Genomic DNA, 69292 nt, shown 5'->3' on the forward strand with positions numbered 1-69292 from the left:
GGGCTAAAACGAACCCTCTGGTCAGCCATCGGTTGGAGATGACCTAACGGTTGTATCATATTGAAATAAAATAGTAATAAATACATGTTATTGAAATATTTTAAAGATGTATAAAGTTGTAATTAGATGCAAACCTAAGGGGGTAAAATGTAATTTATCTTTTATTTAATGGGAATTAATTGTGAGGCTCACACCAAATCAAACTTCAATGATCCAAACTGACTTTTTTTTCAAGTTGCACCTTATAGATCATCTTGTAAGATATTAGCCAAATTGGAATGATTTAAGAAATCTAATTGAGTTCCAAGAAATCAGCGAATGTTTTGTTTTATAAGAAACAATGAAATTTCATCATGATAATTAAATAGGCAAATGATTTCAAATTGAATTGAATTTTTGTAATGATAATCTATTAATCGAGACTTATAAAATAGACAATCCGAATAGTTGAAGTTCGATGTGGAGTGGGTCCCACAACTAAAAAATGGGGATTCCTTTACATAAAGGATTCATGTCGTATTTTCCGTGTTCGTGTCATTTTTGTGACATACCTAATATCTTAACAAATCGTGTCGTGTAACACTTGTTAAAATAAACAGGTAATATGACGCAACCCGAAATTTACATGTGAATATTAACAGGTAATATGATCTGATCCGTTACCCGTTAAAGAAAATATATTTTAAATCAATAAATAATCAAATGAAAAATATAATGCTAAATTAGTATCTACATACCATATTGTCACATAAATATGATGTCAAAACATAAAAACGTATTTGTCTTTCAAATATTACATACGTCAAAATAACAACCTAATGAAAAAACGTTAGATTAGTGTATTACTATCAAATATTAAATGTTGGAAGATATGCAAAATGAAGGGAGGCTTTTTGTTAAGGTTGTGGTTGTGTCAGAGTCTCAGGTTTTGATCAATAAAACTGAGTCATATACCATCATCAACCCAGCTATGGCGACAAGGAGACTCTCTAAATTCGATGGACTCGTATAAACTAACCGGCCCTCATTGAAGATATCCGCAAAGCATGCCACCCTTTTTCTTTTTTCTTTTTTTTTGGTCAACTAGAAGGAATGCTGCTTCTCATTGAATGAGATTTGAGATTGGCGAAGTGCAAAGTGCAATAAAACTACCAGTCAATACTCAATACAACAACCAGTCTACTACTTGTGGAGATTGTCTGAGTGCTCTCTCTTCTTTGTCCACTTTCTAGTTTCTTCATCTATTAGTTTTCTTGGCAAATCCACACAAAATTTCTTGTCACTTTTATTGCAACAGCTTTTCTCTCTCTCTCTCTCTCCCCCTCAAAAGCTGATACAATTTTGATCAAGGTAGTGCTCCAATGGCGAGGCCTGGCAACAAGATCATACAAGCCAAACTGGTGGGTATGTCTTACCCTCTCTTTTATTTCCAATTCTTTTACTTCTGCATTTTTTTCTATATTCTTTTGCCTCTGTTCCCTTCAGCTACAATCTATCATTACAAAAGACTAATGTGTGCAGAGATTTTCATGAGAATCTGAAAGGGTTCTATTTGCAATTGCTTAGCTCAAGAATCTAAATTTATATATTACCCAGAATACAAAATTATATATATATATATATATATATATATATATATGTACACACTTTCTTCCAACTGCATACTGGAAAGATTCAACCCCACATAAGTTTGATGTAAATTGTAAGGTCTGATGTAATGGGATATCAGGTATTCTGTATTCTACGGCTTTGATTTCCTAGTTGATACAATAAAACTATGGAGACTGCCATAAAAATGATAAAGCTTCCTTGTTCGAACGCTTGCGGTGGTTCATTTACTAGCTAAACATTTAGCTATGTTGGCTCTGTCAGGATTTCCAGCAGAGTAGCATTTCTAGGTGTGCCATTTTGTTACTCTAGACCGTCTTTTAGTTTTAGGATCGGATTTTTTATCTGCATTTGTAATCACATTATTAGCACCGAACGAAGTAGAAAAATGTTGATTCATTCTTTGTAGTTGTATTTACATGTAGTGCAAACAATATTAGTGGAATCGTCTCACAAAGACACGGCTTATTTCTAAATTTCTTAAATGTTTCTGTTTCAGGTGCTTCTAGGGGACATGGGAACTGGGAAAACCAGCTTGGTGTTAAGATTTGTCAAAGGCCAGTTCTTCGATAACCAGGTTTTTGTTGACCTCTTGTACCTTCGACATAATCTTTCCTTCTCCCGATTTATGTGTTTCACAAGGGAGGACCTCGGTGCTTATCTGTGATGCAGGAACCAACGATAGGAGCAGCTTTTTTCACTCAAATACTGTCTTTAAGTGAAGCCACTGTGAAGTTTGATATATGGGACACCGCAGGACAAGAACGATACCATAGCTTGGCTCCTATGTACTATCGTGGTGCAGCATCGGCTGTAGTCGTGTATGACATCTCAAGCACGGTACTTAGCTAGGAATTAATTTCCACTTACAAGATACCAAAAGTTGCACATTTTAGAAGACTGAATGCATGCAGCTCTCTCTCTCTCCCTCTCTCTCTGATTAGCTTGTGAATATCTATGGTTCTCTGATTAGTATTTTGCATTGTCCCCAGGAGACATTTACTCGAGCCAAAAAATGGGTTCAAGAATTGCAGAGGCAAGGTAAACCAGTGTTTGTATCATGTTTTTCCTGTCCTATACTCTGTGTCCAAAAGTAAAAACCGAATAGTCGAATTATTAAGAATGATTTACCTCTTCTCGTCTTAAGATAATGATAATTATATAATCTTCCTAATATGCTTTAGTTAAATCCAAAATTCTGTATATTTTGCAAATATTTCATCAGATATGTGATATACATTACTTACTAGACTAGTAATGTTCCGTACTGTTTCCGTATGTGTTGCCCTATGCAGAAAGGGTGGAACAAACCTTGCTTTTCAGAACCTCCTATTTAGTTCCCATTCTCATCCGAATCTTTCGGGCTATTTGTGACCTTCCATGGTCTAAAACTGTGTTGCTTGTATTATTAAATCTGTGGCAGGCCTCGATACCTCTCTTTCGCGTGCCCTCTGCCGTCAAAATTTTGATTGCTTTTCTCTGGCTAGCTAGTACATTCTGAAACAACCTGGTTTAGCTCTTGTATTGCGTACATCTCTGTGTATCCTACGTTAGATATTAAAGTAGTAAGTCTGTTTTGGGATGATTGTTTTGGTTGCACTTCGAAAATGATTCGTTATCAGTATTGTGTGCTATTTTAGAATGATCTCGAGCTGTTCTTGAAAGATGATCCATTATTTATCACATTCTCTAGGGAATTTGAACTTGGTGATGGCATTGGTTGCAAATAAGTGCGACTTGGAGGCAAAAAGGGAGGTCGAGAGTGAGGTACTTCCAACAGCTTCTCCACAATTTCCCATTCTCTTTCGCTTTCCTTCTGCATGACTGTTTTAGGAATGCACATTAAATGTTCTGCTGTTTGTTCAATCAAAAGTTGTAAACAGATCACAGGTCACTGTCTGATTTTTCTTGTAATTGGGTTGCAGGAAGGGGAGCAATTTGCTCAAGAGAATGGGATGTTTTTCTTGGAAACATCAGCCAAAACCGCGCAGAACATTAACGAGCTTTTCCATGAAATAGGTAAAATTTAGGTTTATTATCCGGAAGAAACATATGTTTCTGTTATATCAAGTGCCTAGGAACTAGGATAGCAGGTTGATCCCAAAGGCTCATATCATATGAGACGTGAGCTGCTTGTTCGTGTAGGGTTGTATTACTCGAAATGACTCAGGATCACGGCTTCTTGACATTCGGAAAATTTCATTTACAGTTTCGCATTCTAGCTTAGTTTTTGAAATTCGGACAACGCTTAGACAGTTCTTTTCCTTTCCACCCATGCAGCAAAGAGATTAGCAAGAGCTGCTCCCGCAAAGCCTGCCAGAGCTAATCTAAACAGCGAAACACGAGACAGAAGAAGAATGGGATTTTGCTGCTTGGGATGACTTGACGACATTTTTTGAGCAATCTCATTTTGCCTGTGGCTCGAAGATCATCGTTTTCTTCAAAGTGCAAAGTCGAAGTCTCAACAAATTGCCCCCAGGAAATCAAACATGTTACTGATTGAAAGATACATCTGTACATAAGATTCGTATACGTTCTGCAGAACATCAATGTTGCCTTGACAATCATATTCGTATGTCGCCGATGTTCATCGAAAGCATATGAAGCAGAGTGTAGCCGTTACAAAAAAACTTAGGTTGGATGGATCAGCTCATCTGTAAGACTAACTGTAAAGGCAGTCCTCATTCTTTTTCATCAGCTTGTGTGTGGTTTCCAACCATCTATACATCTTTTTCCTACAACGGGTTATCTAGCTCACTTTACTATTTTAAAAAGGTTCTAAGCTATTAAGTAGGATAATCTAAAGGTATTTGCCAACCTGGTCTGTTTGGCTGTCTTTTGCAGTTTAAGACCACTGGATTCTTTCTTTGGAAGGAAGAAAGGTATATATATAAAGAGTACATCTTCCATAATTCTAAAACACTGCCTTTAATGAAAGGGAACTCTTATTAGCACTTCAAAAATTTTATTCTACACTCCTCACAAGTGAATTTATTTAGGGTGCAAAATGAGATTTTTAGAGCGCTAATAACAATTCCCTAATGAAATATATATATGCTATCTTTACAAGTGACTCGTTTTTTTTTTTTTGTTTTTTTGAATAAACAATATTATCTACACTAAGGGAAAATGGATGGTCTTAACCTTACAATGGGCTAGCAATAATATAGTTCAAATTCGCTTTTGACAAGAATCAAACGTAAGACCTCTCATTTACAAGTAAAGAGGAATACTGCTAGACCGTAGTATTAAATGGCAAGTTACTCATTTAAATCTAAACTTCAAATCTAAACCATTGATGATATTAGTAAAAGAAATTTACAATTCCAACCCTCCGTTACAAAATTAACAAAAAACCAATCTGCCACATAAGACAAGAACACCCCCTAATGACATTACAGTTATGGGTATTTTTGGAATATTGGTGTGTGGGTACAAGTGGTGGTTTGTTGTTCTGGTGGTTAGTATCCTTTTTCAACCCATTGCGTCTCGAGTTTAAATTCTCCTCTCCTATAGTGTAAATTAAAGTAGTTATATTGCTTGTATCATGAGGAAAAGGAATTTAGGTGGAAAAGATTGTGTCACCTTTATTAGGAACCACATTCTTTAAAGAAAAAGTACCAAGTTTAAGGGTATCTAGAAACACAACCACATTCTTCCTAGAAGTGTCCATGTCTCATAAATTTCTTTAATGCAAAACTGGTTACCTGACACCAACTTGGAAGGTTATAGTTGGACAATGACTTAGATGGAATAATAACACCAACGTTATGACGTCTCAAATCAATAATACAATGCCATATGAAAGAACGACGATACCAAGTTGAGACTCAATATTACATCATTGTCCGAAACGCTTCGTCAGCATTCCAAAGAAACCAGTCAAGGAATATAAACATAATCCCCCCATGGCCAAAACCAAGAGACAATTCTCAGTACGTATTGAAACAACTTTATGTATATGATTTTGAGGGCTTTGTCCCATAAGAAAATTGCACAAGCTTATAAGTTGGTAATAGATACAAATATACTTAAAGGCAGGAAAAAATCATTTAAACAAACCTATTCTCTTGCTGAGCTCTCACTTGGATTATGGGATGATCTGGACCTCAAGCCTCTGTACATTTCTGAACAAGAATAGGCGAAATCCGACAACGCCCTAAAGAGTTCTGGCAAGCGAGTTTTAAGACTTACTACCGACTTCTCTCTCACCTGAAGGCCTAGCTGTTCATATGTTTCCTCCTCATCCTCTAACCTCTTCTTCACCATCTCCACAGCAAACTGCTTTTCTGCAAGCACATCGCTTCGAGTGTGGCCTTCTGGCCTATCTGTATCTCCTTCATCCGGAATGGTCTTGTCCTTATTTTTATCGTACCATTCTTGGAACTGTCTCATCTTGCGGGAAAGTTCTTTCCGGGTGTCATCACACTTCTCCTTCATTTTAATTTCTTCCTCTTGGTGAATCATAATAGTATTGATTGCAGCAGCAAAGTTGTGTATAGCAGTTCTTGCAACATCATCTGGAAGTTTCTCAAGATTATCATGCCATGCAAGGAGGAGTCCCTGAATAGGGGGCCGTTGAATTCTTGGCGGGGAAGAAACCTTCTCCTTCAAGCTGCTCTCAATGGGGATGAGATTAAGTTTTAACCAACTGTTGAGGGCCTTTATGTACTCCTTTTGTTGACTCACAAGCTTCACAAACTCACTGTGCCACCCTTGCACAACACCAAACAGCTGTATCGTGCGCTCATGGTGATGCTCACTTGTGTGCTTGGGACATTGGGAGAGGTCCAACAACCTGAGTTCTGTCGCAATATTCGATTGCTTCTTATGGTGACCTCGCATTGTTTCCCACATACTTGCCATCCTGCAGTCCAAGAGTCATTTATTAGCGGTTTGAAATTTTATGTTTGAACATGAAGCAGTATAACTGTTCAAGCACTAAAGATCTAAACTCCCATAAGGTCAGTTTGGTGGTAATTAACCAAAACAAAATAAAAGAATCTCTTGGAGCACCATCCACTCATAAGTTGCGAGGAAAGGAAAGCTTATGTTGAATGCCTTCCAGCATAAAAAATATGAATCAATTCCAATTGATCAGTGTCCAGATCCCTAGTTCTACATAACACACATAGCTAGTCAAATATTCCAATGCGGATATAAAGACTCTAACGTTCTTTTCTTTTCTTCATAGCTCTTTCAAAAGATAATTCTGAGCACCCTATATTCTGAAAAACTTATCCAGTAACTACTGAACTTTTTCGGGAGAAAATATGTAGCTATGATTCATTATTTGCAACATCTACCTACAACTCATTATCCCACCCCCCCCCCCCCCCCCCCTCCTCCTCTCATATTAACCACTTATCAAATCCCTAATCAACCCCAAAAATATGCACAAGTTGACTATTGTTCTCTACTCTATCATCAAATGCAATAAATAAATTAAGATGTCGAAAAGCAGGAACTCGTCAAAAAGTAAGAAAGCTGAAACAAATAAATGTAGTCTTCAAGAAAAACTCACCCCTCAACAAGCTGAACAAGTTTTGGGTACAACTGTTCGTCTCGTAATGAGTTTATCTCTGCTACTGTTGAATCCATGGACTGCATGTCGACAATGTATCTTGTATGCAGATGACTTACAGCTGCTTTTGCCTTCTCCAATGCTTCGGAGTTAGTACCCCGTTTCTTCACCCTGTTCAGCGAGGCAACCTTCTTTTGGTACTCAAATTTCATAAGCTCACCTGCCTATCCACCAACCAATCCCACAAACGATTTCAGCACACAAGTAATCAATATTGACATCAGTGAAGAGCATTACTAAAGTTTAAGGGACCACAATACAACCGAAGCAAACGACAACAAGGACAGATTCACAAAGTTGTGTGGAACAATGTAGCATGTAAACCAGTATACTGATATCAGTGAAAGAAACAAAAAGGAAAATGATGGGAGTTTTTTAGTACCTTGACTTCATCGTATAGCTTTTTCTCCCACGCCAACAATTTATCCAAGATGGTAGCGTGAGTTTCGTGCTCTTCCAAGTCGAAGTCATCCTTGCCCTCATCCACATTCGCCAATCCTCGAAAAGACCGATTCCATGTAATAACACGCATCAGTCTAGCAGAGTGATCAATATGCCCTGCAATTGTAATCACAGTAATTGCCAGCAAACATCAGAATTACTCTTTTTCGGTCTGCAAAAATCATAAGATTACTCCAACGAACATAACAATACCCGACAACAGAATCATAAGATTACCTCGATTATCAGCAAAATTGGAGTGATAGTGGAGCCGCGTGGCCTCCAACATCTTGGAAACATCATGGGCACTCTCCGAAGCCTTGAGAAAATGGTCATCAAGCTCCCCAAATATCTGCACCAAATTCACAGTCCCCTTTGATCCTGCCGCCTTCGGCTTCTTCGGGCTATTTCCAGTGGACCCCCCGGGCACCACCTCCGCCACCGCAGGCGGCGGCGCCATTACCACCTCCTCGACTTTCGAACTCCTCTCCACCTCTTCCTCTTCATCCTTTTCCACTCTCTTCGGACTGTCGTCCAACACCTCCTCTTCTTCAATACTCTCTACTCTCGTTGGCGGCCTTTCGTCGTACACCTTTCGCTCAATCTCTTCGGCGTCGGCCAACGTCGACGCCGGCATATTTTCCACTGAGAAAAAGTAGTCAAAAGGGCTGTCCTGATGCTGTGGCAACGGCGGCACCATCCGGCTCTCCACCGAAACCGGCGGCGCCGGAGATGAAACTGGCGGTGGACCATCCGAATTGTGATCTTTCTCCACAACCCCTCTTTTACCCCGGCTGCTCCTGCTCCTCCGCCTCAAGCTCTCGCTCTCAATCACCTCATCGTCCTCGTCCTCCTCGATGATGGGCTTGGGCTTGGGCTTGGACTTGGGCAGGGGCTTCGGTTCGGGTTTGATCTCGGGCATGCTGGCGGCGCGCTGTAGAGGGGAGCTGGAGAAGCTAGGGAGCGGCGGAGGTGGAGGAAGATTATCGACAAAAGGAGGCGGGGCGGGGGGGCCGAGGGTGGCGGAGGAGGGCAAATTGGGCTGGGGGTATGGACCGAGCACCTCGCCCTGGGCGTAGTCGCTTAAGGCGGCGCCGGTGTTCTTCAAGTAGATGGCGTAGGAGGAGTGAGCGGCGGCGAAGGCGTTACGAAAGGAGACGGCTTGTTTCATGAAGAGCTTGCGATCTTTGCAGCGGGAGACCGCTTCTTCGTTCTCGATCTTGGACTGGGTGCAGCCCATTTCTGGCTATTCAGCTGAGATTGGGGAAACGGGCAAGGAAGATCGAAGAAGATGCTGATTGGGAGTTTGGAGAGAGAGAGAGACAGAGAGACAGAGAGACAGAGAGAGAAAGAAAGAGAGAGAGTTGAAGGGGGTTGGAGGTGTTACTTTTGAGTCAGCGTCTCCTTCCGTGAGGAAAAGAAAGGGGCAAAACGCCACACTTCACGGCTGCAGGATTCGGCTCTCACGACAACGTCAGATTTTTTAATGTTCTAGCAACTACGACATGATATATGTTAATTATATAAATACATGAAATTTATTTTTATTTCCAACTGTACAATAAAATTAGGATTCTCTCTTCTTCTTTTTCTATTATTTTCCCTCCTCTTCTCTTACATTTTCTATTTTATCTTTCTCTTTCTATATAAAATTAATAAAAAATATTAACATCGTTTAATCGTGACCATTCAAATAGTAAAGAATGAAATAAAAAGAAAAAAGAAGGAAGAGAATCATATTCTTGTACAATGACGTGTGTATCTCGCTCCATGACAAGTGACAACGGAAACGGTGTTACCTTTCACAGGGTTTTATTTGTATTTTTACTTTTTATTTTTTAAAGAATTGTATTATTTTGGTAATTACAAGGGGATTTGGTGGAGATAGAGAGGGAGAAAGGATGGGAAGAAGAAGGGACAAACAAGGAAAATGCGTTTGGGATTTTGGAGTTTGGACTTTCGGGGATGAGTTTTTGGAAATTAGCGGCTGAGTCAACAAATCATAAATGATGGGTCAGAAAACTTAAAATTACGATTTATCATAAAAAAAAATGTTAAGTAGACTTTTTTAAAATGAAACTTTTTATAAAAATTTTGCCATCTTATATTTTTAATATAATTTTATGTCATATTAGCATGCATATTAACGTTAAACTATAAGATGATAGAGAATTCTTGAAAAATTTCACTTTAGAATAATCTTCTTAATATTTCTCTGTGATAAATCATAAACGTAGGACACAATAACTTTTGAGGTTAAAATCATTCTTTAATAATTTTAGCCTAATATTTTAAGCCCGAAATATGAAAAAGAAATTATTTATGAATTAAAAACTAAATATTAAGTGTTAAAGATTTAAATTTTAACTCCAAACATTGGAGTCCGGTACGAGAAAATCTACCTACCATTCCTATATCAAACCAAGAAGCAAGGGTTCCTTCAATTCAAAGGTAAAATCAAGCATGCATGATGATAAACTGAACTGCAACCATTTTATTGGCGGCGATGGTTTTGACAATTTTCAGAGAGAAAAAAGAAATGAGGGCAAGAGGTGATGATAGAGTTCTTTGCAAATCTATGGACCAAATTTCAGAAGAATGTAATCCTTCTTGATTTTTCAATATATCGCTACTGCGTTCCCTAAACAATAATATTAGGGGTTGGCAGTTGGGGATTCGACTAAGTCACACAAGTATCAAACTCCCCATTTATCGAAAAGGTTTTACACGGTTTACACTTTACATCGGTTTTCTTTTGTCACACTTGATTTGCCAAAGCTCAACATCATTTCCTCGATCATACTCTTTCACATACTGAGGAACCTGTGTAATGTCTATGCATTTGCCCACAAAGCAAGGCACTGAACCACATTCGAGGCCTTCGCAATCTGCACCATCTATTGAAAATCCAAACTAACTATAAGCCAAAAGGATGAACAAATAAACGATAGAACAAGCTCACGGATCATGATATCGGTGCATCTTGATACATGAACAATGCTTACCCCCCTCTAACTGCAAAAAGCTTCGGAAATGCTCGTAACCATTTGCCACAACGGCGAGATCGTCAAGACTGAAATTGTAACGCTTTTCCAACGCCAAGTATAACACCTGATATAGAAAGAAACCCCCGGTTATTGTTAAATGATGGACTTTAAAGAATATGAAACAGACGAGGAATTGTCAAAAATCAATATGGGAATGTAGTTATCATTCTGATTGACACCTATTCTTTTCATGATCAAGCTCACTCTATCTAACGGTTGCTTCAAATCTTAAACTTTTGGTATATCAAAGGCAATTGGGATTCCTATTTTTTTTTTTTTTTTTAAAAAAGGCAAGTACTCAAAACTCTGCCCAGCAGTTATGCTCGCTATTTTTTACCATTCTAACATGTTGGCTTGTACCTTTTTTGATCCCAGAGGCATTAATCTCTCTAAAGTGCTGAAAAATGCGTCTGTCAGGTCATCACTGTAGATTACATCTGCAGCTACAAGCACAGAAGCTTCCTGGGCAGCTTCAACTTCTGAAAAGGTCCAAGAATACCTAGGTAACATCATTAGAATTTGATTTGTGTTTCCCAATAAATGATGTTAGGATATAACAAATAGTGTAAGTTGTTAAGCTACGTGAATGAGAGAACACCAGAAAAGCAAGTACATTAGCAGCGTACAAGATACTATCCGAAATCAATGTGTTTTAGTATCTTTCAAAATTCAACTAGTTGCAACAAAAAATCAAAGTAGATACATCATTTTCACCTTTCACCCAGGGAGAATTCTTTTATGGTTATTCTTGGGGGCCATGGATTCATCCAATCAAGTTCACGTACATGGACAGAAGCTTGTTGACTAAACATTTCAGAATTAAGGTCGACATTCTTGGCACAGTTGTCAAGGACTTCATTCCCACGGTCTGACACAGAGGACAACCTTATATCACTATCAAATTGAATTGGATGAAACAAATAAAGTATATCCGACCTAACTATTCATAGCAATCATCAAATAAAAATCAAATCCTAGTAATATACACTGAACCGATCAAGTACCCGCTTTAAAAGAAATTGTTTCAGAGACTTGTATCAAAACTACAATGGAAAAAAAAAAATTAAACTTTCGAGGGACGAAAGGACATGGCAAACGAAATTCAGTATGTACAAGGTTCTTGTACCTGTTATAAACACTGTCTTCGCAACGCGTGCAAGTAATACACCAACCAACCCTGATTAAAAAATCAATTCAAATTCCTGTCATCCAATAGATAGTGAAGTCTCAAATTAAAGTCATTGAAATCTTGAACGAGTAATGAATGACTCCACAAAATTGTATATGTTTTAGTGGTATATTGAGAAACAATCATGAACATAAATCTAGATTAAAGCGTTTTCCTCCCGCAAACTATGTTTTTAGCATGACTCCTACGATTCAGTTCAGCCATCCACAATTTGAAGTATCTAGAATCTCTAAGAACTCACGAATACACGTTGACTTAATCTGAAACGAGTGTTTACGAGTCACTGACTGACAGATACAGTATAATAGTGAACATTAAGAAATATATTACTAATGTACCTGTACCAGCACCAAGTTCTAAACAGACAATTCCATCGAGTTCAGATGATGTAAACATCTTATGCAGCAAAAAATCAGATAACACAAGTTCTGCCCTCCACACCTGAGGGGGGAAATGAGATTCGATATGAACACTTAGCAAACAAACCAAGCTTAAAATGAAAGTTCAAAACCAACAGCAGCAGCAACAACAAACAAAATTTACCTGCAAGCCGACACTCGGAATTGACGATGTGATATTATGCTGGATGCTCACACTGCAACTTGAAGTTGATAATTCTGCACATTTTTCGTGTAAATTTTGTAAAGAAAACGAAACAAAACGAACTTGAAGAATGAAATGCGGCATTTTTCGATAGAATTACTGGTTTTGGTTAATGGGTAAATACAAAAAAAATCAACGACGCCATCAAATGCATGACACATTTTGGTTAATGGGTAAGTTAGCGCGCATCGCCGCTACATAACGGATATTGTATAGGCTATAGCAGTACCTCCAACATGACGCGATTCAAAACTTTGGTACTAACAAACACAAGTGAAAACTGAAAACTTACTGCTGCGTCTCGGAAGAACAAGATCACCATCCTCATCCAAGCCAGTCAATTGATTTGGGGAAGCAGGTTCAAATCCTATGAGTAATTGATTGTGTTAGAGGCCTAGTTAAAGCTTGCATTTTCTTTCCATTGAATAAAAACCTAAATAAATAAAATGAAACAGAGGAGAGGCTATGGAGGTTAAATTCAGTACCAGGTGGGATGGAGAAGGTGAAGTGGGAAATGTGGGGGCCACAGAAACCAGGTGGGCAGCCCAAGTGCACTTCACTCATCACCTGCTCTTCCTCCTCTGAATCTCTGCGCTTCATTTGCCCCGTCATCTCCATCGGACCTTCTTCCATCGACACCAATCTTGCTGAGAAACCAAACCCTAACCCTAATTGCAGCGTATCCCTGAAAAGATTTCGATTTCTAGGCGCTAAACGCTCCGTTTTTGGTTTACGAGAAAGAAAACTGAATTAGTGCTTAGCCCATCTGGAAAATTCACGAGCAAACTAATCTATACGGGGAGAAAAATAGACTCATAATTTTCTGTGTAAAAAAATACCATTAATTTGTTTTAAATATTTTTCATTGTAAAAAATGTTGGAGAGCGGAATCAAACACATAATCTCGAGTGTACAGTTGAATGCTTAAAAAAAATGTTACAACTTATAATTTTTTTTCTTGAAATATAACGGTTAGATCTTGAATATAGAGATTTAATTGATCTTTGCAATAATTACATCTTGTATGAAAATCGTATTATTAAGGTGTAGCCTAACGTTATGTGATTTGTGCATGATAGAATCTAATGGATTTTTTTTAAGTGATAGATTTTGGAGAATTTTAATTGACTTTACAATTTTTTATGGATTTTGGCAGATTTATATAGATTTATATGAACTTATTCCATGAATTTTCATCCCGGGTTTTAATTTTTTGTTTTTTTTCAGTATATTGATATTTTTACACTAGGGAAAGAGGTAGTTTGGCTAAGCCACACAACGAGCAACCTAATTTGGTATCGAATTCCTCATCCACGAGATTCGAACGAAAGACCTCTCACTTACAAGTGAAGAGGAATACCACCAGATCGTAGTATTGAGTAATCTCAATTTTAAAAATTTTAATACTCTTTCAAAATCTTAAATGGACTATACCCGAATTTTAAAGTATATTAAAATCGTTTCAAATTCTAATTTGACTGCATTCAAAGGAAAGAAAGCATAGAGCCGAAAAAACTCACGCCCTTTAAGGAATTACGTGGTACGATCGGATCGAATAAGCCCTTATGGAATAAATATTCAGCCACTTGTGAATCCTCGTGTACTGTCTTATTCAATGTTTGTTCAATTACTCTTTCACCCACAAATGTAATATAAGCATTGGGTTCGGAAATAATGATATCTCCCAAACATAAAAATATATGATCGGAATTTATATCTAAAGTATTGTTAGATTGTGAACCCAAAAGTTCAACCGTGCAACTTTAGGGATTTTTACATTGATATAGGACAAGTAAACTAATGATTAATGGATGTTTATCAACTCTAATAATATTTTCCTATTAGGATTTAGGTGGTAGGGGATACGACACCAACTCAATCTTTACATATACACACTTCAATTTCTAATGCTTTCTTTCTTCTATATTCCCCTAAGAGCGGCAATTCGAGCTGCCAGTTCATCGTACTCCGGCAGCTTTGGGTGCACATGCGCATCCGGTTCCAAGGACAATGCCCGGCCATGCTTTCTCGGTGCCTCAGTTGTACTTGTTGGCTCTGGTGGCAGAGATGATGCTCTGGCTGACGGTGCTTCTCGCTGACACCTTCTGCTTCTCTTCCATGTGGATTCACTGCCATCATCATCGTCTGCATCTCCCTTCTTCTGGCTTGATTCATAGGGTGACTGTTTCTTGCTGTAATGCAACAGAAGCCCGTCCATTATCCTCTCCTCTTCATCCCTTGGATCACTATCATCTCCATGTCTAGTTTTATCGTTCCTGTCAAGATTCTCGCGACCTGGTGGTGGTTTCAAGTTTCTCCTCCTTACTGATCTTGGTTTTGTGTTATCTTCGCCAACTGAAGCATCGCTAGGCTGATCTGTTTCCTTTTCAACGTGACTGCTTTCCTTTTTTCCAGGTCTTGGTTTGTAGTAAGGCGGTGGAATAAATTTGGAGTTGAAGGGCATCTTGTTGTTATCTGCTTCATCCGCGGATGTGCTTCCTACTGAGCTTGAAGAATACTTTGGGGCAGATTGGGATGCGTCTGTTATGGTTTCGTCTTCACTGCTGCTCTGCAGCTTGTATCTGTCATAAGAGTCACCCTTGCTTGCCTGAGGTTTCAAGTCGATTTCACTTCCTACTGATGTAGTAGAAGCCGTTGTGTGGCTTAATTTGTCCCCGGCATCCTGGTTTCCTCTCTTCAGGAAAGCATTGTCCTGCCCTTTGTATGATTTGTGCATATCGTCATTGCTTTTAACTGGAGACCCATACCTGCGCTGACCCTGCAAAATAGGTCATACTGTTACTATCAACGAGAAGAGACAATACGAAGCATTACAATAACACAATGTGGGAAAAAATGGAGGGAAATGTTTGGCATCTAAGCAGATTTGGGATAATGATTTGAGACGACTTGTATTGTGACACACTTAACTCAGCCTTCCTCGATTCCCAAAAGGTTCATAATATGTGCCAAATCCTCAGATTTCCATATGATTGCTTCAAGCATAAGTAATTTATAACAGATATATATATATAGACTTACTTGGTCAGGTGCAGGCGGAGTATACAGTTTCTGTTCCAAGGCCTTTGAATCCCATTCAATTGAGAATTCCCGTGCTATGTCATGCATTAACTGAATCTTCGTCTCCTTTGTTGGAGGCTTTGATTTCAACCGCTCCACAAACTGAGCACAAATGAAAATTGGGTCAGACGGGAGACAAACCTATAGAATAAGTATGCATCATCTGATTATTCGATAACTAAGAACTTAAAGAGCAAGTTTTGAATTATCACCTCTTTATTCAGAAAGGGTTCGAGAGAATTTCCATATTTTTCACTAAACAGAGTTCGGAGGTCACGCAGTTCTGGCAAATCAGAAAATCGTGCTGCAGCGTACATCAATGATGGAACAGCTTCCTTGCATTCCTCAGGGCACTCACTGTAGAACAAATGAAGGCTAAGGAGAAAAGGTCTAAAAGACTTAAGGACATATTATTCTGGAAGCGACATATACCTCTGACTTTGCATGAGAGACAGATGACTCGAGATGCATCCAAGAAAGTTTTCAGTTGATTCGTAACAGGCGGACATATTTTGCTCAACTAGAAGCCCCTCAGCCTGTTACCGATTATGAAGCGTTAAGAGCATTGAACAAGATATAATAATTGAGGCACTCTGAATGAACTACTGCCTCAAGCATATATGTAAATCATGGATCATCTGCAACGATGCAATATGCGAGTAATCTTCATTCAATATAAATGCAAGGCAGCCAACAATCATCACTTTGTGAGCAGGTTTTTGTTAGTGTGGTTGGGGGTGAAGATTAACAGCTCCAAGGCCTACTAAGATAAATTTTCGTGGACGTTTTTGCCAAAACGCCAGTGCAGAAGAAAATGTCATCCAAAATCAAGTATTGCATCTATGCCTAATGTAAAAAATGTTTGACATTTGCCCATGTAACTCGTTTTTGTCAACAGAATTGGTAACTTGGTAATTGGGTTAACTAGGTAAAGAAAACATAGAGCAAACCTACTTAGTTACCTAGTTAACTTGGTAATTAGGAAGAATCACAATTAATCATTTGGAAGCAAACTAATAGAGACAAAGCTAAACAAATCTTTCAAATGAATGATTTATGAGTAAAAAGAGGGCATGAAATGGATGACCAGCATGTGAGGAACAAGAAGCCATGGCGTAACGAAAAACTGGGCCACCACCAGTTGTTCTAGCTTGTGTATCAAGTTTCAGAAGCCGTGAGATAATCTCTGTGCAAGTGGGATTTGTGTGTTCAATGGAAGCAACAATAACATGCAGCCATCGCCGAAAATGATGCACCAAAAAGGCAAAGGAAAAAGTCATAAGGCAGGGCATGGAAACAAGCCTATTTCTCAGGCCACGGCAGACCATAAAATCAACAAAACTTGAGAAAACTATAAACAAGATTAACGTTAAATATGTTTAATTAATTAATCAAAAACAAAAACTAAGAACAAGATTAATTAAGCAGAAACATACATACCCTGCCATAAGCATTGATGCCAAGGCCACTGCTCAAAAGATCAGCCATATCGTTCTTCAAAAACTTCTGCACTGCGTTCCTCTTCTTCTTTATCGCCTCGAGCCGCATCTTCGTCATCTTTATATCCGATTTGCTGCATCAGAAAACACCCAAATTAGAAAGGAAAAAAAAAGTAACAATCAATGAACAGAAAAAATAAAGAAATAAAAAACTGTAAAGCGACTTGGGTTTTTTGCAACGAACCACTTGGTGACGAATCTCGGCTTTCGGAACCCCCTCAACATCTCGTTCCCTGAGGACTCTGCAAATTCACAATGACTGAGAATGTAACAACAACAATGTAAAGAATGACTGAGGGATTAAAACATTTCGACTCACCGGTCCACGCCAAGGATCGGATTCAAGAAAACCCGGAAGGAAAGAACAATCTGGGGTTCAGAATGTTGGGCAAATTGGTCACAGCAATGCCTTGGAATTGGGATCACCACGAAGAACAGAGCTCGAAGATCAAGAATTCGGAGCTGTTATACACACACATATATATATATATATATTTTTATATATGTGTATGTATATATATTTTTTTCTGGGAAGAAGCTCGACGGATAGAGACGAAGGGTCAATGAAGAAGCTATATGTCCTAGGCAGATTAAGCTCTGGGAAAAACTGAAGGTCGTGGGTTTTTGCCACGTGTCCTGCCGCTAAAAATTAGCGCGCTGCATTTACGATTGTCGCTACCGAAAAACCGAAAATTATCTGGATTGCCTTCGTATCGACAACGAACCGAAGAGGGGTAATTTGGGAAGAAAAGTTTGTATTGGTTGCAGGCCTATTTGTTTAGGTGGAAAGGGATCCCTTTCCTATCGCGGGAAACCAAACCGTCGAGAATATAGCGGTTTTATTGTTGTGGATTTGGTCTCCGAAATTCTTCGGTTCAAAAGATTTTCATGGATTTTTGTAGTATTAATGGTTTTTAATTTAGCCACCGAAAAATCGCCAAAGTAATTAATTTTTCTGATCAAATGCCTACCATTATCAGATTATCATGTGAGTTTTCATAAATGCACTATCGCATTATTGTTTAAAATCATCAATAATTGGAATTGATTTTACAATGACATTCAAATAACCAAAATCTTGTACATAAGAAATTTTACGTTCAAATCTTATGAATTGAAGAATTATGAATTGAAGAATATAAGTTTACTTCATTTAAGGGTTTGCTTTGGATTGAAATTTTGACGGCTCAAATTCTCAAATCCGAATAAAAATATTCATCAAAATAATGCATATAAATATTGTTATTTGTTGAAATTGTTTGTGGTTTTGAGTGAAGGGACCAGATATGTAGGAAGGGAGACAGATAAGGCATGAACAAGATTAGGTTAAATGTTCCTAAATTTATGAGATTGGAAGACAATTCAATAATAATGATAATAATAATGTCACTTGATATTACGGTCTAATTGTATTTCTCTCTACTTATAAGTGAGAAGTGTTAGGTTTAATTATCACTAAAGGAAAATTTGAACTATAGTATTATGGATAACTTAATGTGAGGCTTAGTCCACTTCCCCCACCCTTTAGAGCAATTCCCCCGTAAAAAAATGCATCAGCACCCAGCCCATTTAATCCACTCAGTGAACAGTGATAGACACCAATGAACAATAATAGGTCAAATGCATCTCCACCCCTAAAAAGAGCCTAGTCAATTTTATTAAAATATTATTAATTTTTATTATAAAATAATAATTTGATTTTTAATTTCTAACATGATCCTTTCTTCTTCTGCTTCCCACTTTTCTCAAAAGGGTCTCTCTGGACTCCCTTCTTCTTTTTCTTCCTTGATTTTCCAACTATGCGGTCAAGCGTCATTTCACCACTTTTTCTTCCCTTCTTCTTTTTCTTCTCTTCAAACCGCCAAAACCCATTTGAGATCAGCCAAGTTCGCCCCAACCCGAATTCAAAGACAGGGGAAAGATTGAAGCTTTCTAGAGGCGGAAAGAGATAAAGATAGAGAGGGAGGGTTTTGGATATGGAAGCTCGAGTTGGGGTGGTGGTGGAAGGAAAGCAGAGAGCTTCAAATTCAGCTCAGGAAGGCGTGGCGGTATCGCTTGGCGTCATGTAGGCCAACCAAGGGCTCATCACATTCTGAGCAGGCCTAAAAACCAGCTTGGGCTAGGTGCCAGCCTATCTGCTCGGCTGGAGTGGATTGGCTGGGTGCTGGGTCAATAATTTGGCTGGGTGCCGGCCTAAAGATTCCCTAATGGAACTGCTCTAAATGTATATAATATCGATTGTTCAAAATAATAATAATAAATGAAGGCAACCCGTAAAATAGTTGTCCCTATCTTAACGGGCCTACATGGAGCTTTTCAAGTATATATCAGCTGGCTGGCACAAATAAGGGGAAATAAAGAACCATAGATTGCTTGAACCTCAAGACTCAAGTTTACTGGTTTTTCAGTCTTCTACTGCAGGACTCTTGTGTGAGAGAGTGAAATTTACCCTTAGTTGGATAACCAGACGTTAATTGCTATCACTGCAATAATGCAAAGCAGCCAAAGAAAAAAAATATTTGAACTGCATAACCGACTTACTAACCAATAAACGAATAATAGATTAAAAGAGTTACTAACACACAAATATGAAATTTGATAGTGCATGTAATTTGTCATGTCGATTTACGTACCTTACTAACGAGCAAAAAACAGAACAAGCGAATTCACAAGCTTTTAAATTCTAAAAACAATATTGAAATTCATGTACAATATCTATTATAATAGACGAGAGAACTCTCAAAACTCTAGAACAATGGTCAAAATAGGATGCTATAGGCTTTATATTTGTATGGGCATGCATCAAACACTAATTTGACTACAAAAATCCTCATCAACCAACGAAACCTAAGTGATTAAGTAATATATAGTAAGGGCATAAATTAAGTGTATTAGTCTGCGTCCACTTTAAGCCAGCTGATTAATGTAAGTATTCATCATGTATTATATATCCACATGTCACTACCAGCGTGTTGCGTGAAACGAGCAAAAGCGAGTGAACTGAACCAGGCCAGGTCTATTTGTCATCCGGTGGAAAAGTAGCTAAGCTTACTATGACCCAGCTGTGTGCAACATCAATTATGCTTTGCTGGCGTGATTATATCATGCTTATTTTAGAGTCCAGATACTCTTCGGATCTCTATGTTTAGAGTAGTGATATTTGGAAATCCAAACCGTTCAAGATAGAGATTCGGACCGTTCAAAGACTTATTTTCTGTGAGGGTGGGCTAATAGAATGGGTTAATAAAGAGAGAAGTGTTATTGACACTCCACAAATCTCATTATACACTCCTCACAAGTGTATTTTTCTTTCCTAATATAAAGTTTGGAGTGTAGAATAAGATTTTTGAAGTACTAATAACAATTCCCAATGAAGACCGCATAATTTAAAATAAGATGTTCGAATTTCCAAATTTAGCTACTCAAGACACAGGGATTCGAAGAGGATCTCAACTTCTTATATGGCATAGTGAATAGCCATTTAGTACTTTATTTTCTCTAGAAATTGTTTCGGTGTCGTCCTAATAATTTTCGCGGATATTACGCGTGAACTAATAGCATTACATGACATTTTGACCGTCAGTTTTGAAATTTTTTTTCCTACCGCTCATGTTAATATTAAACTGTTAAATTTAGTATTTTTAACTTACATTGGAGGAATTCGACTTTGACGTATCCCAATCCTAATCCGTCTTCTCTCATCACTTGAACTAACCACACAAAAAGGCTTATTTGTTAGATTTCTTCGTTTTCTATGCTCTGATTCTTAGCTCTTTATATTTTTAGACGAAATAATAGCGATTTTATTATAATATTAAAAAATTGATACAAACATTAACAAGGATATTCTAAATAAAATCCAAGGGATCTTCAATTTAAAGAGACTTCAACAAAACATAAAACGCTAATTTGGCTAAACTAGTTGCCACTGTATTGGTGGATATGAGGGCAAGACATGCCCGAGAATAAAGAAAAGAAAAACATCCCAAGTCTTGAATTCATCCACACCCAACTCAAAAGATTGAGATGAGACTCCAAAACCAAGTGAACTCCATTCCAAGTGAAAAAGTCAAACATTTCGCAATTTGGCACTTGAAAATTTTTACAGACAAAAACTGTAATATATTGAATATGAGGACATTCTTTGACAACGAGCAGTGCTGACTCAAAAAAAAAAAAACTAACAAGAAACCAACTAGAGTTCATACCAACATAAATTTTGTACTCAACACCATTAGCAAAATCACCAAAAACAACGAAGTAGACCTAGTAGGAGCCACTAGAGTCTTAACTCTTGTTATTTGTACATTATGCAATTCAAATATTATATAGTTGGGAGGATTATATAACATATTACAATATCAAGATATCAATATGGATGATTGATTAAGAATTAATTTGACTTACGTATACAATTAACATTCATGCAAAATATTTGACAAGAAAACATGTCTTTTTGATTGCAATGGTTGGTCTTCGTCAAGAAAGTTGTTTAGAAAAGAAAAAGTGAACCTTTCCGGCCAAAAAAGAAAAGTTAATAAAAAAGGAAGGCCAGGCCAGTTGTTCTTTTGAATGTTTAGTTCGAAAAAACCAAAAAAGTGTGAGAACTTTGGTTTTGAATAATGGCAAGTCAGGGTTAAACCCTAAACATGTAGGCACACACGACTTCAGGGCTACAAAAAGCTTAAACGATGCCCAATCATTTTGGTAGAACACATGATAGCTGGATCAGTTCACTTTACCTCGTTTAACGAAAAAAGAAGGTTAACTTACCTTAATTACATGCTGATTCGAAGGAAAACCGAGAACTAATGTCTTTTCAGTTTGAAAGTTGAAATCTGTAAGTAGTTAACAAGTAAGTTTTCAAATCAACGAAAACTAGAAGCAAAAAAACGAGAAATGGTTATCAAATGCAGTGTCAGAGTCAATACGGGATTATTGGTCACTCATGATCTCAATAATTTTAAAATCTTGTGTTTATTGTATTTGATCTCTATAAACAGTTGGAACAAACTAAATTATAATTTCTTCCTCCTCCTACTATTTCTCTAATTTTCTTCTATCATTCTAGTCTTTGTTTTCTCTCTTCTTGTGTGTGACTCTAATGTGCTTATCAAGTGCTTGATGAAATGCCTCAGTTGACAAGCGTAAATTACTCCACAGTTTCCTACAGCCATCCTCAAAACGCCTCTACAGATCATAGTAATTGTTAACATATGTTGGTATAAGATTTTGAACATCGGCTGGTGGCTATCAAGTGCTTAATTAACATCGTTCAAATTAATCAATATATATATGGGAATTGTTATTAACACTCCAAAAATCTCATTTGACGCTCTAAACTTTCTATAATTAGAAAAAAATATATATTTGTGAGGAATGTAGAATGAGACATTTAGCACTCCAAACATTTGGTTTGGTTGGACTTTAGGTTTGTTTGCCCACCCCTACGTAGGATTTATATACACACACATGTGTACTAGAGTCATCAAACACAGTTTAAATTTTAAGCACCATATAATGCTCCTCATTCATTTTTCGATGTTTTAAGCACCATATAGTTGAAGTCGCTTGACTTCACGAAATTTTAAAGTAGGTGTTTTGTTTCAAAGCTTTGTTCTCTGTTGTCAATGAAAAACAAACAAAGACATCTTCACATCGCTTTATAACAACAAAAGCATGGAATTTTTTTTTTAAAAAAAAGTAATTTGATAGCCATTTTGCTTTATTGTTTCATTTTTTTTTTAAACATTAAAATTGTTATTAAAGGAGTTTTTAATTTTTCAAGAAAAAGAAAATTGAAAATAAAAAACTGAACGCTAGACTCAGAATTTAGCCTTTAGTTTTCAATATTTATTTTTTGAAAACTGAAAATAATTAACAAGCAAATTTTATGCTTTCTAAAAAGTGAAAAGTTAAATAAAAAAAATAAAATAATTACCAAACGAATGCTAAATTTTTTTATTTTTGAACCAAATGCTTGACGAACATCCTTTCATTTCTGGTCATACCATAGATTTGCTTAACCCAGTTTTCCCTTCTCCTTTGCACAATATATACATTGAAAGTTGTAAAGGAAAACTAATGAAAATAGTTTGAAAATTTTGAGTTTTAACGATAAGGACAAAATAAAGAGTAAAGTGAATAGTACCAGGATTGACTTTTAGTGTAAAAAAAGTAAGATAAAAGAACATGAAACTGAAGATTGACATGACTCCTTGTCCTAGAAACATTAGTGCGATTTCATTATTAAGGTGGGATTGGTTGCTCAATGATGGGATGCAGCTCTTTTAAGCTTACGGGATTTTCAGGTTAGGATTCCTCAATTCTTGAGTCTAAACTATATTTGGGCCTACTTTTAGCAACCCAATATCCATTTGGACTTCAACATAATTTGTTTCAATGTATTAGAATAGTGTGGGGTGGCCCAATTAGTTTCTGTATTAGAAGTCTATCACTCGGTTTGAATAAAGAAATTTAAGATTATGTAAAAAATTTAAAATGGTGAAACTTTATTTTCTATAATTTGTGAATTTTTTTTTGTTTAATTAACCTAAAAGAACAATAGAATTTGAATACTGAATTTGTTATTTTTAAATTCTTACTCAAAGAAATTTGGAAATAACACATATTTACATGGAATTTAAACCTGAAAATTAGAGGTCCAAATCATAAATTTTTTTTCCATGCGGAAATTGTAAATTTTTAGTTCAAGAATTTAAACAAAAGAATTGGCTGACTTTTGTCCAAATTCTAAGTTTATTTCCTTCATCTAAACTTAGCGTAAGTGGTATCCAAGAAGCATGGACGGAGCCACTATAGGCCTAGAGGGGACGGATGCCCCTACTCTTTTTTTTTTTTTGGTGCAAAAAAAATTGTATAGTTTTGCATCCCAATGATCAACCCTATATGTTAATTGGTATCAAGGGAAATGCTAAGGAGACTCTTCTAAAAGTTGACATCTCCATAGACTCTTCACCACCTAATGTTTTTAGCACAATTCCCGTCCCAACATTATTAAACATTGTGTCAAAAACATGAGGCAACAGAGAGTCAATGAAGAGTCCCACTTTGAGAAAGTCTCCTTAGCATTTTTCGTAATATCAATATGGCTGACTTTGTCAACAATGATTCTAAGTGTTTTGTATGAAAAACTTTATGAATTAATATATAAGTGTTTTGTTCAGTAAATATTTTAGCTTTATAATTGTAAATTTGTTGTTTGAGGATGTCTCCATTCATACAAATCTCTGGCTTCGTCCCTACCAAGACGTATTAATTCAATAAGCTAAACTATCTACCAGAACAATTCACCATTTACAGACCCAAGCAATTGAATGAGCAACTTGTGTTTAAAAAGATGGATCAACAATGGAAGGTATGGCTATCTTTCAACTAAATATGTTTATAACATATCGGATTAATGAGTCGTGCATGATTTTGTTGGTCTAATGAGCAAACAATAGAAAGAAAACATCAGATTGTAAAATAGTAAATTTGAGATAGATGACCAAAAGGATTGACTCATGCCAGATCAAAAACAGGGGTTGATTCAAGCACTTGAGGACCACGTGCAATATCCAATATATAGTGGTGATTGGTGAACGATTCATGAACAAGGGCGGGCTGCGTGTTATTGCAAATAAGGTTGTCCTGACTCCCGTGGATTTGTCGTCGCTCTCAAATACCAACCGAGCAAGCCTTCTGCCCTAGTTCCCAGCCATGTCTTCCAAGCAAGGTATGTCCTTTACGATAAAAACCCTAGAAATTTGTTAAGCTTTTCGAACACAGAAGTATGAAATTGTGCTTTATTTTTCAGGTGGAAAAGCAAAGCCCTTGAAGGCACCCAAGGTCGACAAGAACGAGTAGGACGAGGTATGATTAATTGTTTGATTATGTTTGAATGCTGAAGTTGGTAGCTTTGGTGGTATTATTATTCAGGATCTTACTGGGTATATGAAATAGGAAAATAATTAGAGGAATGTTTAGGTTTATGTTTTAGGTGGATGATGATTTGTGTTTTGGGTGGATCCTTTTAGCTCAAGAAAAGGGTCCTTCGGAGGTTATGGGCTCAAGAAATCCGGGATACAATATATTGTTCTTGAGCTGTAATTATGAACTTTGTTGTGTTAACGTCTTTCAATTCATGTGATGGTCGAGCATCTAATGTGCACGAGATGCTCGAGTGAATTTCAGTGTGTAACATTATGACCCAGTCTAAATAAATTGAGTTGTCCAATCTTAAGCTTTTCTGAGTTGTTTGCAGTGTTACCTTGTTTGTTTTGATTTGTTATTCTCTAAGATACCAATGAGATTTCAAGATTGGCTCTCGAATATCTTACAACATGCTGGTCTATTTTTTTTGGGAAATGGTCACAACATCTTATTCTGGACCCATAATTGGATTTTTCCTTTTCCACTTTTCCGTCTCATACAGGAAGATCAATTAAGTAGTATAGATTGGAACCTGAAAGTTTGTCATTTTTGTTCTTCAGTAATTGCTGGAATAAATCTCTTCTGCTTAATTATGTTAGTATAGATATTGCTAATAAAGTTTGCAGTATTCCTTTACCAATGTTTGTTTTGTTTTTTTTTTTAATACATCGATATTTTTACACTAAGGGGAAGGGGAGTTTGGTTATGACACAATTGGCAACCGAATTTGTCATCCACGAAATTCAAACCTAATTTGATAGAAATGATTATATTTGTTGGGGCATGAATGCCAATGGTCGATGAACTATCAAATCTATGACATGTATTCAAAATAATGTAACATGAAATAATTTGAAAACTGAGTTGCTAAATAGAACGTGAAAGTTAATGTTCCTCACAAGGTTAAAAAATTTAGTTGGAACGAGAGAACTCAAGTAGTGTTCCAAAGTGTTAAAGCAGTTCCCAATATAGTTGTTATGCTTTCTATGAATATGGGTAAAAGACTCATTAAATTAGATGGAATCCCCCCAAGTTGGGGCTTCTTTTAAAAATAAACTTTGATGGATATGTGGTAAACTCTAAAGCGGTAGCTGGCTTCATAATCAGGAGTGAGGATGGAGACCCAATTGTTGCTGGTGCTAGATGTTTTGGGGGAGATTCAATATCTGTTGATGGAAGTCTGGCTTTTAGAGATGCACTTTGGATGACAATAAGTAGAGGCTTCGAGAAAATCTGTGTGCAGGAGACTCTAAGCTTGTGATTGATTCGATCTTAGGGTCTTGCAATGTTCCTTGGCGTTTAAGGTTTATTATTGGAGATATTAAAGGTTTAGGAGCCTCTTTTGATTTCGTCTCTTGAGCGCACGTTTATATAGAAGTAAACTTCTTGACGGATGCTATTACTAGTATTGGCTATAAATTAATGACCTTCAGGTGTGGGATAGAACCTTACCTAATGTTGCGCACCAAACTTATTTCTTTGATTGTATGAGGATTGGTTGCGACCGTGGTCACTCTTTTTCATGTCTTTTTTAATTAAAAAATAACTAAGGTACTTTTACATGAAAATTTAACGAATATTGACACTAATTTAAAAGTACTTTTATAATTATAAATTACCAACATTTAGCTATTCTATTTCATATTTGTTTATTCTCAAAACACAATAAAAAGCTGTATTTTTTTTTTTGGTCAAGGAAGAGAATTTATTTCAAATAAACACACAATACACAAACTTACAACCGAACAGAAACCCAACAACACCTATAAGCAACAAAAAAGGATCTAAAAACAAAACAAAACAACATAAACATAAAAAAGCCCAAAGGCCCAAAAATGAAAGAACATTCGAGAAGCATCCACCACTTTTTCCACAGTCGATCCGAGGAGCTTCAAGCCAGTCGATTCTCTAACCACCATCGATCACCTTCTTCTCAGACTCCTCCTGGGCACATCCATAAGCAAGAGGTAATCGACACTCAAATGAAAGAGGGCAACCACCTATGTGAACCTCAGAAAAATTCCTGAGCAAAACTGCCGGAAACGGCAGATATCAAGAAGAACGTGATGGTGTTGGAAACACCTAAGCCGGTGAGAGCACCGGAACTCTACACACGAACTTCATAGAGAACATGGTTGAAAATTGAAGCAAATAAAGACCAGGAAGAGGAAACCCACGGAGGTTAGGGAATTGGATAGGCCAAATTTAAAATTTGGGAGAACTAGCTATAGATGTAGGGAGAGTAGAAGGAGAAAAGGGAGAAGAGGACCTAGCAAACGACCCCAGCCGAAGCTAGGGCCGGTACCACCAAAAGTGTTTAAAACTGAAGATCTCACATAATCAGGGAGAAAGACTCTCACTTTGGAGAGAAGAACTCTTACTTCGGAGAGAGAACTAGAGTTATGCCCATTCAATAAAAAGCAGTTTAAAAAAATAATACATCAATCTCAAACAAGCAAATTGATTGATTTGAGTGTATAAATCCAAATTCCTCCGTAGCAATGTCGAAAGTGATGTCACTTTGCCCAACAAACAATCAATCGCATGTTTATAAATTGGGGGCACAAAAGGCCAAACCTTGTACCAACCCACTTGTGCAATCTCTGCAACTTTTCACATGATAATTATAGCTACCCCACAAAATGAATTACGACACGTAACTCAGATGCCAAATTGATACATTCCAACTCTTTATAATAATTTAGACATTCAAATCGGGTTGTGCTTCTTGACATCTGGAAGGTGACAAAGCTATAAAGTGATGGTGATGTGGAAAGTGCTACTAATTTAAGACTAAAGTAACCAATACTAAAGTGCGTATGTGAGCGAGATCAACCCATTTTACACAGATTATGTTCAGAGCATAAGTAAATTGCAGTAAAATAATAGTAACGACGTTTATACCGAAACGAGAAGTCTCCTACATGACAGCTTTTTTACCAGCAATTCTCGTTGTCATAAAACATTTGCCATTAAAATCCTGGAGGAGCGAAAAATAAGTGTAACTAGGTCTGAAACTGAAGTTTCGTTTTTGAAAAGTGTATCCCCTCACTGTAAAACAAGTATATAGTTTTTTGAAAATATTATAATAATAGTACGTAATATATACCCTGCAACACAAGTGAGTTTTATTTATATTTTAACCTTTAAAAATTAATATTTTAAAGTATAATATAGGATTAAATTTTTTCATCTCCAACCATATACTGCTAAATCTTTCTATCTTAGCTTAGGATACACATATTACGGTTCGTCGAGGAGCCTGAGGGCTCACTATGTATAACCTGCCTTTAGCTAAACTTAGCACTAATTCCTTTGGCCCTTGACTGGAGACAAGTTTTGCTCAAATTGGCGCTAAAAGTTGCCTCTAACCCTTAGTTAGAAATGGCCTTACATGAGCAGTCAAGAACAACTTAAACAACACATATATACTATCATCATAATGTTTCCTACTAACAATACAATAGTACGTAAAAAAAAATTTACATAAGTCGATTATTTGAACGAGAAGCTCACGGTGACGGTGTATCTCGTGTCATGTAATTCTTTCACCAGCAGCCAGAGGCTTTCAGGTTTCGTCATTTTGTTGCTTGCATCGGCCAACCACTGAAAATTGGTTGGATTGGGATGTGATTCACAAGTTCACAATCCCAGACTAACGTACACTAGGATGAAAGCACTGGGACATCCTCAGCTGCCAGGTGTGAGCCTGCTAGTGGTCCACTTGGCATTCCCTGATTGCTTCTCTGAAAAGAAAATATTGGCCGTGCCTTCGCGCTAAGCCTTTTAGGCACACTCCCCACAAATTAGAAACCAGTGGCTTCTGTTTCGGTCCCTAGTTGAGAGAGACAGAGACAGAGAGAGAGAGAGAGAGAGAGGAAATTGGTGAGAAAACAGAAGAATTTGAATTCTACGGTGTTGAAGGAATCCGTAAACAGCCTCTGCAGCAATTGAGGAAAAAAGACTGAAGTGAAAAGAAAGATAACTTTTTCCTTTTTTGTTGATTTTGTTGTTTCTGCATCGTTTTCAGGAGATTTTGATAGAAAACAGAGAACCCAGAAAGGAAATTCCCACAACCCTTTCCAGAATTGTATATATTTTTGTATCTGAATTGGGTTTTCCAGCTGAATCCGAATTTTGAGAGAAAAGCAGAGAATCCAACACACAGAGAGAGGGAGAGAGAGATAAAGGTTTGAACTTTAACACAGATCCTACAATTTGAGGCGAAATTTTGATTTGGGTTACTCTGAAAAGGGGAAACAAGAATTGGGTTTCGATCAGAGAGGAGGATAAGGCGGTGGAAATAGGAATTTGGGGTGTTTGGTGAATGGGAAAATGGATTTCTGGCCCGAGTTTCTTGCGAGCAGTTGGGGAAGAGAATTTGTGGCAGGAGGGGTTGGAGGGATGGCTGGTGTAGTTTCTGGTTATCCGCTCGACACTCTCCGGATCTTGCAACAGAATTCGCATTCGGCATCGGCCTTCAGCATCCTTCGCAATGTTGTCTCTGCTGAAGGCCCCGTTGCCCTTTACAGAGGCATGACTGCTCCCCTGGCAGCCGTTACCTTCCAGGTTCTTCTCCTCCTCCTCCTTTTTTATCTAACAAAAATTATCTCATATTTATTTTACTTTCTTTTAGTTGTAAATTGATTGATTTTGTTTGTTTATGTTGATCACAAGATGGTTGTGAGGGTAGTTAATGCCTTTGGTGTTACCATTTCTTGGAAATTGGAATACTAAGGTGACAAATGTTTAATAAACTTCCATGTAGATGTCACACGCTAATCGGATCCTATATTTCAAAGGGTATATAATATTGAGTGATACATAAAATAAATAATTAAGATTGAAGATAAAAGATCTAATATTTATGAAAGTTGAATCCAACGATTGAAACATTTGTAGTATTGAAGACAGACTCGTAAGTTTATACGTAAACAAAAGTGAGAATTAGAATTTTCTTATAAAAAGAGACGTGGTGAATGGTGTGAGGTTACCAAATATATAATAGAAGTAGAAAACAAAACAAATCTGGTGGTTTGGTCATTAGAGATTGTTAGTGTTATGAGTGATGACTCAAATCACAAGTGCGATTACGTGTTTGTAACAGAGACTAAGCCTTTTCTGTGGGGTGGTGATGGTAGGTTTTGTCATTTTTTTATTTTGTTAATAGTATTTGCATTTCAGACGTCTTCGAAATGATGGGACTTGCGTTTTGTTTCTCTTTACAAGTCACTACCTAGCAATGGGCCATAATAATGATATCCACCAAACTTATCGACTCACAAATTGATATTGTTTTTTGCTTGAATGCTGGATAATCTGTCTTGTGGGCCGTTATATATCATTTTGCATGTGTCTATTTTATTATGTGATTTTGGCACAATCGAAAATTGTTAAGAATCTCTCGAAACATATGATGTTGGTACTTCAAAATTACTATTACATGATCTGGTGCTCAAACCATTGACCACACGTAAACCCTAGACAAAACAGAATTTCTATGTAAGATTAACAATGTAGATCAAATTTTGTGCATGCTTTGTGAATGCAAGTTTATGTAATTACAACTTTCAACGTTTCACATCAATTTAAGAGTGGATTTTCAACTATCCTCTAGGTATTCTATATTTCAGAGTTTTTAACTGATAGATTCGTGGTAAAAAATACAAGGATGAAGGTCTACCAGATAAACATCCTAGTGACGATAGATTTGTACGACTCTCGAGATATAGCTAGCTAGTCAGACAAGTTTTTGCTTGCATCGAAAGCAACATATAAGAATTGTGACCAAATTAAGCATAAACCATCCAATTCAAAATAATTGATCAATGCTGACAAATGATTTGTTCATTGCAGAATGCCATAGTTTTCCAGGTATACTCTATCCTCTCCCGAACCTGCGATCCTTGCGTTTCCGCCAAAGACCCTCCTTCATACAAAGGTGTTTATCTAGGGGGAATTGGCACAGGTGCTATACAGAGCCTAATACTCAGCCCTGTAGAACTCGTAAAAATCCGGCTTCAACTCCAAACCGATGCAAAATCGAAACCTCATCAGCTGCAATCCCCCAAAGGCCCTATAGATGTTGCCAAAAGCATTATGAGAGCAGAAGGCTTAAGGGGAATATATAGAGGACTTTCTATTACTGTCCTGAGGGATGCACCTTCGTTCGGTTTCTACTTCTGGACTTATGAGTACATGAGGGAGAAGCTTCACCCGGGCTGCAGAAGGACCGGCGAAGAGAGCTTGCAAACAATGCTGGTGGCAGGAGGGCTTGCGGGAGTAGCCAGCTGGATTTGTTGTTATCCCCTAGACGTTGTGAAAACGAGATTGCAGGCTCAGGTTCTGTCTCAGTACCCGCCCAGATATTCCGGCATTGTTGATTGCTTTCAGAAGAGTGTTAGAGAGGATGGTTATGGCGTGCTCTGGCGTGGACTAGGAACTGCGGTTTCTAGAGCCTTTCTGGTGAATGGGGCAGTTTTTGCTGCTTACGAGATTGCTCTGAGGTGCCTATACTAGGAGAAAATAGAATAGACTCTTTTTTTTTTTTTAATTAAAAAGGGTCTCTCTCGAGTGGCTTAATAAGACGACTTGCCTTTTATTTTTTTTCAAGTGACTTGACTCGAACACAGTTGTGAAAAACTGTAACTGTCGCCCCGCCGCTGCACTTAACCAAAGGAGACCCATCGGTTGAGTAACGGGAAGACAACAGATTTAAATGGGCAGAAAAAACTCGAGGTTCAAGCCATTCACTAGTGTCCCCTGCCATTAGCATTTTCCCATCCCATGCTACTACCTGACAACACAAGTAGTTCTCTCTTCAAAATGAAAATCAAAACTGCGAAATAAAACTGATGTGGTTCGGTATGGTTCTGTTTTATAAGAATTTTCATTCAAACCAAACCGAGCCAATTGAAGAACAATTTAGTTTGGTTTGAAGCTAAAACGGGTGAAGGGTGTGTGCGGAAAGTAAAAAAGGATGTGTCCTCTATATACCCTATCCACAGTAACACACTTTTTATAGCTACTACTCCGTTATTCCGATTTAGTCACTGGGCTGGCAGGAGTTGTGAAAACCAGATTGCGGGCTCACTCCGTTGCCGAAATACAATGACATTGTGGAATCCTTCCGGAAGTGTAAGAGAGGAAGGATACTGAGTGCTCTGGCTGTTGCAAATGCGACCAGATTTCTGGTGATTGCGGCCATTTTTTCTGCTTCTTCTGCGGTTCCTCATCCTATATAGCAATGCTGCAACCGATCTAGCGGTGAATGCCCTATCTTACCCTTCTGGATGATTCCATTGACCTGCCTGCATCAATTCCGTTCAGAAGAATACATGTTTCTTGACTTGGTGCTGGTTAATCTTCGCAATAGAGCAAGGAAAAGAGATTCTCAAGCGAGAAAAATGATCAAAGGAAAAGAGATTCTCGGGCGAGAAATGATCAAATGACCTTATAGCAGCGGTAGAGGGCAACCTAGGGCGAAGTAAAATGCACCCTCCATTTATGTATAGCCTAGGAAAGGAGACCCACATGCTGAGAAACAGGAAAGACAGCAGATTTAAATGGGCAGAATTCTTCAGGTTCAGCCATTCACTTGTGTCCCCTGCCATTAGCATTTCCCATGCTAGTAGCTGACAATACAGTAGTTTTATTTTGTTGCAATGCTAGACACAGCCTCAACAATCTGACCTAAAATCCAAAATCCGAAATCAGTTGGCAATGGGCAGAGAGACCTATTCTTTAACTAACTAGGGTCGAGCTCAACAGGGTTTTCTTTTCCCATTGATTCTGTCAAGCCCATGCCCTTGACCGTGGTTTCGCTGGATAATCTATTCATGCGCACGACCAAGTACATACTGATGAACTCGCATTCTCAACCATCCCCAGAATCCCCGAAAAATAAAATCACCATAACAATCAATCATGCATCAATCTCATTGTTCCACATTCTGTTATTCTCACTCAAGCCTCCTTACACGTAACAAGCAATACTTGCTTACTCGCACTATTCAATTTCACACATATGCATATATCGCTCATTGAAATCACGAAAAGAAAAGTTTCTGCAAACATGTCGACCATGCCACCAAATACTCTCGATTCAATATCTTCTCCGACAATTCAATCTCTAATAAACGAATCAACACTCAATCAATCGAAATTACAAAACAAAATACAACTCGTCTGGATGAACAAAATTATTCTCATTAATACCTCAAATTAAGTAGAGCATTATTCCTAAACATCTCGACGGAGTTGAACAAACGAAATTATTATTCTCAATCCTAGCTGCATTTTCACAAAATTGGCCTCAATACAACATGAAAAAATGGACACAAGTGACTAGTCACAACAGAGAGCCACAGATATCCATGTATAATAACATTCCACTATGCTTTAACACCAAACAAAGAAAGAGTTTAGAGCTACGTTACATGATTAAGTCGCCTGATCAAACACCTCCGTGGCCGCTGCCAAACTGTTCGATCCTGTCCTCACCGAAACCCAAACCCGCCATCAGATCCGACAACCCGGAACTCACCTCCACCAGCACATGCGGATCATTGTAGTTCCTAACCGCCTGAACAATGTCGATCACCCGCTTATACGGATCCGAGCAATTGAATACATCCGACCCGATAAACACTCCGTCGCAACCCAATTGCATCATCAACGCCACGTCGGCCGGCGTCACGATGCCACCGGAGGCGAACAGCACCACCGGCAGCCGACCCATTTGCTTGGATTGCGCAACCAGGTCGTACGGTGCTTGAATCGTCTTCGAAAACGCGAAGACTTCGTCGTCGTCCATGTTGTTGAGCAGCCTAATCTGACCCATCACCGATCTGACGTTTTTTACAGTCATGGCGACGTTGCCGGACCCGGTTAGATCGCCTTGGATTCGTATGATCGCCGCGCCTTCTCTCACTCTCCTCAACGCGTCGCCGAGCGTTTGAGCTCCGCAGATGAAAGGGGTCTGGAAATTGTGCTTGTTTATGAAATGTTCCTCGTCCGCCATCGCTAGATACTCGCTCTCGTCGATGTAGTCGACGCCGATTGATTCGAGGATCTGGGCCTCGACGAAATGCCCGATCCGTGATCGGGCCACGACGGGGATCGAAACAGCACGTTTGATGTCCTTGATGAGACAGGGGTCGGACATGCGCGAAATGCCTCGGTTGCGGGGCGGGTCGGAGACGATGACGGAGCAAGCGCCGGCGTTTTCGGCGAGCCTTGCTTGGTCAGGGGTGTTGACCTCAATAATGGCGCCGCCGCGGAGCATCTGGGCGAGGCCGACCTTGATCGAATATGGGTTCTTCTTGTTGTTGGCGTCGGTGATTGCGCTGCTGTTGTAGATTGTGACCGCGCCGTCCTCTGCCGCCATCGAGGTGTTTCTGAAAATGCCTGAACGAAAACTAAATGCCGCGAGGAGATTGAAGACCTGGAGATTTGGTTGGTTTTGGGAGGCGGGGATTGTGCAAATTTAGAGAAATCTGGAGGGAAGATGATGGGGGGATTGAGGAAGGAGGTGGGGGTGGGGCCGATGAGTTCTTGAAGCTTCGGTGTGGGTGGTGGATTTTTCTGGGATGGGATGGGGGAAGTTTTGGTTGGTTGGTTGGTGATTGACCGCTGACTCGCGTGTTAGTTCGGTGGCTTGTGAAAATGTAGAAACTTCGGTTCCATATGCCATTATTGAAGGTATCTTGCATGGTGTCTGTCTCCCCTTGTACGGTTGTGTGCGATTCCGAATTAATTATAAAGTTTGTCTCCCAAATTATAAAAGCCCTTTTGCCCTTTTCCGCTTTGCCTTGTGTTTGGGCTCAAATTAATGGCTTTGGGCTCGGTAAGATTATAAGCTCAGTCCATAGACAGACTTGTTTGGATAACAAGCTCAGTCCAAAGCAGTAAGTTGAGTTTGAATTAATGATGGACACTTGAAAATTAAGGACGGATTCGGTTAAATCCTGATTCAATCAAGAGTCTTCGAAGATCAGGATGGCATAGGAAGATCCGTAATATTCTAAGGGTCTGGTTAAAACAAGGAGTGAATTGTATACCAAAAGATGACTAGGTTCAGAGTCCCAAGCCTGGTAGGAGTGATCGAGTCCAATCCAAATGAGAAGGTAATTCGTTATTGGATCAAGATATGCCAAGGAGATTTTGTCCGAGTAAGACTCTACCTCGGCACCAGGTGAAAATCACTCCTACAAATAGAAAATGTTTTCAACATTCAAAGGCCATTCAACTCAAGACATAAATCTATCCTGCGCAATTTCTTGCTCTATGCAAAACCCTTTCATATTTGAGTAAACACTGACCTCCCTAACTCCATCAAACACACCTTCAGTTTGTACTTTTGAGTATTTATGTCCATATAGTCTGGTACCGATCGGCGCACTTTTACTTGCACAAATATAATTGAAGTAGTTGAGCCCGATACCAACAATTCGTGAACTTTGAAGTAACTACAACCTTGTCTTCATGCTTTAGAACCCAGAGGCCAAGACAAGTTCCTTCCTCGCCCGCAGTCGCGAGCTACATAAGTCAGCAGTGTGTTCGACACCGCCACCACATTCATGCACTCACCAACTGAGCTCGGTCGTCTAGTTGGCACAATCGCATTCAATCAAAGGACGTAGTTAGCTCATTAGCTACTTGGCCTGCGTGCCACGTAGGCTAAGAAGTTTTTAGGGTCAACACCTTGTTAGATATTTTCACACAAATTGCAATTATAGTCAGTTAATTAGAAAACTTGTCTGCATGCTGCTGCGGGTTCTGATTCTGTAATGCATTTTCAATTACATTAATCAAGAAAATGCACATCTTAGTTCAACCAATTGCAAAAAAACACAGGCGAACATAGATAATTCAACATAAATTAAAACCAAATATCAAGGTTAACCAATATGGCAGAATAAGTATTTTAGCTTGCATTTAGATTGAATTTACTTTTACATAGCTAACATCACAAAAATTAGATAATGCACCAAAATACACCAAAAGAAAAAGAAAGAGAATGCACCAAAACTTGAGGCCCAATTCTTTGTTTACAAAAGAGAAAATCCAAAAAAAAAAAAGGTGCATCTTAAAATCCAAGCATACATTAAAAATTCAATAATAAGGTTATAAAATGATTGTAAACGAATATACCTCAAAAAGCCAAAGGCCCAAGTGCTCTCTCCAACGATCTAAATTTATGAAATTCACAAATATAGCAAATCCATTAGCAACTTGACATGCTTAGTACAATAAAAATTCACAAGAACAAACAAATGATTGAATGAACAAACTATGTGAGCTAATTAAATATTCACACATTGTACTTACACACACTGCATACACCTACACTTATTACACACACTGCACACATACAAAGATGTTGGAACCAAATTCGCACACCATCGTGAATGGTGGTTGTGCACAAACTTGAGAGACCCGCAAAACGATAAACAATCGTAAGCAAGCCTTAGATCCCGGGGGGGGGGGGGGGGGAGGTGCAGCTAAAGGCTCTTCGACGGTCAAATTAGTGAATGATTTTAGACTCAAGCAATGGGCAAGAGAATTCAAGCGTTTAGATTGTGTTACCAGAGATAACCCCTAGATGGGTGTATTTATATTGTGGGAGAAAGACCTTTTCAGGATAAAATCCTCGTTTTAAGCCAAGAGAATCCTAGAGGATATCTAAAACTAGATATTACACCCTCTTAGGAGTTGTGACTGCTTGTGGCGCACACAAGTTCCTAAATTGTAGGAACTTTAAGACTTAAAAGGTCTGATTATGTCCATATCTGGATCAAATCAAGTGTCTTGTAGAACAAGCATGGTCATCCAGTAGCGTTGCTAGCACTCTACCTATTGCCTCAGAATAGGGTGATGATGTCACCACCGCACTGTCTAATACAACTCTGCACGGAGCTGGTGAGTCCATGACCTAACTTCTAGGGTAACTGTATTGTGGTTAGCCTTCCTCCGACTTTGGAAAATCATGGTCCCACAGTTGTCCATAACTATCCATCTGAGAGCCAATCTATTCTCCTTGAGGATGGGTTATTATCCAAAGACCATGCCTTTAGGAGTAAGATAAAGTACGTACATTTTTTTATGCATATGTGATCCGATGTGCAATCTTGAATATTGTGCTAGAAAGCTTGCAATGATGAGACTCTACATTCGTGGTGTGCACACGAAGAACGAGAAATTTTTCTCCATATCTTCATTAATTCCAACCGTCAAATTTAAGGATCTCTAAATGAGTCGGTCTGGATTCGACGGCTAGATTGATTTTTCGAAATGACGCATATAAATCCTCGAATCTTTTCCTTTTACTTTACCAAAAACTTTCAAACTATTTGCTGTTAAAAAAGGGCTCCAACTTTCTTTTCGTACTGATTTCAAACATTCTTCCCATTTTCATGACACTTTTTGCATGGCATCTTCAAGTAATAACCCTAAACTGACCAAGATGTCACTAAACCAATGATCATTGTCAAAGGGGAATAGTCTGATTTTCTATTCACCCCCATACAGAAAATAGAACTGGATAATATAACCAGTTGGTTCGGTAATATTGTTCCAAGGGGAAGATTCAAGAGAGATAAGATAGGAAGAAATCAATGTTCTAAAAATCGCTAGGCGGTAATTGAGCGGCAAAAAATGGCCTAGGCAGGGTCTAGGCGTTTTATTCTACTTTAATTAAATTGACTACAATATATATATAAGCATTGTATGATACATTATTTTTTAATAGAAGAATATAAATGTAATGTGAGAGTTTTATGTAAATATAGTAAAACCTCTATGAAGTTACATAGTTAGGACGAAACCAATTTTATAACTTTAGGCAGGTTATTATTGAATAAATGTATAGTTAAAATATATTATTTATTAACTTATTTATCCTTAACGAGTGTTGCGTTTCCTAAATAGGATTCCTTAGGCACCATGTATTTTATTTCTTACTTATTTTTGTATTGATTTATAATTATAACCATGTAGATGCGTTTTTCCTTAAGATAAAACCAAGAAAATTTTATAAATTATAATAATATGGAGTTTATTTTATTACATAACTGGTCCCAAGTTGGGACCCGAATTTTTTTATAATTTTAAGAAAGTTATTCTATTATAGAGTATTACTTTAGGAAGGCTTTATTGATATTGGTGGGATATACAATATGGTGGGGGTCTTAAAAAGAAACAGAATAAAACACTACCAAAACCAAAAAACGGTCAGAAGATGATGGGTTAAACGGAAAGGGATCCTCCGGATCCACCAAATCAGGGAATCTATACCGTTGAAATTTGATCCAACGGCTAAAGTTATTATAACTTTTAAATTGGACCCCTGTGTTGTAGCCGTTTGATCAAATTTCAATGGCACATATTCTATGATTTGGTGGATCAGAAGGAAGGGATTCGGAAATAATTCCTTTCCGGGTTAAGATAAAAGAAAAAAGGAATAATAAAAACGAAATATCATGAAAAGAGAAGATGGTGGTGTCATTTTAATGACAAAAAATGGGATAATTATGTTGTCAAAACCACTTGCAACTTTAAAAAACGACGCCATCTTGTCTGGGTAAAGATTAAACAGTATCTTCTTCTTTGCGAGTTACCCAGCCGATTCTGCAACAATTTTTTTTCTCAGGTTTTAGCATAGTTCTTCATATAAGCCCGTCTAGCCCATCCTCACATGGTCCCACTTAGGCCTGGTTTACTAAGGTAATTCTGAAAAAAGCTGAGAGCTATTTTTGTGTTTGGTAAACATTCAGCTTCAGTTTTTTTTCACAGTTTCGAGTTAAAAAAAAAGCCAAAAACAAGAAGCTGCAAAACCTAGCTTTGAAAAACTGGCTTTTTTCACATTTGTTTTACATAAAAGTTTACCAAACACTATAATACTGTTTTTTTTTTTTCAAAAGCACTTTTACAAAAAAGTTTACCAAACACTCTGCTGCTTTATTTCACAACTGCTTATGCTCACAGCACAACAGAAACATTTTTTTTTCAAAGCATAGCAATACCAAACCAGCCCTTAGTCTTGCTCAGGCGGTCGCCTTATATACTTTTTCGATTTTGTGATCGATTAGGGGTTAATCGCAGCGGTAATCAATCGCCTAGAGCTTAGACGTTGCTAAGGCCGATTTTTAGAACATTGGAAGAGAGGAAAATGGTAAAAGTAGAAGACGCAAAGAGAAAAGAGAAAGTCGTGAATATAGATAGAATGGAGAAACAAGAGGAGAGAAAAGATGAGAGAAGGCTTCTCATAATGAAGATGGTTGTTAGGATGTTCAATAACAAAGAGACACATGCAAAAACTAATAAAATAATGTATTCAATTTGACATTTTAAGTGGGAAAATCGCAAACCAAATTAGCCAAAACCAAAACAATTTTTTTCAACTTGATTCGACCCGCTTGACAAGTTTAAATGCCAATATTTATAGTAGAACTTCTTAAGTATTTTTAGTTAAAATAATATCTAAGATTGCCATAACTTCTCACTTTAATTCTTGATATTTAAAATCGGTAGAAGGAGTCCCTCAAATTGTTCACTGTCAATCATTTTACTTATTCTGTGAAAAATCTTGTTAAATTGAAGAATCCACCTATACTCTTGATTTTTTGGGCCGGACTTGAACCAATTTATATAAAACAAGAGCTTTGAAGAGTCCAAACCCAAAAGCCGAAAGTAAAAGTTCGAGAAGGGAATATCGCGCCGAACAGCCCAAGCGGGTCCCAAAATCCAACGCCATACAAGCATTTACCGCCGGTTTGATATCCGTACTATTCAAATTCGGCCGTCCGATGACCCACTAGCCAAAACCCCGGCAATTCCTCGCCACGTGGCACCGCGAGTCACAGAATTTGAATGAGGATCGTCAAGCGCGCAACAAAACAAGTCGGCCCCACCACGTGATGACAGGCCCGAGGCATTCGAATGCAGAATGCCGGGTCCCCCCCGAGCCAAAATCCCGTGTCACGTGTCAATCTTCAGCCGCATGTGCCGCACTGTTTTTTTTCAAAAATTCGAGGCATTTCTCCTCCTCCTCCTATATCTTGGGGTTTACTGGAGGTCCGCCAAAGTTCAGCTTATACAGCACACCAGATTTTTTACTTTAAAAAAAAAAAAAAATTAAAAAAAAATTGGAAAACTATTCGGAGAGAAGCTTCGAGCTGTGAAAAAGGAGCCTCCCTTGCAGTAATAAATGATCGAGATTTTTTTGTGTGCTTGAAGAGAGAGAGAGAGGTTGAGGTTCCGATCTGGGTTTTTGATTGGAGGGTCCGATTGAGATTTGGATCGGGTCGGAGTGAGAGAGAGATGAACGGAGTTGGGAGGCAAGGGCAAAGATCTGGTGCGGCGGGGGTGCACCACCAGCGGCAATACTCTGATAACTTCTTGGAGACTTCGTCCAATGGGAGGTGGCTTCAGTCTGCTGGTCTTCAACACCTTCAGTCTTCTTCCAACTCATCTGGTCCTCCTCCTCAGGTATTTTTTTGCTTTCCCAATCAAACCTATCCGAATTTAATCAAAACATTTACCAAATCTGAAATTTGGGTACATTGTAATCAGCATTTATTGTTTTTTCCCTTGAAATTTTTTTTTTTTTTTGAACTTTTTTGGGTACATTCTGATCGGACCCAGATGGGATTTTGACTAAAATGTTGAAGCCTTGATCTTTGTAGATCTGATGGTATAATTTTGTATCTAAGCTATTTGATTGTTTTGCTTTTTGGTTGAATTGAAAGCAGGACTATGGTTTCTATGGTGGAGGTGGAGGAGGACCGCCTTCTAGAGTGTACCGGAATGCGCAGAGAGGGTACAATGAGTTTTATGCGGAGGCTCCGTCGACACCTCCCTTCAATTCCCGGAGGAAGAGCGACGAGGAGTCGCCCAATGAATTCAGTCCTGGACTTTTGGATCTGCATTCCTTTGATACTGAGCTCATTCCTGATGTGGGTTACTTTCCATTTCTGAATTTCAATAAAGATTTTTTCCGTTCGGGTTTTATGATCCGTATTTGGAAATGTGTCTGTGCCCATGCATTATATTGCTATTGCATCTTGATGTTGTAATTATTTTCATGAAAACTTCCCATTATAAACTTTGTGATTAATTGTTTCATTTACTTCTCCTATTGCTTCGGAAATCTTAAACTTGGATTCACAGTAATGTGACTGCGAGTTAATGGAAGAATTTTTTTTCTTTGTATGTACATTCCTCTTTTCTTTTGATGAATTAGAATTTGTCTACATTTCCAACTACTAATGTTTACATGAGGTTCAGTTTCATTTTTGTTTTGTTGATAATAGATGTTTTGTTTTTCTTCGTTTTTGTTTCATTTTTTTTTGTATTTAATAAAAAATGACTTTTGATGTATGGTCCTTCTAAGTTCTTATGTATCTCATGTACAGCTGCCAGTCTCTGGGTTGTACGATGGCGCTTCTCTATATTATCCTTCGCGGGGAAGAAGCTTTGATGATTCTGAACCCTACATTTCAAATAACAAACAAATAGAAAGGGCTCGGGTACCAGAAAACAACCTCCAGAAAAGTTTTGCTGCAGACAAAGAGAAAGCTAGTTCTGTAGCAAAGATCAAAGTTGTGGTATGTCCAGTCATATCATCATAATTAGTGCTTGTGATTTATACTTTTTACCTGAAATATCGCAAGCGTAGTGCTATCCACACACCCATTTTTACTTCTCACACACCCCTCTCAACTTCCGGCCATGTGTGGGAGGTAAAAATGGGTGCGTGAATAGCACTATCCATATTGCAATACCCATAAAACCACCAGGCATTTGCCGATTCACAAGTTGTAATTCCCGTACATATGAAGTGCCCTCATTGGTTAAGAAGAAATTATTTGAACTTCATGCAGCACCAGGCCTGTTATATTTGTCTTTTATTTTATTTCTAAAATTTGTTTTGTGATGGCATGAATGCAGGTACGCAAGAGACCACTTAATAAAAAGGAGTTAGCTAAGAATGAGGAAGATATCATAGATACACTCTCAAACTCTGTCACAGTTCATGAGACAAAGCTCAAGGTAAATGCCACTTAAGCTTGCCGGAATGAAGGTGTCTCTTTTTGTGCCCAAGAGAATGATGAAGTAATTGTATACGCATAATGATGAAAATTCTGCATTACTTAAAGTTAGAATGAACGAGCTTGAATAAACTCCAAATGCGTCAAGCTTAGAAGAGAGTTAGAAAAATATTGCTAAGTACACAAACTTGTTGCTACTTGTGGTTGTAGTGTGGAAATATTTAAGATTTGTGTTTTATTTGTATGTCTTGTTATGCATTTCACTATAATCTTTTAGGATGTTTCTTACATTCCCTTTCTCCATTGTGAACCTGATACTTAGCTCATCATTCTACCTATTCCAATGCCTTTATATCTCTGAGTTTGCTTTTGATGTTCTGCAGGTTGACCTAACAGAATACATGGAAAAGCATGAATTCGTGTTTGATGCAGTGTTGAATGAGGAAGTGTCCAATGATGAAGTATGTATAGTGCTATTAAATGAATCTCATAAAACAAAAATTACAAAAACGTAAAAATCTAGAATGATTGGATTCTAATCAATAAGATTATAAACTAAACATGGCTCTCAATATGTTTTAGGCTTATCATACGGTTTTTATCCTGTACTTTCAGGTGTATCATGAGACTGTGGAGCCCATAGTTCCAATAATTTTCCAACGCACAAAGGCGACCTGTTTTGCATATGGACAAACTGGTTAGTAGCCCTCCCAAATCATGGTTTTATTTTGATAAACAATGAATCATTCGTGAGGACACCTGCTGATAGATCCCACTTTGAGCATATTATCCTATGTTAACTGTGGAATGGTGTAAATTTCTAACACCACTGTGTATTCTTTTCCTTTCATCATTAGTCATTACAGACCCAAACAAATTCACATGCTTAAAAACTATGCAATTCTCTCTCTCTCTCTCTCTCTCTCTCTTTAAGTAAAGACTATAAAGTGCACACACACACACACCTCAAACTGTCAAGAGTGAATTGACCGAATATCTGTAGCATTAGAGAAAAGGTCAATTAATTCCATTTTATAACTTTTCACCCTTGTTTTGGTATATGTTATTAGTATGGTAAACATGTGCTTACCTTTTGGTTGCCCAATCAGGGAGTGGAAAAACTTATACGATGAAACCATTGCCTCTTAAGGCATCCCGAGACATCTTGAGGTTGATGCACCATACTTATCGGAGCCAGGGATTTCAGCTGTTTGTGAGCTTCTTCGAAATATATGGGGGGAAACTTTTTGATCTCCTCAGTGATCGAAAGTAAGCCATTCTAGCCTTTCTTCTCTAGTTAGTATTTAGAGGTTTATGACATCTTGAAACTTGAAACTTACAATTTGAATTCTACAGAAAGCTTTGCATGAGAGAAGATGGTAAACAACAGGTTTGTATCGTGGGTTTGCAAGAATATAGAGTGTCAGATGTGGAGACCATTAAGGAGCTCATTGAGAGAGGAAGTGCCACAAGAAGTACTGGTACAACTGGTGCAAATGAAGAATCCTCTCGTTCACATGCAATACTTCAGCTTGCTATAAAGAGGTCAGTTGATGGCAATGAAAAGAAACCTCCCCGTCTTGTCGGCAAGCTGTCCTTTATAGATCTTGCTGGAAGTGAACGGGGTGCAGATACTACAGATAATGATAAACAGACAAGGTATAATCCATTCCATCTTCAATCTATTTTATCCCAAACGAAAACCAAAATATTGCTTTTATGCATGTCACATGGTAGCATACAGCACTAGAAGTCACCGTTTAATATATTAGACAAGTATCTGAAATCACCTATTTTTCTATGATTATGGGGTAGTAGAGATTTTTAGTTTGTCACGATTCACATCAGTGGATGAAAACATTGAAAAGGACCATAGCTCAAGTCACATCTAAGATTTTCAATTTTATTTTTATTGTTATTTAGTATCATTATCAATAAGTCACACATAAGATGTAGATGCTCTTTTCTCGATAATTGTGGACTTCTAGCTAAAATTGCTGTTTTGAAAAAATTCAATGCAGAATGGAAGGAGCTGAGATTAATAAGAGCTTACTGGCATTAAAGGAATGCATTAGAGCTCTTGACAATGACCAGGGTCATATTCCTTTCCGAGGAAGTAAACTAACGGAAGTTCTTAGGGATTCATTTGTTGGTGACTCCCGTACTGTGATGATATCGTGCATATCACCAAGCTCAGGATCCTGTGAACATACTCTCAATACTTTAAGATACGCTGACAGGTGAGATGCATTCTTGTACCAGTAAACTTTCTGGTATATATGTTGCTTGTTTGTTCACCTGCTAATGTTTCTTGCTATTAAAATCACATTCTAGGGTCAAAAGCCTTTCGAAAGGGAACAACCCTAAGAAGGATATGTTACCTTCAACACTAAACCTCAAGGAATCAACAAATATACCCCTATCTTCAGCTTTGCCCACTGCTTCTGCCTACGAAGTTGACACAAATGATACATGGACTGAACAAATTGAAAAGGAGGAATTTGATGCATCAGAAGAGTCTTATTATGAGGCCAAAACATCATGGAAGAGAAATGGGAAGCTAGAGCAGTACAATGTCTCAGCTACAGAGGACAAAGTACGTAAGCCCAATGGTCAGACAAAATCAGAACTGCCAAAGTTTCATTCAAGGAACTCAAACTCAGATGACGATTTGAATGCCCTGTTACAGGTAACAAAAAGAGATTTGAGTACAAAGACTTAGTAGAAATATTTTAGAAATTGTGTGGTGGATAAATTTGTGAGATGAGCAATAATTTGATAGCGTGGTGTAACAGTCACCAGAAATATTTGTGAGACAACCTTTCTATAATTTCTACAGATAGGATTAACCACTATATAACCTAGAGTTAATTTGCAAAGCCTATGTTGCATTTTCCAGGAGGAGGAAGATCTTGTAAGTGCTCACCGGAAACAAGTTGAGGACACTATGAATATTGTTAAAGAGGTATGTGGTTGCGATTGAACAAAATTCGCTGGGTCATATTTTAGCATGCAAGAGCCTACAAGTTGGATGAGGTTTCTAGAGTTTTTAAATGCTATCTTATGTCGTGTTTTTGTGTTTACGCTTCCACAGAACCTGATGCACAACATTTTTTTAGTTTTTCCAACCATGTGGATATGCTTTGGAAGACCTTATTTTGTCTGCACGTATGATGTTTTGACTTGTGTAATGCATTTGCAGGAGATGAATCTCTTGGTAGAAGCAGATCAACCCGGGAATCAGCTGGACGATTATGTTTCTAGACTGAATGCCATTCTATCTCAGAAGGCTGCAGGCATCCTGCAATTACAAAATCGTTTAGCTCATTTCCAGAAGCGTTTAAAGGAACACAATGTCTTAGTATCCTCTTCGGGTTACTGATTTCGTGCGGAACGGCAGACTATAGTTAGAACACGTGCCGCTGCTCAACAAAGTATGATTGTAAAAGGGTGTTCGAAATAGCATTATGGATTGGTTAATTCTTCATGTAATCTTTGATAAACTCTACCAGCCCTCAGGGGACTTGGAGTTTTCCTTGGATTTACTGTGCAATTTTCTTTTAAATATATACCATTTTTACAGCAATTCGATATCTTTTTATTTACCAGCCATTGCATGGATTCCCATTTACATGCCACATGAGCATGCTTCTGTAAAGTTCTGGATTGTGCTGTAATTTCATTACATTTTTTAGTTGTTGGAGACTGTTTAGTCGTTGTACCTGTCTTCTTCAGCAGATTTTTGTGCATAAAAGATTTCTGCACATTTTTTGTTTTTATGTAATTCCATAGGAAGATGGATATCCATTAAAGAGGAACTGCATTGGTGCACGATGCATACAAGATCACATTCACAATGCGTTGGTAATTGATGAGTTAATGAGACATATTTAAGATGATATGATTGATATCCTTAGGTGTATGTATTTTTTGTAGATTATATAGTCTTGATAGATGAAATGCATGAGAGAGTAAATGTGAAGCTTAATCTTTGGTCGGAAGTGTTGGAAACTAAATGTCTTTGCTTAGGTTGGTCAAAGACAGTGTATATGAAGTGCAAGTTTAGTGGGAATAGGAGTCCCAATGAGATAAGATTGAGGATTGGAGAGTAGGAAGTATTACAATTTGGATTGCAAGTATCAGTGATACGATTAACTCATGCTCAACTGATCTTAACATTTTAGCAAATTAATCCGAGAGTAGGTGCCCCTTAAGAATTCAAATGAGGTGGTGCATGGTCCCCTTTGCAAGTTGGTATCATGTTGTGGTGATACGAAGATAAGATGGCATTTGGAATATCAAGATTCAAGTCACTTTTTCACTGTTGCAATGCTTTAAAACCAAAACCTTCTACCAAAGAGTGAACGCTTTCGATATATTGGATCTTTATTGCAAAAGAAGGGAGAATTGTAGGGAGATCTCACCCATAGAATACAAGCTGGATAGATGAAGTGAAAGAGTGCATTGGGAGTGTTATGCGATTGACAAATGCCACTAAAGCTAAAGGGAAAATTTTGTAGGGTGACAATAAGGCTAGCAATGTTGTACGCCACATAATGTTGGCCGGTCAAGCATCAACGTGTGCAAAAATGTATATAGCAGAGATGTGAATGCTTTGTTAGATGTGTGGGCACACGAGAACGGACATGATTAAGAACGGGATATCTAGGTAAGGTAGGAGTGGCCGCAATTAAATATAAGATAAGAGAAAATTGGTTTAGATGGTTTGGACATGTGAAACGAAGACTTATAGATACTCCGGTTAGAAAGTGTGATTATGAGACAGAGGCTCAGAGCAAACTGGGTAGAAGAAGACCTAGGAGGATTTGGAAAGATACTTTAAGAAAAGACATGAGTACTTGGAGCTAACGGAATACTTGAAGCAAAACCGAGCATAGTGACGTTTTAGGATTCATATAGCCAACCCCACTTAGTGGGATAAAGTTTTTTGTTGTTATTGTTCTTGTTGACTTTGATTCTAATGAGGTCATGGGGCTTTGCATTTTCCATAAAAAGCGATATTGGGGGTGAAAGAAATTCGAACTTGAGACCTTGGGTGTAAGGGAGAATGCTCATGGTGCTTTGATTTATTGTTTAACTACCTATGGATAAAAGGTGTTATGCCATTTTTCTAACAAAAATTTAGCAAACTTTGAAGTCATGAGGGTATTCTTGTCATTTTGCCTTCTTTTTACCCGCCACTTTGTTCTATTTTAAAACCCTGTAAGGTTGTGAAGGCTGCAAGCAACTGACAACCCCTATTAACAATTTATTTTCTGCTCAAATGTGTTTGCTTATTAATTTTTTCTTATTGTTCAAGAAACTAAATTTATGATTTATATGTTATTGATGGATAACTAATATGTTCAAAAGTGTTTTCATAATCAGTTCAACTATAAATCAATGTACGGTTAAACATGAATTGACAAGATTGTATATACTTCATCTGCTCAAAAGTGTTGAAGTTCAGCTATATATTTTGAGCTTGTATTTTATGTTTTAATTGTGAAAAACTAATATAATTGGATTATGTCCAAAGATGATTATGGAATTATATGCTTTTGCTGCAATCAGAAAACATCTAGTTAAAGTTGTATGTGTCTGCCAAATTTTAGAAGAATAAAATTGACCATATGATTTTTTGTTTAGCTTTTCAGTCACTCACTTCTTTGCAACATTTGGCATAGAGATGAAGTCAGAAAAATTAGTAGTTGATGTTGAATCCTCAAGTTTTGTAATTATAAACCCTTTTACTAATGCTTGATAAGTGGGAGCGTTTAAGAGGTATGTGCGTTTATGAGTTCTTTACTATTTTAAATCAATGGGAGTAATAATTTGTCTATTGGGGCCCAAAAATGTCACACACCAATTCAATCAAGTCTCAAGGCCCAATTGTCATGCAAAGCCTACATTTAAGCCTAAGAACATGCCAAGGCATGGGATCAACGAAGAATATATTTACAAGCATGACATGCCGCGATGATTAAGCCGGATGTTCATGCCATGCTCATGCCCATTCATCACGCCATGCTTCCTTAGCCACAAATCATGCTAAGCCCAAGTCACATAATTAGGGTTTGCCAAGTGGATTGTGGTGTGGATGGTTATGGAAGGTTATCGGGTCTATGTGAAATTCCTTCACCTTATGAGATCAAGATGCAACTACAACTTCAGTGGTACTCGTAAGCCTGACCCATCTTTGGGTGTTGAATTCCTTCACCTCATGAGATCAAGATGCAACTACAGTCACTTAACACCTGCTTCAACATAAAACCCTCATTCTTACAGCTTTGTGTCATCACGAAGAGCACCATTTTGATTCCACAAAGACCTGCAGCGATCCCCATTCGAGGAAGCACCCTGTACTATCGGAATCTTATGCCAGGCAAAGAAATCCTCTATGCTGATCAGCAATTGACGGTTAGGGAAAAAACATGGAATTGCGTTAGAATACATGCTTTTGATGCCTACTTGTTTCGTTGTGACTTTGCCATGGCAATGATGAAGTTCTTAGACCTCCAAGTGTTGATAACACCAATGGGTCAAATCCGGCTCAATTGTTCAAAAACGGTATGATAGGAGTTATGAAGCATGGATACATTTGAGTTGTTGGAGGAGAAAAGTTGGAAATCTAATCCTACTTATATATAGTAGAAGAAGTGTGAGAGTCGTATTCATGGTTTTAACTAAAAGGAAGCTCTTTGTATTCATCAACATTTGTCCTAGTTTACTGAGTTGTTGCAAAAGCTGTGAAGCGCGCTACTAGTTTTAGTGCCTGTGGAAATAAACCTGGGAAAGCCGCGTCTCAGGAAGAAACAATCTGCAGGTCCCAACAGTGCATCTAGTTTACACCAAAAAGGGATAATAGGATAGCTAGAGAGAAATGGAGGGAAGATCATGCCATAAAAGGATATTCCTTTGAAATCTTGAAAAGAACCCTTCACCTACATCAGGAGAGGGAGAAGCCATTACAGGGGGATTTCAGAGTAAAATGGAGAGAATGAGGGGAAGAAGCCATTACAGTGGGATTTCAGAGTAACACAGAGAGAGAAATGGAGAAAACATAGTAAGATAGAACCACCCAAGAAGAAGCCCAGATAGTTCCATTTAGTCCAAAAGCATACTCTAATCCTCAAGCATCACTATTCATGCATCAATAGCAATTTCCACAGTTTTCTATCAAACATCTCAACTAATTGAAGCATTGCTATCACCTTAGGAAAGCCCAAAACATGCAGCTAAGAATGCCATGCAACCATGCCAACCTTCATTCTCATGTAAACTGATAATCTTCTAGCTTTCACACCACGCTTCACTTGAAAAAGTCATTATCTTGATCTTTCATGCTATTTTCGAGCCATTGATGTTACCAAGGTATTTCCTAAGATAAGCTATCTCTTTCGAGATATCCCACGACTTATTGCGAACCCGCACCAAGGGAGACAAGAGGACGTTCTCAAAGCCCAAGTCCACCTTAACCTAAAAGTCCCCCAACATAAATTGGCGTCTCTGCTAGGGATATGTCGCAATCTTTGTTCAGTGGCTCCCAGGTTTAGAAGAAACACCCCCAGGAGCGGCAATACCTCAGACGCAGGTGAGGCTGCTTCCCGACTTGACGAATCTTAACGTGAAGGCCAACATTAGGAGAGCTAGGAGAACCTGGACGAATACAACATACAGGACATCATTGCAGCCATTCATGCATTGGGTGAAGCCCAAAAAGAAATTGCCGTGTCCGTAAAAGAGTTGAAAAACTCAATCCTGAAGCTAAGCGAGAAAGCTAGTGACAAGGATTGCATGCCCAGGGAAAATGTTTCTTAGGAGGAGTCAGCTACTACTGCAGGCAAGGGTCATGAGAAAGCACCACTTATTTGTCACTCTAGAAGACATCATATCCATGCTTGAAAAGGAGCTGCGCAGGAGCTCAAATGACTGGAAATACGTTCCTAAGCCACCATATCTAAATATCGTTCTCCACATGTTATATCCTAAAGGATACGAGGCTCCCAACCTTGTTTTCTTTGACGGGAGGAATGGTAGCCCTAAGGAACATATAAACTGTTTCATTGAGGCTTTGGGTCCTCATGTCGGCGAGTGTAACCTATGCCTTAGGGAGTTCTCAAAAAGCCTAATTGATCATGTCTATACTTGGTACACCATCCTCGCACTAGGTTCCATCTGGACCCAGGAAGAGCTGGTAGGCAAGTTCTGTAAAAAATACTTTCAGCATGAGGAAAAGGTCACGACAACTCAGCTCAACAATACACGCCAAAAGCACAGGGAAGATCCGGTGACTTTTGTCAAATGTTTCCGAGATTTCACCCTTGACTGCTATGACGAGAAGGACGATGAAGCTCTTGTGGAGATCTACATCAACAACATTGTAGCTGATTACATGGTGTACTTGGAGAACATCGATATCAGCTAGTTTTCGAGGTTCTTGAAGGCAGTGAGAAGACCAGCTTGTCAGTCAAACTTTCCACGAGAAGATCCTGTAAAACTGACAAGAAAGAAGCTCATCATGCCTTAGCCGTGGATGACAGATCTGACTACAACTCGCAAAAAAAGAAAGAAATAGAGAGCGATAGGAAAACTTATCCAGCATTAGTATGCAGCGATGAGGATTTCCAAGCCATCCTTGATACCATGCTTGCAGATGGGGCCACCAAGATGCCCTGGCCGTATAAACCCCCTTTCAGGGAAGACAGAAAGGATCCCAAGTACTGTCCTTACCATCCTTTTATTGTATGCCAAACTTTGCAAAAAATTCTCCATGCAAAAATCCGTGAAGGAACGCTAGAGCTTCTATGCAAGACGTAAGCCATAGACATTGACACTTTGCAGAAACGCCGAGGGAAGGAAATGGTAGATGTCATCACATCCTCTGGAGATGACGATGATTACCATCCATAAATCTACGATCCCAAGCCATCGGAAGCTATTTGGGAACCGTCCAGGAACATGGAGAAGTCTTATTAGTGCAAATACTCCAAGCTGCAGAGCTATGATACACCATGGCCTCAAGCTGAAAGATGGGGAGATGAGGATGCAAATCTCATGGACTTGCTGACTTGTTGACTTTGATGAATTGGTCCAAGACACCCTTTCATTTTCAAGCTGAAGTCCAAACATGGTATTGCGCAACTCTCCCAGTTTCTCGACTAGAAAACCTACTAGCACACCTAAAGCAGCTATATCGTTGATCATATCTCGCTAACTTAACAATATGTGCTTGGTGAGTTCTAATAGGGAAGTGTGCTCCATATCATAAAGCAGGAGCCCGAGTTCTTCGAAGATCTTCCTACGCATAAAAGGAGATAAGCCTACCAAGCTCACATCTGCATCACCAGCACACTCAAAGAACTTGCCCAACTCCTTAACTAGTCCAGAACGAACATTTACTCTAAAGTTAATCCGGGAAGAGAAAGCCTCACCGAAAGGAATTAGTTCCTCAATCGAACTTAATACCCTGGCTTAATTGGCAATACTATGCTTGAGCTTCTTGAAGGCTTCATGCCACGATGCCTATTCTTTAGCCAAAGTTCGATCCTCAGAGCAAAGAACCTATTCAGGAAAAACTGTAGGCTCGGGAAGAACGCAATTGGGGGTTTGAACATCTTTTATCGCTTATGTAGCACCATCTTTCACCTATAAGGAAAGCAAAGAAAACATGCACAAGTAAGGAAACATATCAACAAGTAAAGATGCAAAGTAGCAAGGCTCACAAGAGTTATCCAAGGGAGAGTTCAAACAGATCAACATGCTTATACATGCACATGCAAAAACATGAAGTAAACATGCTAGAAGAAGTTTAGTTACTTTCTATAAGCACATGCAAGCTTAAGCTAAATATTCAAAGGCTTAAAAGGAAAGAAGACAATAGAAAATTCATGCAAAGGCAAGCATCAATAGAGAATAGGGAGGCATACCTTTGTATCCTCTGCTGCCTTGCTGTTATCCTTGCTGCTTAATTCTTTGCTGCTGTTTTCGTCATTCCTTAGGGAAGCTTGAGGATGTTCCTTACTTTCAGGGTCGGACTCGACACTTGTATTATTGCTTTCTTTGGCAGCCAAACCCTCTCCAGCTGCCTCATCGCCTTCAGTTTCCCTAGCGCTCCGCTCTTCCTTGCTTGCCTCAGTAATATTAAGGAACTCATGAGGCTTGAGAGTGTCGGAAGAGGTAGATGCTCGAGCACTCCTGGTCATACGTGTAGGGCCAGCGGGGGCTACTTCCTTGGTAGAAGTTTTGACTATAACAAAATTTATAATCAGCACACAACCACAAAGCAATAAAAGCAAGAAACAAGGGAATATGACTCATTACCAAGCTTTAGCTTTCTCGAGGACCTTTCGCTCTTCGATTTCTTTAAAGTAGGGGAAGCATCAGGCTTATTGTTGGGAAGACCGTCCTTTACCACACGAGGCTTGAAGTGTTTCACTACATCATCTGAGGCATAACATATAAAACACTTAGGAAAAACATGCAAGATGAAGATTAGTAAGAGAAGTCAAGCCAAGAAATATACTCGAAATCGTTTTTTTCCCTTGACCTGTAGACTTTCTTTTGCCAACACTGGATGACCTACTCTTTTTAGTATTCTAGGAAGAGTCACCCAAAACATTGCTTTCCTCTGTTGTAGTAGGGCATTGGCATATCAAACTGGAAGCAGCAGTCATAGGCTCTAACACTAGCCTGGGATGGCTGACAATGTTGGGAGACAATTGCGACTGCTTGTTAACATGAAACTTGGAGATAGCAGAGAAACACTTCAACCAATAAGCAGCATAGCTTTTAGATATGCCATATACCTAGTCCAGTTGGTAATATACTAAAAAAAGGGCGAAAACATTTTGGAGACGCGTATACAAAATTCCAAAATAGATTGTTGAAAGAGGTCTCAACTTTAGCGGGGAAAGACATTGGCACACCTTAGTCAAAGCCTAGTTGCCGTCGCACCCAGAAATGAGAGTAAACTGCACTCATTTCCTCACTATTTTCCCCTGGAAAGGAACGAAATGAGCCAACACAATGAACGATTTTTCAGTAAGCAAAGAAAAATCCAGATTCTTGGATAGAGAATCAACGTCACACTTGGATCGTCACCACATGCAACATCAGTAAAGAACTTCACGAAAGAAAAACCTTCGAGGAGTGACACGTATAGACGAAAAACAAACTTGTTCAAGTCATCTAGATGCTTTAGGAAGTCATGCTTCTTTGCTGGAATCTTCCCAAACCAGCGATAAGCTAGAATGAGCTTCTCAGGTAAATAAGATGATGAGTCAATAACATAACAACTCTTCATTACACCAGAGGGGTAAAGAGTTATCTTCAAACCTTTGATGTGCTCCCACAAGAAAATTTGCAGGAAGTTAGCGCAGAGATAACTTTTCAACGGGGCACTACTCGCGACCTGCTCTTTTAGAGTGTGAAGCTGGTCTATTTTGTGGTAAAGGAGCCCGAGAAACAATGAAGCCATCAGAACAACTTGGCTGCATGCGATTGCCCTGGCCTAATGAATCACTTGATGACTGAAGGTATTCTTGCTATTATAGAAGACAAAGCGGCCTAGCCACAAGCACAACATGGCCTCGAACCTGCAGTTTGACTCTTGTTTGTTCTGCCAAAAGTGTTTGATCCATTCATTGAAGCGAAAAACCTTGCTTGGAGAGGTAGGAACACCCTTCTTCAAAACATAAAAAATGTCGGTGTCTGAAGAAGGAATGACGTAACGGAAAGGATCCACTTACCCGTAATTGGAACATGCATAATAATGGCAACATCTTCCAAAGTGGGGGTAAATTCTTCCCAAGCACAAACAAAAGTATGGGTCTCTGTACTCCATCGCCTAACGTGGCGAATAAATTCGGGCTCGAGATGAACAACCTGCTTCTTGGTTATGAAGACAGCGTCCAAAACCTTGGCCCTTATCAAGGACGTGCTCTGGTTCGCAAAGCTATGCTCGGTATCCACCTAATCTGCCCAACAAGTGGCCTCACCACAAGAGAACTCAAAATGGATCGGCATAGCGGGAAACAACCCACTCTCGATGTATCACCGAGAAATACGTATGGGATCAATAGGAGAAACCGAATCTAAGGAAGGCTTTTCCCCTTTGAAAGCTTTGATATGATAACCAAGAGGAAGCGGTGGCTTGCCTCGTCAAAGTCAGTCCTAAGTAGTGAAGGACCCATCAACCGCAATTAGGCACTTTGGTGACTCCGCAACCATAATGCATATATGGAAAGCAAGCATTAAACCATAGATATCACAAGCCAGTGCAGCATGCAAGAGGAAACGTGCAATTATACAAGGCGAAGCACGATAACAAATCTACCTCGGAAAATCAAACAAATGTGCCCCAAGAAAGCAAAAGGGTACGTGCATAAATTCAAAGCCCTTAATGCAAAATTCTAGGACTTTAATATGGCACTATTTTCCCTACATGGTATCATGTAAAGCACATGCATCTTTCCCTACACATGCCATACTATCAAAGTCCTAAAAAATCTAGTCAGGGAAAATGTTCCATATCGTACCTAAGCAAAATACAAGTTATACATGCAGTCAAGCTAATCATGACTAAGCTGATCAATGCAATTGGTCAGTCAATCCCACTCAAGCGTGCACCAACATGCAAAAAGGTAAGGCTAAATGACAATCACACAACATACATGGAAAGCAAGAGAGAGATCGCAAATGGAAAACACACATTATCTTGAAGCAGTAAGGTTACCCAAGAAGTGGAGTTCGATTTCCCGAAGGAAAGATCTACAAGCCTTGCGCGTCCATGGTGAAACCCCAGAATCTTTGAAATACACAATCAAAAGAGGAAAGATGCATGCCTAATTTCATCACATGGTAAATGTAGAAGACAAAAATGAGAAGAAAAATCCGAAATGGGGTCCAGGGAAGAATTTCCTTACCTGGATAAAACCTTGTCGTATAACTCGAAGGAATATGAACGAGAGGACACAACCCAGTGTAGAAAGCAGAGAAGAACTTGGAGAAAAAAAAAAGTAGTTATGAAAATTTGAAGAAGAAATAAGAATTAAAGGAAAAGAGGCAGAGCAAAGACAAATTAAATACTTGTTCTATGGAGAAGAGCAACTTGTAATGGTTACTAAGTGGAGGGGGGGAATGCCCAGAGTTTCTTTGTATGATTGGACGTGCACGAGAAACAAGGGAGCATAATGACATGGAGTGATAAGCTGTCACAGCGGAAGAGGAAGAGTCCCATCAGGAAGCCCACATTCAAAAAGAGAATCTCTTGGGCCTGGGGTTGATTATTTAGCCCACTCAAAGTACCTCATAGCCCAAATAATCAAGGGGGCTAATGTTGGGGCCCATAAATGTCACACACCAATCCAATCAAGTCTTAAGACCCAATTGTCATGCAAAGCCTACATTCAAGCCCAAGCACATGCTAAGGCACGGGATAGACAAATAATATATTTACAAGCATTCCATGCTGTGGTGATTAAGCCGGATGTTCACGCTATGCTCATGCCTATTCATCACGCTATGCTTCATTAGCCACAAATCATGCTAAAGCAAAGTCACATAATCAGGGCTTGCCAAGTGGATTGTGGTGTGGATGGTTATGGAAGGTTATCGGGCCTATGTGAAATAGGGGTCATGGAAGACTTTGGGTTGCTTGGGAGAACAAAGATCCAAGCTCATACCCTTTGTATTCCACACAGGCATCATCGAGAGAGAACTAGCCTACTTTATCCCTTTCCCTATCAAGCTAACCCTCGTAGTTAGGATTAAACTAGATTCTTGCATTAAATGCATGTTAAGCCCAACAAGTCAAGCATTTAATGCCGACTTTCCCTTCCCAGCCTGCACAGACAGCCAGTGAGCAAAAGCCGTGAAATGCGCTATTAGTTTTAGTGCCTGCGAAAGCCACATCTTGGGAATAAACAATATGCAGGTCTTAACAGTGCATCTAGTTTATCCCAAAAGGGGAATAATAAGATAACTAGGGAGAAAGGAAGGGAAGACCAAGCCACAAAGGGATATTCCCTTGAAATCTAGAACAAGAACCCTTCACCTACATAAGGAGAGGGATAAGCCATTACATGAGGGATTTCAAAGTAACACAGAGCGAAAAATGGAGAAAATGCAGTAAAATAAAACTACCCAGGAAGAAGCCCATAAAGTTCCATTTTGTCCAGGAGCATACTCTAAGCCTCAAGCATAACCATTCATGCAGCTTTAGCAATTTCCATAGCCTTTTATCAAACATCTCAACCATTAGATGCCTTGCTATGACCTTAGGAAAGCCCAAAACATGCAGCTAAGAATGCCATGCAACCATGCCAACCTTCTCTCTTATGTAAACTAGTAATCTTCTAGCTTCCACACCACGCTTCATTTAAGCAAGTCATTATCTTGATCTTTCATGCTATTTTTGAGCCGTTGATGTTACCGGGGTATCTCCTAAGATAAGCTATCTCTTTCGAGATATCCCGGGACTTGTTGCGAACCTGCACCAAGGGAGACAAGAGGACGTTCTCAAAGCCCAAGTCCACCTCGACCTAAAAGTCCCCACCACTGTCTATGTAGTTTTATCACTTTTAATCAGTGAGAGTTTGAAATTGTTTATGTATTATTAAATTAAAGTGTTAGTGGTAAATAATTGAAAGTAACCTTTTGTTCATAAGTTTTGATAAGAGACAAAATTTGTATCAGTTTTTTAATTGACAAAAATCTATGAGCCATGAGTTTTCATGAGGATCGGTTTCTTGAAATGAGTTGACGGGTGGTTTCATCAACTTGAAATACATTGAAATATTGTCTACAACATGGTGCTTGCAAATTAAGTATTTGTGATTATAGAGTGCAAATGTTTCATTTTCTATAGTTCAACATTTATCTTAACAGTGACAAGTTGTTTAAGGGCACAGTTGCAAATCTTATAGGACTCAGTGCTCACCTTTCCTAATTAAAATGGGTACTATATTCTTTGATACTCAAGTGGGAGAATGTAAGCATGTGAGTGCCAATGAATATGATTTATTGATTTCTTGTCAATTAATTAACTTGGTCAACGAGTTAATTGGTGTTGAGGAAATTATGGAGTCTCGTGTTAATTAAGATTTAGAGTCCTTTATTCTGTGCAACTAATCAAGAGACATTATGTGGTTAGACAAGAAATCAATATCAATTAGAACTATAATGTTATCATAATATGATTTGACAAATCCCTACTAATTAGTAATAGCTTGGATTAATGAGAGTCTTATCACTATATGTAGGTAGTCCCTACTTTCATAGATTATACATTCAATTCCAAGTAACCCCTATATAGGCAGTCTCTACTTTTATAAACTACACGTTCATTCTGAGTAACCCGTATTATTGCTGGAACACTTCCGCTTGCTGAAAGTAGAAGACTCCCACTTCTACTTTCAACCTTAGCAACCACAGAGAAATGGGTTAAATGTAGTTTACTGAGTTCATGAATTTCAGGCTGGTGGCCCCTTTTTATCCTTTGTGTATGGAAAGAGAAACATCACCCTTTCTTTCTGTGACCTTGCAATTTGTGAACTTCTTTCTCCAGAAGATAACTTACGCTAGACGATTGCATCATTTGCAGCAAGGGCATTTGATGAAATAGAAACTGTTAGCCTCTTCGTATTCATCCTTCTTGTGCTCTTCTGTATTGGTTATGACTGTTTCGATGGCTTGGTTTTATGTTTTCATATATCTGCCTTAGCTAAATTTTCTTTGCTTTGTAAGACATACGTCTGCTTAGGAGATGGTATTTTCTTGTCATAGTGTGGTTGTTTCCCTTCTTTGTTTTTGAAAGGAATAGCTGCATCTGTAAGTATGAGATATCAAGTCTTTGTTTCATCTATTTGTTTTCAGGTGCTCACAGTTACAGCATTGGAGTGATCCACTGCAAATTCTTTGAAAACCATCTCTACAACTTCAGTGGTACTCGTAAGCCTGACCCATCTTTGGATGTTGAGTTCCTTCACCTCATGAGATCAAGATGCAACTACAGCCACTCAACACCTGCTTCAGCATAAAAACCTCATTCTTATGGCTTTGTGTCATCACGAAGAGCACAATTTCAATTCCACAAAGACCTGCAGCGATCCTCATTCGAGGAGGCATAATTGGCAATGGACAATGAGGGACCTAGATCAGCTACCGGAATCTTATGCAAGGCAAAGGAATCCTCTATGCTGATCAGCAGCTGACGATTAGGGAAAAAACTTGGAATTGGGTTAGAGCATGTGCTTTTGATGCCTACTTGTTCCATTGTGACTTTTCCATGGCAATGATGAAGCTCTTAGACCTCCAAGTGTTGATAACACCAATGGGTCAGATCCGGCTCAATTGTTCAAAAGCGGTATGATGGGAGTTATGAAGCATGGATACTTGTTCAGGCTCCAGAAATTGTTCTGAATTATGTAAAAAGTTTGTTTAATACATGAAACCGATTAACTAAGTCGTATTCATATTGTTATGCAGTAAATCTTATTAATGCAGGTTTTCATTAATAATAATTCATCAAACAAACTGTATTGGATTCACAAAAGTGTTGGAAGGCTGAAAAAGTGAAAACCAAAACCGAATACACACAGTAATTGCACACAAAGTGGATATGGAAACATAATGTGGGAAAGAACAACAGATCTATCTGCACAACAGAAAAAACTCACAATATATTTGTCTACAACCTAATCAAGCCAAGTCTCTTTGATCCCAGTCTCCGCTTTGAATTGTTCACGCTGATAGACGCTGGTGGAATGGAGAAGTTTGTGTACATATCCAAGAAGAACTTGTCCATGATATCAAGGTAGGCCGAACTTTTGAGGTGGGAGTAGTAATGAAGCGCCTCTTCTACATCCAGCACTTATTCCACATCACCTGAATCCACCATTTCAAATTCCTTCATCCTCCTTGCTAAAGTATAGCTTTCTGCATTTGCGTTTTGCGAAGATGCCCTAGCTTTTCCTTTTCGTAGATGAGAACTCCCAGTTTGCTTTTTTTGCTTTAACCCCCTTCTTGTTTGATCTTCTTAGGACTACATTGATCTTCTTCCTTTGTTGGTTCTTTCGCCGCACTATCTATCTTCGCCACCTTATCTAGAGTGGACTCCTACTCCTCATAAAAACCGGGATAGAAGTGATCTGTTTGCTAATATTTGAGGTCTCTCCCACAGTAGAAGGGAATGAAGGAAATGGTTTTGGGCAGTTTCTTGTACCCTCCAAAGAAGAAGGACTTGAGGTTTGCTAGAGTTTTTCGAAAGAATTTTTCGCTTCTATCAATGGTTTTCTCTAGCACTATTTCTGGCTCTACTGAGGTACAGAAATGCTTCTTCCTCTCTTTTGCCTCACTCTCTCAAATCTACAAAGAAAGACAAAACTCTAATCTCGTTTGCCCTCATCTCTCTCTCTCTAAAAGACTAAAACTATTGACTAACTGAAGATATAAGATGAGAGATGAGAAGATCTTGCTTTCTTAGAGATTGAAAAATTCAAGTTTGGCATTTTATTTGGTGATGGAAAAATAGGTTATTCAAAAGATAACAAAAAGTGGGATTTACCGGAATGGAGGTCTAGATTTTTGTTGGTTTTGACTCCTTGTTGTATAAAGTGCAGTGGCATTGATTAAGATGCAAAGCTAAAGCCTAAAGCCTAAAGTTAAAACTGTTATTTAATTATTCTTTGTTTGTTACACAAATTTAGGAGATTTCTTTTTTACCTACGTGGTCCTTGTTCATCATCACAGAGGTTTGTCCCACGCTCATAACATATATAGCATTGCTCCCAAAACACTTTTACATTTGATTGCTAATTTACAATTCAAGTGGTTACGATTCACCCGTTTATTCACTAAAATTCTTTGATTTATATTTTTGCACAGAGTCTTTCTAATATAGAGGAGTGTTAGGATCAATCGCACGTGCACACATGCAACTCATGGCCATTCATATTTCGTGGTACATAAGTATGAAAGATTAAGATCAACTCATGCGCACATGCGCAACTGATCCTAACATTTCTCCTAGATCAAGAATCGATTAGTTCTAATTAGCAAATTAATCCAAGTTTCGGTGCCCCTTAACAACCAATTAGCACCACAATTTAGAGTAATCCTTGTTCCAATTATATAAGCATGAGGTGGTGCATGGTCCCTTTGCAAGTTGGTATCATGATGTGGTGATATGAAGATAAGATGGCATTTGGAATTATGCAGACTCAGGTCATTTTCTCACGGTTGCTATGCTTTAAAACCAAAACCTTTCCACCCCCACACTTCAAAATCTGTTGCAGTTTGCAGAGGAAATGGTAAATGGTGTTGGCCTTCTTTAGAAGCTAAATGCACATGATTGTGACTTTGGAATGACACAAAATCTGGCTGCTAAGTCCCAAAAGCATGCGATTGTATACGTTTAGTAGGGGTGTGCATCAAACCTACTGAACTGTTCAAACTTGTCAATTCAAACCGTTTTGGTTGGTTTGGTTAGATTTTGACTAAGAAAAAAATTAAAGAATTTAAAAACAGAACATAACTGATTTTATGTTGGTTTGGTTCGGTTTTCATCCTTTTAAAACTGACTACACTAAACCAAATCAACTATTTTTTAATTTTAATTATTTTACACATGTCAACATATTATAGGTTATTTGGATGTCTAACCATACATATATTAGAAGTGTTAACATATTATAAGTTGCAATGACTATTAAGAATTAGGAGATTTGTTTTGTATTTTAGGCTTATGTGAGATTGTAATAATAAAATTTGCTAACATGAGATTTATTTTAATTGAAATTTAGTCATCGTTCACAAAATGACATTTTATTTTCCAAAAACTTAATATTTTAATCGAATTGGAATGTGTGAGATTTATAGAGGTTTAGAAAATTCAACTCTTGAAATATTGGACATTTTTATATTGATGTGTGGGGAATAGGCTTAAACAACCCGAACCAAACCAATTAACTATGGTTTGGTTTGGTTTGGTTTCAATGGTAATATTGGTCGAAGTCAAACCAAATCATTGAATGCTAACTGTTTGGTTATATATTTGGTCCGAACTTGATTTAAACTAAACCGCGCCGACCTTTCAGGGTTTATTCGGAGAGTATCGACCTTAGGATTTGGGAACAAAGATAAATACTCTTAACAAACAGCCATAATTTATTTCATCAAATATGTTTAGTGCCATATTTTAGATCCTTGCTGGGAGAAGGATTGTCACAGAAACTAGATCATTAGATATATCTGTGCCATTTGAGTCATCTTATGGTTTTGATTTCTATGACAACCAAATTAGATCATTAGAACGGTTTTGATTTCGGTTTCAAACCATTTGCAAACCAACTAAATACTCTATGCCATTAATACAAGCCCAATTGGAAAAAAAAAATTCATTACCCTACTGAAAGGAATATATCAACCTCTCTATATGATTATTTATATGTGCTTGCCAGAAATCCAGAACCTAAACACAACTCTATATGATAAGGACCTGGGAAGGCAACAACTATATATGTTACTATTAATGCATCAAAATGGTGTTACTTAAAATAGACAATTCAATTAATCTGGAAACTAATATTTAACCATACAGACCATACATTTACATCTAACTGTTGCAAATTTACCCCAAAAGAGATTAGACACTATGACATAACACGATTACTTGTAATTTTTTGTTAATTTTTGCGGTGCGCTTCGATTCTGGTTCAGCTCCAAATGTTCAAAACTGAAACCAAATTATTTTTTTTAAGACTGCAATTTAGTTTTGAAACCAAAAATATTTCAAAATCATGAAAACCAAACCATTCAAAGCGATCCGGTTTGATTCATCTTTCGATTTCAGTTTTCATTTTCAAGCGCCCACTCCTAATTTTGGGTGTGCAATGGAAAGCAAAGCCCAAAATAGCCGAAACCACACAAACGGGCCTCAGGCTAGAGGCACACAGCGGCCCAGGCTGAGCACGCCATCGACTACCCTAAAACCCTCGTCATCTTTCACACGACATATAAAGCTTCCTCATCCCGCCGCTCACATCTTTAGCCTGAAGACCTCCATCGCACGAGCCAGGGTTTCTCTCTCTGCGCACAGCCATGGTACCTCTCTCTCTCTCTCTCTCATTGTCCCTGTGTATTCCGTTTTACTCGGTTATGGTAGATCTTGTAGTGAACTGATTGCGTTTGTTTATCTGTATGCGTAATTCGAAAACAGGGGAAGGGAACAGGGAGTTTCGGTAAGAGGAGGAACAAGACCCACACCCTCTGCGTCAGGTGTGGCCGTCGCAGCTTCCATCTTCAGAAGAGTAGGTGCTCTGCTTGTGCCTTTCCTGCTGCACGCAAGAGGAAGTGTATGTATTCCCACCACTCTCTCTCTCTCTCTATACGTATACATTTATATATATATATATGTATGTATGTATGTATGGATCTCTGTTGGTCTTCCCATGAATCTGGGTCGATGATTTGAAGTTATAGTTTGCATTTTTGCTAAGATATATGATTACCCAGAAAATGAATTATTGATTTTGATGGTCAGTTCAGCAGACAGGTGTTTGTTTAGGATTATTTGTTTTAGGGTTTAATTGCTATGGTTTTTGTATGTTTCAAAATAGACAACTGGAGTGAAAAGGCGATCCGAAGGAAGACCACTGGAACTGGAAGGATGAGGTATCTTCGCAATGTGCCACGCAGATTCAAGAGCGGCTTCAGAGAAGGTATTAATCAGATCATTTTGTGGGATTTTTAGGTTGTCGCTTTTTTTTGTTCTTTATTTGGTTCCTTGGTTTGAGTTTTGTGCTTATATCGATTTTTGTATTGGGTATTTTGTTTTGAACAGGTACCGAAGCTGCACCAAGGAAGAAGGGAGCAGCTGCAACTGCTTAAGCCTTCCCAGTGCTCATTTTGATTGCGATTTGGGGTACTCAACTATAGCTTTAGAAAGCGATTACGACTCTGGACAAGTTCTATATGAATGCTGTTATTGTTTTTGATGGATGTTATAACTTTTATTGCTTTAGTTTTGATCTTTCTTTCCGCGTTGGACAAGAATGGATGAGACTAATGTCACTTGCCTTTCAGAGTTGTCTAATGTTTTGATGATGTGCGGTGTCTTTTTGTTTTTTGCGTTTTGGTGCTTTTTGGTATAAGTTGGAGCAATATTGTGCTGAGGGTTAGGAGCTGAGAACAGTTTTGTATGATTGTATAATCCAACTGCATTTTCAATATTTTGTTTGGCTGTGTCTGAGCGTATGAGTAATTCAGTTGGGTGTCTGAATGCTGGTCTTTTGTTTCCAGTCGTCTAGTGAGCCTGAAATGCTATTGAGATTGGGAAATTGTGTTGACAGGATAATAGGCTGATGGAATGTAGGTTTTGGGCCCATCTTTTTCCATTTGTAGTTTGTCTAATGTTTCTATTAGAATTCCATCAAAGGGTGTTAGTTAGGGCTGGTTTGGTATTGCTGTACTTTGAAAAAAAAACTGCTTCTGTGCTGTGAGAATAAGCAGTTGTGAAATAAAGCAGTAGAGTGTTCGGTAAACTTTTTTGTGAATGTGCTTTTGGAAAAAAAAAAAAATGCAGTATTATAGTGTTTGATAAACTTTTATGTAAAACAGATGTGCAAAAAAACTTGTTTTTCAAAGTTGGGTTTTGCAGTTTTGTGTTTTTGGCTTTTTTTTTTTTCATCCGAAACTGTGAAAAAAAAACTAAAGCTGAATGTTTACCAAACATAAAAAAGCTCCCAGCATTTTTTAATAGCCATTTTTTTCAAATTCACCTTAGTACTAGACTAGGGTTGAGTCTCAACCAGCGTCTTGAACTGTAAACACACACCCACCCCCCTTCCCCCCTCTCTCCATTATTCTTATCTGCTTTCAGGATGCGGATGATCATGGTTAGTCTGCATGTGCTTGCATTTGCTAGGAAGATCAACGTCCTAAACCAATAGGTTGTTTGGGGACTGTAGTGTGATTTGTCTTTCAAGTTGTACGAGAATTTATGCAAGTGCTTTTGAGTTTTATCGGTATTTTAGGGTTTGTTTGGATGTGATCTTAAAATAACTGAAAGCGTTTTTAAAGAAAATGTTTTTGGGTTTCAAAAGCACTTGAAGTGCTTTCTGCAAGAAGCACGAATTAAGCGTTTCTTCCAAGAAGCACTTTAAGTGCTTTTTTAAGATTCACTTGCATCTTTACTAAATATTGGTTTTAAAAATATTTTCATCAAAAACGTTTTTAGTCATTTTAAAAATACATCTAAATGAGCTTTTAGTTTTTGTAAAATTTGAGAAAAAAAATTGTTCTGACAAGTATTAGTCTGTCTGACCATTGGTAAACCACATTTTCTCCAACATGTAAATGATGATTAAGCATCTTAATTGCCACCTTTGGGCCTGTGGAAATGATTAAAGCATCTTTTTACCAATTTTGTATGTTCGTTGAAAATTGACAAATTAACTCATTATTCGAATTTTGAAAAATTAGTGCATTGTTTTTATATTGCAACATCGAGTAAACCCATCTCGTCAAAATTGCAAAATAAAAGAACCGAAGTGGTGCTTCGCCCTTGTTAGTGGTTAATCGTCGATTTAATTGTAAATAAATTTCATGTGAGAAAATTATAGAAATGGATCCTTAACTTAATTGAAGCCATAATCTCTTAACTAAAATTCATGACCTTTGGCCTCTTAACTCATCAAAATAGCTATGATCAGTTTTGTCAACTTCATTAGAATTCCGTTGGAATGAGTCATGTTAAAAGAATCATTACTACAATTGTATTAAAATTGAGAGATCATTGCTCAAATTGGATTAAAGTTGAGGGATCATTTCTTTAATTTGGTTAATGTTGAGTGATCATTACTACATTTCTCATTTCGTTTTCCATATTTCAACCTCACGTGTGCTGCCTGTGAGTCATTTTGACGAAAATTTTAACAAAAAAATAAAAACCAAAAATGACCATAACTTCACTTTTTGATGAGTTAAGGAACCAATAGTTACAAATTTTTAATTGAGGAACCATTATCCAATTGGGTTAAAGTCGAGGGACATAGAGCAAATGAGTAGTTTCTCTGAATAAGGTGTGTTGTATATATGCACTAATCTCAAGCTTTACATTGAGTTTCCTCAAGTTTCTAGCTAAAAAGCTACTTTACAAAATTCAGGTAAAGAATGACTTGATACCCTTGACGCCAATACAAATGAATATCGGTTACAAAAAAGCCAAAGCAGGCAACACAATCATGTTCCTGTGTATCATCCTCAGAAAATTTACCTTCTAATATTAGGACCGACTATTGTGCCCTAAACTCGCCAAATCGATGTTTTTCTTCTTGCAACTGCTTAAAAACATAATCCATCTCCGGAAATGTCGACAGAAGCAGCAGCTCCAGAAGGTCAAAACCCAGTTGCTTCAAACAAACAGATGACTATGCAAGGAAAAAGAAGTGTTAAAACTGTCTAAAAGAATCCAAACATGACAGAAAGGTTGGAAAGAACACGCCAGCGTTGTTCGCTTTGTTTAAAACAATAATTACCTGGAGAAAGTAATAGAGATCCTTGGCACATTTGTCATATTCCTTAGTACCAACAAGACCGACAATAGCGGCAGGTGCATGATCTACATTTATAACCAGAAAATTATAGTACGCCACCCACATTTCCTTTATGAGACACGAGATGTAATATACTGAGGGCAAGTGCAAAAAATAATTAGAGGGTTTTCAGAACAAAACAATACCAATCATTAGTTCATATACAAACTTTGCGCGTCGATCTGCCTCCTGTTGCTGCTGCTCGTCAAGCCTAGGTGATGAAATTGCAGAAGGCTTCTGACCCTGAGGTGAATTTTGCGATAAGTTGGCAGGTGGTGGGGGTTTTCGCTTTGGATGTTTGGTTATAAATATTCCATCAGGCCACAGTATCTGTTAAAATCAAGTTAACAGTGAATTAACACCAGCATCGAAGTCCTCCATATTAAAAATTATCGTCAAAACAAGAACTAACTGAAGCTGCAAACACTTTCAAAAACTCAGGGCAAAGAGTAAGCAATAGAAGAAAAGAAGAAGAGATCTGACTTGCTGCGATCTCAGACATTGCACCATGGGTTCTTGGAACCAGTCCAGGACAGAAGGTGGAGAAACTACAGCCTTGCACCAAAGGTGTCTTGGGCTCACAAGAACTTTTAACGTCTTCTACTGTTCACTACTATAAAGTGCACAAGGTACCCTTTTTATAGGGCTCATACATATATGCAACATCAAAAGACAAACTAACAGTCGAAAGATTCTAAATGTAAAAACTTGACATGGAACAGGTGACAGAAAAAGATCCAAAGACAATGAGGATAAGGCTCCTACACTTAATAAAAGGTTAAATTGCATTACTATAGTTTCCGTTCACCAAACAAAAATTGCATTAACTACACGAAAACTATAGACTCAATCATGTGATGCTTGATAACTGGATGGGGTTACTTATATTCTTTGGACTTGGCTCCTGCATCAGTTAGGTTGTTTCATTTTTTCCCTTGCTACTCTTGATAGTAGGGACAATTTAGATTACCACTAGTAATAAGCCTTAAAGAGAACGCAATAAAGATGCATTAGCCTTTAAGCTATAGAGAAAGGAACACTAAAGTACATCAACCCAAATCCTGAAGATGCATGAAGAAATATCGCACATGGTAATATTCTGGTTTTGGGATTTTATTTTCGGTTAGAGAGATAAAGAAAAATCAAGAATAATAATAATAATAATAATAAAAGATGACAATATGAGGAAGGGATTAGGAAAAATGGATATGGATCATTCTACAAAATCATAAGCAAAAACCATTTGACGTGTTCGGCTTTAGTTTCATGTATTTTCCCTCATTTCTTCTTCACAACTCTCATACCTCACCTCCCTCTTTTGTCCCATATATTTTGCCCTCTATCTCATTAACTTAAAAATAACTAAAAACTGAAAACACAAAGTTATCATATGGGCTCTTATTGAATCATAAATAATTAAAAATCAGCTTGCTATGGGTCCTTTTAGTAAGACTTTTAAATTTAAAAAGAAAAAAACATAGAAGAAAAAGGAAAAACAAAGACGAGGTGAATGAGGAAGAAAGGTGTAAATACATACATATACAGTGGTTTGTAAAATAAAACTCAAAATAGTTTTAAATAATTTTCCACTTTTAGTTTTATGTACTATGCTTGTTTTCTTATTCATCTCTCTCACCTCACCTCTCCTCTTTATTTTTCCCTTCTTCAATATCTTTCCCCTCTCTTTCTTTAACTGAATATAAAAAGCAAGAATGTTATTGATAGAACCCTCGAGATTTCATGTGAGCCTACATAATCAGTTAGCATCGTATATTCACCAAATCTTATCTCACTCCTAAAGCAAGTGACAAATTATGCAAAGTTGGCCATGCAACAAATGCTGTCACCAATTGCTTTCCCTTTGAACTATGTAGGTCCTAAGAAAAAAATTTTAACGGTCACCATGAGAATAACTGCAAACTGAATAAAGTCATAATATGCAAAAATATTGTAAACCTTCCAAAGCACCAAATTTCAAAGACTCAATCTATCAAACATACACGATCAAGAAATTAGAGTGAATTTAATAGAACTCTGATGTGAGCTTTCGATACTCATTGGACACCTACAAAGCAAATGGCATCAAAAAGTACCTGCTCAACACGCTTGATCCCAGAAGCAACCACCAATCCCTTGCGCAGAAGCTGTATTTTCTCTATTAACCAGTCATCGAAGGCATCACCCATCCCTAGCTGTAGTATTTGTTTGGCCACCCAAAAAGCTTTCCGCCTATCATTTCATAAGATAGAAATGATATTACCACTTCAACTTGTCCAATTAATACCATAATAAGACAAGAGGGCATGATTCTGAAACCATTTACACAAAATACCTGATCCATCCACCATCTTGGAGCTGAAAAATGACATCTACCAAATCTAATATGGGAGCACTTAAATTTGGAGGTACCCACTACATCCAAAAAGACACATCTTATCATGACTCAGTAGAATTATTCTAAAAGTACAGCTACACATGGGAGCAAAGGAAAACATAACAAAACAAATAGCACTTAAAGTTTTACCTCTGTAGGAAGTGTAGGGTCTCTATCAGCATCAAGAAACAATTCAGATTCTTGTTCCTCTCTTCCTTTTATGGTCTTACCCAAGTTTGTGACAGAAGATAAATCTTTTTTTGCTCTAGCATTTGAATCAGTGCCAGAATTAATGAGTGACTTTCCAAATTCTTTACCGGGACTTTTTACCTGAGAATCAGAAACTTTTGTGTTCACTCTTAACCCATCTGCCACAGCATTGTTCTTCAGTTGTAAAGCAGAACCCTTAACTCCAGTACCCTGTTCCCTCTTCAAGGAATACAGATCAGTCACCGGCTCACCAAAATTTGAAACCTTTTTGCTTTTTCCAGATGGCTTATCATCTAGGTCAACTAGAAAATTCCCAAATGAATAAGGAATATCAGAGTCAGAAAGAATGAGGAAACAAGACTAATGAATTCAAAATTATGCATGTAACTGATTTACCTGACAGTGTTTCGATTATAGAAAAGGAATTTGTAAATAGATAAGTCTGCATTTGAAAGATAAAACAGGGTAAGCTTTCCTCGTAAATTTTCAAAGATCAACTGCCTCCCCTGTTATCAAAATCAGTAAAGAGATTACTGAACCTGGGAGTCAACACTTAGAAAGTCCCAAACTTCAATGGATCCTGAAACTCTTGGAAGCTGCATAAGTTTCTGAAAACAACAGATGAGAGTTTATGAGCAATTAAAAGCTTAAGGCATGAATATTTTTATCCAGAGCAAAAATTGTTAAATAGAGTGGAATTATTCCACATAATTTAGTTGCCTTAAACTCTCATATTTAACGGTCATGTTTAAAGCTCCAAGCCAGATTGAACATTTTGATTCCATCCGCAATCAGTCTTAAAATTCCAAAATGAAACTCAAAATCTGAAATTCCAAACACCCTCGATCTGAGTACTTCAAACATTCTTCATGTGTAACATGTTTACTCTACATGTCCTAATTTCATGTGCATGTTTTAACAACTTTTATACACCTGATCATCTCTGATTTTATTTACTGAGAAGTGCAGGGACTCTTTCTATCTCGTCCAATTCTCAATTTCTCAACTTTGTGCCTGCCTGTGTTTGAGTTTCTTTTCTTCTAATGGCTTTTTTTTCAGTAATTAGGAGGAATTAA

At 38.1% G+C, this 69292-nt stretch overlaps 9 protein-coding genes and 1 long non-coding RNA gene across 11 annotated transcripts in view; 5 read left to right on the forward strand and 5 right to left on the reverse strand.

Moving 5' to 3' along the window:
* Positions 1-1139: 1139 nt before the first annotated feature.
* LOC137708550 (ras-related protein Rab5-like) lies at positions 1140-4653 on the forward strand. Its single transcript, XM_068447649.1, has 7 exons — positions 1140-1400; positions 2108-2185; positions 2281-2448; positions 2601-2649; positions 3302-3375; positions 3534-3627; positions 3889-4653. Exons 1-7 carry the CDS (start codon positions 1362-1364, stop codon positions 3987-3989), a joined length of 603 nt encoding a protein of 200 aa, XP_068303750.1. The 5' UTR covers positions 1140-1361; the 3' UTR covers positions 3990-4653.
* Positions 4654-4883: 230 nt separating this feature from the next.
* On the reverse strand, positions 4884-9112 carry LOC137707520 (protein ROLLING AND ERECT LEAF 2). Its single transcript, XM_068446403.1, has 4 exons — positions 7871-9112; positions 7575-7750; positions 7133-7356; positions 4884-6475 (listed from the first exon to the last, which is right to left on the reverse strand). Exons 1-4 carry the CDS (start codon positions 8871-8873, stop codon positions 5671-5673), a joined length of 2208 nt encoding a protein of 735 aa, XP_068302504.1. The 5' UTR covers positions 8874-9112; the 3' UTR covers positions 4884-5670.
* Positions 9113-10171: 1059 nt separating this feature from the next.
* LOC137708852 (uncharacterized) lies at positions 10172-13251 on the reverse strand. Its single transcript, XM_068448008.1, has 9 exons — positions 12958-13251; positions 12765-12839; positions 12413-12486; positions 12208-12310; positions 11807-11857; positions 11395-11548; positions 11041-11179; positions 10639-10744; positions 10172-10530 (listed from the first exon to the last, which is right to left on the reverse strand). Exons 1-9 carry the CDS (start codon positions 13103-13105, stop codon positions 10373-10375), a joined length of 1008 nt encoding a protein of 335 aa, XP_068304109.1. The 5' UTR covers positions 13106-13251; the 3' UTR covers positions 10172-10372.
* A 1019-nt stretch (positions 13252-14270) lies between these two features.
* LOC137749179 (uncharacterized) lies at positions 14271-17502 on the reverse strand. The gene is made up of 7 exons (XM_068489293.1): positions 17372-17502; positions 17237-17294; positions 16994-17126; positions 15986-16089; positions 15766-15910; positions 15515-15655; positions 14271-15251 (listed from the first exon to the last, which is right to left on the reverse strand). Exons 2-7 carry the CDS (start codon positions 17275-17277, stop codon positions 14394-14396), a joined length of 1422 nt encoding a protein of 473 aa, XP_068345394.1. The 5' UTR covers positions 17278-17294; positions 17372-17502; the 3' UTR covers positions 14271-14393.
* Positions 17503-24664: 7162 nt separating this feature from the next.
* On the forward strand, positions 24665-25291 carry LOC137709425 (uncharacterized). Its single transcript, XR_011064859.1, has 2 exons — positions 24665-24790; positions 24872-25291. It is a non-coding gene; the product is annotated as an uncharacterized lncRNA (long non-coding RNA).
* A 3367-nt stretch (positions 25292-28658) lies between these two features.
* On the forward strand, positions 28659-32000 carry LOC137708737 (mitochondrial arginine transporter BAC2). The gene is made up of 2 exons (XM_068447882.1): positions 28659-29556; positions 30844-32000. The coding sequence occupies exons 1-2, from the start codon at positions 29323-29325 to the stop codon at positions 31504-31506; spliced, it is 897 nt and encodes a 298-aa protein (XP_068303983.1). The 5' UTR covers positions 28659-29322; the 3' UTR covers positions 31507-32000.
* Positions 32001-33175: 1175 nt separating this feature from the next.
* LOC137708735 (pyridoxal 5'-phosphate synthase-like subunit PDX1.2) lies at positions 33176-34709 on the reverse strand. Its single transcript, XM_068447881.1, has one exon. It carries the CDS (start codon positions 34373-34375, stop codon positions 33443-33445), a length of 933 nt encoding a protein of 310 aa, XP_068303982.1. The 5' UTR covers positions 34376-34709; the 3' UTR covers positions 33176-33442.
* A 5369-nt stretch (positions 34710-40078) lies between these two features.
* LOC137707890 (kinesin-like protein KIN-13B) lies at positions 40079-45756 on the forward strand. Of its 2 annotated transcripts, none has more exons than XM_068446825.1 (12): positions 40079-40476; positions 40737-40943; positions 41403-41594; positions 41938-42039; positions 42422-42499; positions 42654-42735; positions 43148-43307; positions 43395-43697; positions 44060-44278; positions 44373-44727; positions 44938-45003; positions 45241-45756. In XM_068446825.1, exons 1-12 carry the CDS (start codon positions 40309-40311, stop codon positions 45418-45420), a joined length of 2112 nt encoding a protein of 703 aa, XP_068302926.1. In that variant the 5' UTR covers positions 40079-40308; the 3' UTR covers positions 45421-45756. The 2 variants fall into 2 exon arrangements, with proteins under 2 accessions (XP_068302926.1, XP_068302927.1); XM_068446826.1 differs by having other exon boundaries at positions 40740-40943; positions 45241-45754.
* Positions 45757-62001: 16245 nt separating this feature from the next.
* LOC137708103 (large ribosomal subunit protein eL37x) lies at positions 62002-63143 on the forward strand. Its single transcript, XM_068447096.1, has 4 exons — positions 62002-62141; positions 62257-62392; positions 62657-62758; positions 62881-63143. Exons 1-4 carry the CDS (start codon positions 62139-62141, stop codon positions 62925-62927), a joined length of 288 nt encoding a protein of 95 aa, XP_068303197.1. The 5' UTR covers positions 62002-62138; the 3' UTR covers positions 62928-63143.
* A 1943-nt stretch (positions 63144-65086) lies between these two features.
* The window catches only part of LOC137708167 (uncharacterized), an 8632-nt gene continuing 4426 nt past the window's right edge, over positions 65087-69292 (reverse strand). Inside the window, exons 8-15 of the mRNA XM_068447176.1 lie at positions 68756-68824; positions 68613-68658; positions 68157-68518; positions 67965-68044; positions 67726-67861; positions 65779-65962; positions 65576-65658; positions 65087-65467 (exon numbers count right to left, since the gene is read on the reverse strand). Coding sequence (XP_068303277.1) covers positions 65333-65467; positions 65576-65658; positions 65779-65962; positions 67726-67861; positions 67965-68044; positions 68157-68518; positions 68613-68658; positions 68756-68824 — 1095 coding nt within the window. The 3' untranslated portion in view covers positions 65087-65332. The remainder of the gene's footprint in view (positions 65468-65575; positions 65659-65778; positions 65963-67725; positions 67862-67964; positions 68045-68156; positions 68519-68612; positions 68659-68755; positions 68825-69292) is intronic.

Source organism: Pyrus communis, chromosome 11, assembly GCF_963583255.1.
Source record: "Pyrus communis chromosome 11, drPyrComm1.1, whole genome shotgun sequence".
Lineage (NCBI taxonomy): Eukaryota > Viridiplantae > Streptophyta > Magnoliopsida > Rosales > Rosaceae > Pyrus > Pyrus communis.

Coding starts and splice junctions, on each gene's coding strand:
- LOC137708550 (XM_068447649.1), top strand. CDS start 1,362: ATGGCGAGGCCTGGCAACAAGATCATACAAGCCAAACTG. Junction 1,401..2,107: donor AGATCATACAAGCCAAACTG/GTGGGTATGTCT, acceptor TTTCTGTTTCAG/GTGCTTCTAGGGGACATGGG. Junction 3,376..3,533: donor AAAGGGAGGTCGAGAGTGAG/GTACTTCCAACA, acceptor ATTGGGTTGCAG/GAAGGGGAGCAATTTGCTCA.
- LOC137707520 (XM_068446403.1), bottom strand. CDS start 8,873: ATGGGCTGCACCCAGTCCAAGATCGAGAACGAAGAAGCGGTCTCCCGC. Junction 7,751..7,870: donor CAATTTTGCTGATAATCGAG/GTAATCTTATGA, acceptor TTACAATTGCAG/GGCATATTGATCACTCTGCT. Junction 6,476..7,132: donor CTTGTTCAGCTTGTTGAGGG/GTGAGTTTTTCT, acceptor CTTGGACTGCAG/GATGGCAAGTATGTGGGAAA.
- LOC137708852 (XM_068448008.1), bottom strand. CDS start 13,105: ATGGAAGAAGGTCCGATGGAGATGACGGGGCAAATGAAGCGCAGAGAT. Junction 12,840..12,957: donor CACCTTCTCCATCCCACCTG/GTACTGAATTTA, acceptor AATTACTCATAG/GATTTGAACCTGCTTCCCCA. Junction 10,745..11,040: donor TGCCTCTGGGATCAAAAAAG/GTACAAGCCAAC, acceptor TTTCTATATCAG/GTGTTATACTTGGCGTTGGA.
- LOC137749179 (XM_068489293.1), bottom strand. CDS start 17,277: ATGTTGAGGGGGTTCCGAAAGCCGAGATTCGTCACCAAGTG. Junction 16,090..16,993: donor GCATCAATGCTTATGGCAGG/GTATGTATGTTT, acceptor AATCGGTAACAG/GCTGAGGGGCTTCTAGTTGA. Junction 15,911..15,985: donor TCTCTCATGCAAAGTCAGAG/GTATATGTCGCT, acceptor TTTGTTCTACAG/TGAGTGCCCTGAGGAATGCA.
- LOC137708737 (XM_068447882.1), top strand. CDS start 29,323: ATGGATTTCTGGCCCGAGTTTCTTGCGAGCAGTTGGGGAAGAGAATTT. Junction 29,557..30,843: donor TGGCAGCCGTTACCTTCCAG/GTTCTTCTCCTC, acceptor TGTTCATTGCAG/AATGCCATAGTTTTCCAGGT.
- LOC137708735 (XM_068447881.1), bottom strand. CDS start 34,375: ATGGCGGCAGAGGACGGCGCGGTCACAATCTACAACAGCAGCGCAATC.
- LOC137707890 (XM_068446825.1), top strand. CDS start 40,309: ATGAACGGAGTTGGGAGGCAAGGGCAAAGATCTGGTGCGGCGGGGGTG. Junction 40,477..40,736: donor CATCTGGTCCTCCTCCTCAG/GTATTTTTTTGC, acceptor TTGAATTGAAAG/CAGGACTATGGTTTCTATGG. Junction 42,040..42,421: donor TTCATGAGACAAAGCTCAAG/GTAAATGCCACT, acceptor GATGTTCTGCAG/GTTGACCTAACAGAATACAT.
- LOC137708103 (XM_068447096.1), top strand. Junction 62,393..62,656: donor TGCTGCACGCAAGAGGAAGT/GTATGTATTCCC, acceptor GTTTCAAAATAG/ACAACTGGAGTGAAAAGGCG. Junction 62,759..62,880: donor CAAGAGCGGCTTCAGAGAAG/GTATTAATCAGA, acceptor TGTTTTGAACAG/GTACCGAAGCTGCACCAAGG.